Here is a 54,549-nt window from a genome sequence, read left to right on the forward strand (position 1 = left end):
AAATAATTAATATTTAAATATTGAAATTATGAAGAAAGGTTAGCATATATTTATAGAATTAAACAAAGATTCAAATGTTATTCAAAACCATACCTACAGCTAGAAAAAAATTGAATATATTTAGGACAAGAAATAGAATTAAGTTAGGATAGCCTTTTGAATTTTATTGTATTCCATATCAGGACATTGTGGACACATGGCCTTTGGCATTTCTTAAAATCTGGAAAATAAAACCTCACATGAGCAACATAACGGGGCCTCTCACACCATGTCATCATTTGTTTAACAAAAATAAAGCCAAGATTAAAAAGCCATGGGTTATAAACTTGGGACATCCTATAATTCAGATGACTGTAGATCCACTTTAAGCTGTAATTACTTAATCATTTTCTGTTTGACCGTCTCAATCTCTAAGATCTAAGAGTTTTTTGCACAGCTATTGGCAAAGTATTTCTGTCAAAATGAGGTCTGGACTTTGACTGTGCTATTTTCATTTTCCTATTTAGTTCTGCTATAGATTTGCTGGTGTGCTTGGGATCATTGTCTTGTTGCGTGACCCAATTTCGCCTAAGCTTTAGCTGTTAAATAGACATTGTGTTCACTCAAACCCGAAGGCTTCGCACCAACAAACTGCTATTTTGTGTTTATTTATTTATTTATTTATTTATTTATTTATTTATTTATTTATTTATTGGTAATGCTATGTTGTTGTTCAACTTCCCACCTAAAAGTTGTGATCTATAAAAAACAATCTTGCCAGGAAAATGTGTTCATCTGTAATTGAACTCTAAGCCAGTGTTTCTCAATCATGTTCATGGAGGACCAGGAGCTCTGCTCATTTTACACGTATCTTTAACCAAACACATCTGATTCAAATGATCAGCTCATTAGCAGACTGAAAGGCCTGTAATGGGTGTGACAGACAAAGGAGACATCAAAAACATGCAGTGTTGGTGGTCCTTATCCAGCATATGTTTTACACAGCCGACACCCTACCAGCTGCAACCCAGTACTGGGAAACATCCATACACACTCATTCACGCAAATACACTACCTGTTTAGTTTATTCAATTCACCTATAGCACATGTCTTTGGACTGTGGGAGGAAACCGGAGCACCCTGAGGAAACCCACACGAGCACGGGAAGAACATGGAACAGAACAGAAATGCCAGCTGACCTCGCTGGGACTCGAACCAGCGAACTTCTGTGAGGCGACAGTGCTAATCACTGAGCCACCGTGTCACCCACTGTAAGCTTTTATTCTTAACAAAAAGAATGTTTTTGTGTGTCATTTTGCTAATCTTAGCTGACAAGACTGTCACCAGGGTTTTCTTCTGCTGCTGTAGCTCATCTGCTTCAATGTTTGTCATGTTGTGTGTTCTGAAATGCTCTGAAGAGTTAGCTTTGTCTTGCAATCACCTTAAAACATGGTTGTGTAGGGCTTTTCATCCACAGAACTGCAGCTTGCTATATACTTTCTCTTTTTTAAAGACCTCTGAGTGAAAATTCTAGCTGATCAGCAGTTTCTAAAAAAAAACTGAGACTAGCAATGCCACAATCAAAGTCACTGAAATCACCTTTCGTGCTCATTCTGATGCTCAGTTTGAACTTGTGCTCATCATCTTGACCAGCTCTACATGACTAAATGCATTGAGTTGCGGCAATGTGATTGGCTGATTAGGTGATTTGCATTAATCATTCTCTCTCGCGCTTACTAACACACATAATCAAAATGACGTTAAACCAGGCAAAGTTTATTTTCTTTACGCATTATTAAGTATAGTCACACCAGGATACTGTGCACATTTTGGTGCAACGCCTCTCATTTGTCACTTTGCTAATCCCCAACAACAGCAAAACTAAATAAAGGGGTTCATAAATCACCGCTTGATGCATATTCTCCGAGGAGCAGTCAGCTCTTTTCCTAGAGGCAGTTTCTAATAATTCCCGGAACACAGAGAGCGTCTCGCTCAGCAGAACACGCTGGATGAACGCAGCGGTGCCGCAATCAGCGAAATCCCGCATTCTCCATTCACATCCACGCCGCGTCTGCTGCTGCTGCCTCACATAAACAGAAAGCTATAGCATTTGTCATAGACAGCAGCTGACAGCATACAGCTGCAAGAACCGCATCGCTTGGACCTCACAGAGGTTTGATCGCCTTTTAAGCTCCAATTCAATCTGGAGATCGTTTGGTTTTAAACCGAGCGCGCGCACGATGGTTCATCTGCATCCCCGCCGAAGAAAAGGGGCACTGGTTTGGCTGTTGCCCGGTCTGCTTGGAGTCTGGTAAGTTTACGCTTCAGAGGGGGCAAAAGAAACAAGGGGTGCCATCGAGAAGACTACTAAAATAGCCTTTGACCGACAGCACACACTTAGATAGTGCACGTCTTTGTCTTGAGTAGTCTTTGCGTGAAGTGCTGCAGAACGCATTAGTTTTACGCTTTTTTCTTTTATTTATTTTGGTGTGTGTGAGAGTAGCACATCAAATTCATTCCTTAACATTCCCATCTATAACTGTCAATCACGACACGCAGCTGCCTGAACTCTGAATACATCTGATGGTAGTAATAATACTGATTGCAAGTGACAGTTTTGCTTCGAGCTTTCGCGTTGATGCGTTCTTGTCTTTTTAGCGTGAACGCGCAATGTCAGTCTCCAAACAACCTTGAGTATACTTTAGCCAGCAATCTACAAACAGACTAACCACATTGCTCAAACACTATTGGATTTCGAATCATCATATAGAAAGGCTGAAAGAGTGTTTCACGATTTCACAATTTGTAAATGTTATGCGTAAGTTGTGGTCCACATTAACACTTTACTTGGCTCGCGCTACACTTTGGCTTTCTTCAGCTGATTTTGGCAGCTCATTCAGTGCATATGTAAATGATAAACAGAATAAACCAAGCGTGGATTACATTGCTCTCCTTTTTGATTACATGAGTCATACTGGCTGGTAATAACAAAAGCGTCTCATCTGCTGACAAAATACTTCTATTTAGGCCCTCATTCTTTTCTGTGTATTTGTTATAGTTATTACAGCTGATCCCTGAGGCCCACAAAGGTCAAACAGAGGCTACTGTTGTGTCCAGACAATGTGAAATTCTGCATTTGAGGAAAACATGCTGTCTGTATTTTCCATTGACAGTCTGCTTTTTAACTGCTCAGCTCTCTGCCTACGGGGATCAATAACCTACATTCTGTCCACCCACCTGGGTCTCATCCACAGGGACTCCTCATATTGATTTCTCTGTCCTTCATTATTTGCATATGTATGGGAATGTACCATTCTGAGTTTTCCTTGTTTGTCGACAAACGTCAGCTTTGGTTCTCACATTTAACGGTCTATTTGGCTAATCTTTAATTCAGTATATTTAAACTTGGATTTGAATACATTTTTATCTCTTTTAATAATTCATATACACTTTATTAACACTATAGATGGGTATTTCTGATATTTCTTCTCCACAGAATAACAGTAATAAAATACACATTGAAATTTTGGAACCCACTTTATAATAAGTGTCTTTTGACTATTTTAATATAATTTATTTTGTAATTACACTGTTGACTTTTTCACTACTTTATAATCCTAACCAAAACATGAAACCTTTGCATAGTCACTTTACATTGGGTGTACTTATACAGCTTATACAGTGGGCTGAAATTATTGCATTTAATTAACATTTGTATTTATGCTGTTAACGTTGCCACTAAAATTGTGTTTACTGAACAATATAACTTATTCTAAAAAGATTTTTATCTGTCAGCATATCGCTGTCAGTAAACTGATGCTCCATTCAGTTTAAGACGTACTGACACAAAGGACTAATGATTTCCAGTGTATGCTTTGTTGCCACCAATACAGACAGCCTCTAGCTGTTGCGACATGAGTGACATATAACTGTTCCCCCTCTTCTCATTTGGTTTGAACAGCATAATTCCGGCATTGTGCAAGCCATAATTTGAGTTCTTCTAAGCACGCTTATTATTAGACTTTAGGGAGAAATATAGATTTGAGTGTTGCCTGCATAACAGTGAAAGGGCATGCTGTATTTATTGAAAATGGAGTCCAAGGGAGAGTATTGTACATAAAGAAAAAACAACAGGCTGGAAATTGAGCCCTGCAGTACTCCACAACAAAGACACACAGCAGAAGAAGGAGATCCAAGAAATCTATTGAATTTACTGTCTGTTATATATGAAAAAACACATTTAAAAAACTCATTAAAGACTCCAGGAAGGACTGGAAAATGTTACAGTCAAGTCAAAGGCTGAACTAAGGTCTACTGGGACTAGAGACCTAGAACTGCCAAAACATTTGTCCTAAACCTAAACATTTTAGCAGTAAATGCTTGGATTTTTTCAGAACAACACATAATTATGTACATAATTCAGCTTCAGTAGCAGTGTTTTGCAGTATAAGCTGAACACAGTGAATACCTAAACAATTAATCTTTTTTTTCCTAGGTACAGTATGTAGTAACTAAAGACACCGACATGAAAACTTTTAATTTGTTAGTTTTATGAATTTTAAACAAGGACTGCACTATATTGAAAAAATCTGACATTGCGATATTTTATTTTGCATTGTAAACCCTAATAAACTGAGACTACTCAAATGATTTGAGGAAAGTGTTTCCCTCAGTGAACGTAATGGTGGCACAGTGGGTAGCATGATCAACTCACAGCAAGAAGGTCTCTGGTTCGAGCCTTGGTTGGGTCAGTTGGCATTACTGTGTGGAGTTTGCATGTTCTCCCCTTGTTTGTGTGGGTTTCCTCCAGGTGCTCCGCTTTCCCCCACAAGTCCAAAAACATGTGTAATAGATGAATTGGGTAAGCTAAAATTGTAGTGTATGTGTGTGAATGAGTGTATATGGTGTTTCCCAGTGATGGGTTGCAGCTGGAAGGGCATCCACTGCGTAAACATATGCTGGATAAGTTGGCAGTTCATTCCGTTGTGGTGACCCCAGATTAATAAAGGGACTAAGCCTAAAAGAAAATGAATGAATGAATGAATGATTCCCTCAGTTTGTTTGAGTAAAGGGAAATTGACAACTCAATTATTTTAATTGACCAAATGTGGTATCTTCATTGAATTAACTTTAATTTTTATGTTCAGATAACTTAAAATGGCTAATAGACTAAACTTCCAAATTTTATATTAGCTTTTATATTCTTTACTCCTATGGGTTGTTTATATCAAAGTTGATATTTAGCCACACCATGTTGGTGTTTTGTAACATCTAATTGTTACGAAGTGGGTCGTTAACCCTAACCCTATCCCTAACCCCCAACCTGGAGGACCAGGAAATACACACATACAATACAGACAATTTACAAATTCACCTATAGTGCACTCGAACCAGTGACCTTCTTGCTCTGAGGTGACATCGCTACCCACTGCTCCACCGTGACGGCCCTGCATGTATATCAATTAAGAAAAATTTATAAAAGCATTTAAATATCTACTTACTAATTTAACTTTTCTCTATCGTCAGATGGGTTCAGGTAGTGCCTCTGTCCTGCTGCGCTTCTGCAAAATTCAGCATCACAAGCAAAATGACCGCCTTGTGTCATATAACATATAACAACCAATCCAATCAGTGCGGTTGTCAAGGCAGAATGTTAAGCGCAACCAATCATTTTAAACAGAGACATGTTGAATCATTTAAAGGATGCTGCCTAATGATTAAGTTAAACACACCTGTTTACGTTTTGATGCCAAAACTTGGTATTTTAACTAATGTCATGTTATATTGACATATGACTATGATTTCGTCAGATGACTTGAATAGCTCGATTTGGAATGAAATTCTTAACTTAGACCAGGGGTGTCCAAACTTTTTCTTATGGAGGGCCAAAAACCAAAGTTGACTGAAGGTGGTGGGCTGAAGTTAAATAGACCTAAGTATTACATTAAAGTTGCAATGGTAATTTCTTAATATTTAAGAATAAATTGAAAAAATAATGTTATCGTATTAATAAGTATATTTTTTTTACATTTTATAATGAAATTCTTACAATAAAAACAAACAATCCCCTTTATTACACAATGGTGTTCGAAGCTGAATACATTGAATACACTTGATTTGCTCATCGAGGATCCTTACATTTAAAAAAAAAAATCTAATTCATGCACAACATTTAATTGAAACATTCATTCATTCATTTTCTTTTCACCTTAGTCCCTTTATTAATCAGGGGTCACCACAGTGGAATGAACTGCCAACTTTTCCAGCACATGTCTTTTTTGCAGAAGTGATAAAAATGCAAAGGCCTGATTGTCTAAAATCAAGCTCTGCAGCTAAACTTCCTGTGTGTCATGGATTGGTCAGGCTCTCACGACCCCCACTCACGAAGATCACCATCACCTGACTTCTAATGAGCACACAGCTGCATCACATTCACGAGCACCAGATAAAAGCACAGCACTCCAGTCGCTCATTGTCCGGGCTCGTCTCGACGAAAGCGGACAACTGAGCGACCACTCAGCGTAGTCATCCTCAGCTAAAACAAACGCTTTACTTACCTGTTCTCTTTGTATTCCTCCTAGTCTTCCTGGTCCACCCGAATCGTCCTGTCTTCCAGTCCTTCCAAGTCTGTGTCATCCTCTGTCAGCTGTATCTGGTGTGTGCTGTCCATCCTCGTGTATTCCTGTTACCCAGCCACGGAGGAAAAGACCCCAACATCACTCCTGATCCTCCTGGCTATCCTTCATGTGCTCCTTGTTGTCATTTAATAAACACCCTAACGTTTCCTTACCTCTGTCTCCTGTCCGCTTCATAACAGAAGCCCGGACCCATAACGACGACAACATGAGCACCCCCGATCACTTTCAAGAGCTGGTGGACCAGTTGAAGCGGATTCTACAGCCACCAGCTCCACTTTCCAACGCACCACCAGCACCGAGCACTTCCGCCTCCACAGTTTCTTCTTCGGCCCTTCCTTCCAGTCCCATGGCCCGACCAGCGCCCTACTCAGGCGGAGCGGGGGAGTGCAATGGTTTTCTGTTACAATGTTCCCTCATATTCGAAATGCAACCTTCTCTATATCCCACAGATAAGTCAAAGATCGCCTACATCGTATCACTACTCTCTGGGCCTGCACTTAAATGGGCTGAGACGATCTGGAACCAAGCCGGGCCGGCCATGAATTCCATCACTACCTTCACGGAGTATTTCAAAGAGGTGTTTGGACGTTCTGATGGGGAAGTAGCCGCTGGAGAGCAGCTGTATCATCTAAAGCAAGGTACTCTATCTACACAGGAATATGCTCTCCGGTTTCGCACTCTAGCAGCTGCAAGTGGATGGAATGAGAGATCGTTGTTGACCACGTACCGGCTCGGCTTGGAACCCACTCTCCGAATCCAACTGGCCACATTAGATGATACAATGGGTCTGGAGAGATTCATCCAACATTCTCTCCGATGTTCCGATCGTCTCCGTTCCTATCAACAGGACACCATCACCCCCTCGTCTGCACTCCTCCAATCGCCTGAGTCAACAGCCTCTCCAGAACCAGAACCCATGATAATAGAGTCTGGAAGACTGACATCAGCGGAACGACAGAGGAGGCTGACCCGGGGTCTGTGTCTATACTGCGGTGTCAGTGGACACACCCGTATGGAGTGTCCCCTTCGTCCCATTCGGACTTCAGTGAGTGTATTCAGTACGAATATTGAACAATGTAAACCACTTACTACCACCGTACAAATAACTACTGCCTCTATTTCTCTCCTTGTCACAGCCCTCATCGACTCCGGGTCAGCAGGGAACTTCATCTCCCAATCCCTCTGTCGTCAACTCCACCTCCGTACTGAGGCGTCCTCGCATATATACCAGATACAACCGATAACCCAGTGCACTCGATCTTCGACCCGTATCCATCGACAATGCGAAGACATCCTTCTTCAAGTGGGGTTGTTACATCAAGAGAGGATTCAATTTCTGGTTCTGGAGGGTGCAAATATGGACATCATTCTAGGGCGCCCGTGGCTGGTGAAGCACGATCCCATCATCTCTTGGGGCACAGGAGAGATAAAGAAATGGGGATCTGGATGTACACCTGCCTGTTTTCCAAATCTCCCTCTTCAAGGTCGGAACCCCATTTCTTTGTTTGCAACATCGGTCGAGAGCCCTCCTGAGAAGCAGTCTATCCACATTCCTAAGGAGTACAGCTCCTTTCATGATGTCTTCTGCCCCAAGAGAGCTTCCCAGCTACCGCCGCATCGGCCATGGGACTGCGCGATCGACCTAGTTCCAGATGCCCAGTTGCCAAGAGGTAGGATCTACCCGCTCTCGCTTCCAGAGAATCAGGCAATGGAAGATTACATAAGGGAGGCTCTGAGTCAGGGGTACATACGTCACTCAAAATCACCAGCCGCCTCAAGCTTCTTCTTTGTGGCCAAGAAGGACGGAGGGCTGCGTCCATGCATCGACTACAGGGTCCTAAATAACGGTACAGTAAAATACCGATATCCCCTTCCTCTGGTACCAGCCGCTTTGGAACAGCTCCGAGAAGCTAAAGTCTTCACTAAATTGGACCTCCGCAGCGCGTATAATCTGATAAGAATACGTGAGGGGGACCAATGGAAGACAGCATTCGTGACCCCTACTGGCCACTATGAATATGAGGTCATGCCTTACGGTCTGGTCAACGCCCCCTCCGTATTCCAAAACTTCATTCATGAAGTCCTCCGGGAGTTTCTTCACCACTGTGTAATAGTGTACATAGATGACATCCTCATTTACTCCCGGAGTGAGGCCGAACATCGCCAACACGTTGCGGAGGTCCTACACACATTGAGAGAACATCACCTCTACCTCAAAGCGGAGAAATGCTCATTCCACCAGAAGTCGATTCATCTCTTGGGATACATCATTGACCAAACCGGTATACGTATGGATGGGAAGAAAATTGAGGCTGTTCTATCCTGGTCAGAACCCACTTCCATTAAGGAGCTCCAGAGGTTTCTTGGGTTTGCTAACTTTTATAGACGGTTTATCAAGGACTACAGCAGGATTACATCACCTCTCACTAATCTCCTCAAGGGTAAACCCAAAGGACTGGAGTGGACCAAAGAAGCAGCCGCAGCCTTCCGCCTTCTTAAGAAGGAGTTCACAAGGGCCCCACTCCTGACTCATCCTGACCCAAATCTTCCTTTCGTGGTGGAAGTGGACGCATCCACCACCGGCGTCGGGGCAGTATTATCTCAACATCATGATACACCGCCCCGACTGCATCCCTGTGCCTATTTCTCTCGGAAGTTGAGCCCGGCGGAGCAGAATTACAGCATAGGAGACAGGGAGCTTCTAGCAATCAAGCTAGCCTTGGAGGAGTGGCGTCACTGGTTGGAGGGAGCCAAACATCCGTTCCAGGTGATCACAGACCACAAAAACCTCCAATACATCAAAGAGGCCAAGAGACTATGTCCACGTCAAGCCAGATGGTCACTTTTCTTCTCACGTTTTGATTTCTCCATTTCCTATCGTCCAGGACCCAAGAATCTAAGAGCAGACGCTCTCTCTCGTTTACACGAGCATCACGATCATGAAGAACTCCCAACGAAGATTCTTCCCGAACACATCTCCATTTGTCCGATCACCTGGAACGCTCCTCCAGTCGTTGCCACTCCGGAAGCCCCTGCTCCGCCGGGATGCCCTCCTCATCGGCAGTTCATACCACCTGAACACCGGGTAGATCTGATCCACTCCTTACATACCTCGCTAGGCACTGGACATCCAGGGATCAACAATACTCTCTCGCTAGTATCCCAACGATTCTGGTGGCCAAACATGGCAAGGGATGTGAGGCAATATGTTCAGGGCTGTAAGGACTGTGCCCAATCCAAGAGCCCACGTCATCTACCCGCTGGAAAGCTCCATCCCTTGCCGATTCCGAACCGTCCCTGGTCACACCTAGGAGTGGACTTTATCACTGACCTCCCTTCGTCAGAAGGTAATACCTGTATTCTAGTCATAGTAGATAGATTCTCAAAGTTTGTCAAACTAATCCCTCTGAAAGGTCTTCCCACAGCCTTTGAAACTGCCGACAATATCTTTAATCAAGTCTTCAGGTCATTTGGTATTCCAGAAGATATTGTGTCGGACAGAGGTCCACAGTTCATCTCACGTCTATGGAAAGCCTTCTTCAAGCTCCTAGGTGTGGCCGTCAGCCTCTCTTCTGGATATCATCCCCAAACCAACGGGCAGACAGAGAGGAAGATTCAGGAGGTGGGACGGTTCCTGAGGACCTTCTGCAGTGGTCACCAGAACTCCTGGAGCCAGTATTTGGGCTGGGCAGAATATGCCCAAAATTCACTGCGGCAACCCTCCACCGGACTCACGCCATTCCAGTGCGTCCTGGGCTTCCAACCACCGCTCTTTCCCTGGGATGGCGAACCATCTGATGTCCCCGCAGTGGATCACTGGTTCCGGGAGAGCGAGAGAGTCTGGGACGAGGCTCATCAACATCTGCAGAGGGCAGTCCGTCGAAGCAAGGTAACCGCCGATAGGAGAAGGTCTGAAGAACCCAGATACACACCCGGACAAAAGGTGTGGCTATCCACCCGGGACATACGCATGCGACTGCCCTCTCGCAAGTTAAGTCCCCGATTTGTTGGTCCCTTCACCATCGTGGAACAGGTTAACCCCGTCACCTACAAACTACAATTACCCTCTCACTACCGTATTCACCCTACATTCCACGTATCACTCCTGAAACCCTATCACGATCCTGTTCTTCCCTCCACAGAGCCTGACCACGAAGAGGAACCCCCTCCTCCACTGCTCCTAGAAGAAGGAGCCGTCTACGCAGTGAAGGAGATCTTGCGTTCCCGACGTCGTGGTGGCCAGTTGGAGTACCTGGTGGACTGGGAAGGGTACGGCCCCGAAGAAAGGACATGGGTTCCCAGAGCTGATATTCTCGATCCTAGTCTCATGGTGGAGTTTCATGAGAGCCACCCTGAGTTCCCAGCGCCTAGAGGCAGAGGGAGACCACCACGGCGTCGGAGGTGTCGGCCCTCAGGAGCGGGCCCTGGGGAGGGGGGTACTGTCATGGATTGGTCAGGCTCTCACGACCCCCACTCACGAAGATCACCATCACCTGACTTCTAATGAGCACACAGCTGCATCACATTCACGAGCACCAGATAAAAGCACAGCACTCCAGTCGCTCATTGTCCGGGCTCGTCTCGACGAAAGCGGACAACTGAGCGACCACTCAGCGTAGTCATCCTCAGCTAAAACAAACGCTTTACTTACCTGTTCTCTTTGTATTCCTCCTAGTCTTCCTGGTCCACCCGAATCGTCCTGTCTTCCAGTCCTTCCAAGTCTGTGTCATCCTCTGTCAGCTGTATCTGGTGTGTGCTGTCCATCCTCGTGTATTCCTGTTACCCAGCCACGGAGGAAAAGACCCCAACATCACTCCTGATCCTCCTGGCTATCCTTCATGTGCTCCTTGTTGTCATTTAATAAACACCCTAACGTTTCCTTACCTCTGTCTCCTGTCCGCTTCATAACACTGTGAGCAGAGGACAGTTGAAACTGAACACAGAATATGTGCACTTAAGAAGTCTTATGCTTTTAATGTTGTGCAGAGAATTCATAGAAAAAGAGGACATATGTATGTGTGCGGCCAACTGAAGACTGGAGAATGATTGATAAGTGACGAATTCCACTAATCTCCACCTGTTAATACCAGCTCCATATAAAAGCTGCAGTCAGGAAATGAAAATTCTGGTATCGAATTATTCATTTGTGTTCAATAAATTACTAAGATTTTTGACATTAAAGAAAACCCTCTCCTGACCTTTTTTATTGAACACGCATGGAATTGATAAGATATTCCAACAATAAAATAAGATAAAAGTGAAATAAGTAGTTTGATATTCAGGTACAGTAATACGATACAATGCGATATTATCATGGTATAATATCGGTAAAGATAAATCATGATATCAACGATATATCACAAGAAAACCATCCACAATATATCATGATATTTGTAAATGAAGAGGAAAAAAATGCTTTAAAAAGTTATAAGATGTATTTCTTTTATTAACGACACAAATATTTCTTAAAATTACAACATTGATATACGTTCGATCCGCCATTACGAGAAGCAGCACCTCATGTATATCGCCATTTTGTCCTGCCCTATTGAATAATTAAATGTAATGTAAAATGTAAACACTGTACATTCTTCATTGCTGATCAACAATAATAATCCCAACTCTACATTGCAGATGCTGCGATGTGACTATTGCTAATGCACATATTGTGATATTGATGCTGAAATGATATATTGTGAAGCCCTATTTTTAAACCATACATTGGCTGAAAAAATCTTAGTGGATTTTTGTTAGTGCTGTTTTTATATGGCCAGTAGCTTTGATGCACATCATCTTCATTTCTTCAAAGCAAAAGTCTGAAGTAGTGACATCAGAGGAGACTGAGTCTAGACTCTCCCTGTCCAGGGGAAAGGCGCAAATCTCAGTTAGAAATGTTACTCGATAGGTCTGTTCCTACAGATAATGCTCCAGAGGATAAATTTAGTAGCTCTTACACCACATATCGCAGGACAGCGAGTGAGAGAGAGAGAGTTGTGGGTGATAATTTAAACCCCTCACCTTCAGCTGTTCTCTCCCTCCACTGCCAGAACACATCTTCATTAATCACCGCATTCTTTTATTAGAACCTCCTTCTTGTATCTTCAGCTCTGTGCTCATTTAAAACACTGTCTCCCATACATTTACAGTCACTGATGACTTTTTTTTATCTGTTCTTCCTGTAAAACTCATTAAACAAATTCCCTCTTTTTCCCTCGGTTGTCATATTTGGCTCTTTTAAGCCGTCACTGGCTTTTTGGATTGTAAGCTTCTAATATAACAGGCTTCATTCTATTTTAAGACTAATATTGCTCCATTATTTACCTTACCAGTGTTTGTCTGCTTATATGGCTTCTCTTTGGTTCTGTGTTTATGACAGCATGGCATTTGGCCCAAGCAAAGCAGAGGAGGAAGATTATGAGGACGTCCCTATAAATAAAACATGGGTTTTATCACCAAAGGTCTACGAGAGCGATGTCACCCTTATCCTAAACAAATTACTGCAAGGTTATGACAACAAACTGAGACCGGATATCGGAGGTAACTCATTTTTAGAAAAGGTTGCATGCACACACACACACACACACACAAACACACGAAAATCTGTTTTGAAAAGTCTGCAAAAAAAAAAGGAAAAACAAACTTTTAAAGGTGTTATTAATGTTCCATCATGTTGTTCCAAAACCAAAGGGATAGATCACCCAAAAATAAAAATTCAGTCAACAGTTTGAGTTTCTTTCTTGTGTTGAACACAAAGGATGATATGTTTATGAAAAAACAGCCATTTGATTGTGTAGTATTTTTGTTATATTATGAGTTTTGTTCATTTTTGGAATATAATTTTAATCAAATACTCACAAAAAACTTTAACAGTTTTGTAAAGATTTAGAAATAAAGCTTCTTCTGAAGAAACAAAATCACTTTACATTAACAAATGATGACTTTTATTTGCATTTAAACTAGAGGTACAACAGAAGTTTTAACGTCAAAAATTCTGAAAATGGCATTTTAGGTTTTGGCCTGAAAAAGAAAAAAATGATGAGCTGAAAAAAGATAAATTCTGTTGCGAACAGCTTTAATAAGATGACAAAAAGAGGTGAAAAGCAATGTACTTGGAAACCCATTCATTTCAATGGATTGACCAAAGTGCAAGAGCAGCAGAGCATATTGTCTACTAGCTTGTGTGCATGTCATGGTCAAATTTCAAAATAGCTACATTTTCAGCTCTGTTGATATTCTGCTTATGTGCAGATACCTTTGTAAATTTCTATGCGTGTTCTCCACATTGGACACTGCTCACAGGAAACAAATCACAGACAGGATGGGCTTTATTTAAATGATCTAGACACAAAGTCTAAAACACATGGTTCAAAAGCATTTAGGGTGTGTCCGAATTCGCTTTTGCTATTTTAAGGATGAAAAAATATGCTCTTCGCCCCGCACATGGTCTAACAGGGTTGTGCTTAATTTTCTTAATAAGTTACAGGTGTGTTTTGAGCATACAGTGCATTAAACCAATCACAGTCTCACCTCACATTCCTTTTAAGAGTCAGTTGCATTGCTTCATGGTGCATTTGCTATTTACATGGCAGATTTTATGTGGAAAACCTGAAAGCTTCACTAGTGAGAAAACAGTTACTCAGACCATCTGCAGCGCGAGGATAAAGAATGCACCTCCTCCATTCGGCCTCTTTACTTTCTCTTTCTCTTTACGTTTACTCTTTACTTTACTCCTTTAATTTCTAGGATAAGGAAACCCCACTGAATACAGCCTACATATTTAATTTAATTTGTTAAGCGCAAAGATTTGCTTCAAAACTATTTTTTAATTCAGTTCTAATTTCCAGCAAACGAATAAATGAACAATAATAACGAAGTGTGGTCAAAAAACTGAGTTATATCCAAACACATGCCCTATTCTTATGCCCCATATGGTGAAGTATACATCTCCAAAACCCGACAGGTGGACAAATCTAAATAAAAAAATATATAAATATGCATAAAGTAAATAATGCTGCTAATAATAATAACATTATACAAATGCAAATGATCATGAATAAACTGAAAAAAGCAACCCGAGGTGAAGAAGGCATGGAGGTAGTGGTTTTTATATTTACAGAAAACAATAATTTTTGTAACATTTTAAACCTTTCATTTATTTTTATATGTAAAGAAATTTGTGTATTGCTGTACATCCTGTGTATATTAAGTAATGTGTAAGCATTTGGACCAGCATAGGCATATAACTACCGCACTTTGCGCAGATCTGAGGGTTCCAGTTGGAGTAAATCCGCCGGCCCGGGCTCGCGGACCTCCCGCTCCTCCAAGCGCTCTATCCAGCAGAGCAAGCAGAGGAATCGATCTGTCTAACCAGATGGTAGCCCTCTCGCTCAATGACACCGGGGACCAGACATCCACTGCTGCATCAGAGGGTGGGCTTTCATTGTCTTATGAGGTGTCCGGACCCTTTCGCCCCCTCCGGGGTAGTGAGCGCTGTGTCGGATCCCGAAGCAGACATTTTAGCCGTGCTTTCCCGGGCTGCTTCGACCGTAGGTTTGAAGATGGTTTATCCCCCAGCCCCGCGGCTGGACCGACTAGATGGGTGTTACATGGAGGATACCAAGAAGGCCAAACCTTCTAAGCCTCCCATCCCCTTCTTCCTGGAGGTGCACAGAAGGCTCACGCAGTCTTGGAGGGCACCTTTTTTTGCCCGATCTGCGTGCACCTCCTCCCTCACCACCCTTCAGACCACTAAGTCCGCTGTGTGTCCGCTGGGAAGGACGATGGCCACATAAGTGGTCCAGTAGTGCCACCTCTGGCTAAACCTGGCAGATATGCGCGAAGTTCACAAAGTTCGCTTTCTTGACTCGCCCATATCCCAGACTGGCCTGTTCGGCGACACCGTCGGAAAATTCACCCAGGAATACAGGAGGTTGAAAGAGCAGTCCGATGCAATGGACAATGTCATCTATTGGCGGGAACGTAAGACCGCTCTCCACCTACGAGAGCTACAGAAGTGGCAGCGTCGAGCACCTCATAAGCAGGAAGCCCCTCCCGCCCAGGGCGCTGTTAAGTCCGGTAAACGGACCGCAAAGCAACCCTGAGATGGGCCATCTGGAGAAGAGGGAACTTTCTCTTTCCCCAGTGGAGAGCTAGGCCCCACAACCAACGGCATTTTTCAATGCCACCAAAACATCAATGAACGAGCATTTCCACCTTCCCTGAATGTGACAGCCCGAATCACTGCCAGTCTGGGATGTGGTGCCTTCCTGCTCGCATGATCGGTGCACTTCTCCAGTGGCTCGCAAGGTGTGGGAGGACGGTCTCCTTTCTCTTACACTTCCAGCCCCTACTCTGGAGCCTGGGTACGAGGTGAGAGTGAATCTCTTCAGCTCTTCCATGGAACCCCAGCGCTTCCTAGATCAGCACTCCCACTCCGTGCTACCCCAATGCTGGTACGTCAGTGATTGTAGCGATAAAGCCATTAGCAAGAGCTCTGCCTGCCTGGTTAGTGCAGGCCAGCCCTTCGCGGTGGCTCATACACATGGTCAGACTCGGCTATGCGATTCATTTCGCGAAACGGCCTCCCAAGTTCACCGGTGTGTATTTCACCAAGGTCAGCCCTCTGTCTGCCCCTGTCTTGCGAGAGGAGATTGTTGCCCTCCTGGCGAAGGATGCAATCGAGCCGGTCCCTCCAGTTGAGATGGAAGGCTGGTTTTACAGCCCATACTTCATCGTACCCAAAAAGAGCAGTGAGTTTCATCCTCAGGATTGATTTGCAGCAATAGACCTGAAGGACGCGTATTTTCATTTCTCCATTCTTCCACGGCGCCGTCAGTTTCTGCGGTTTGTGTTCTGACTGATTTTAGCTCACTCGCGGGAGCAATTGATTATGCACAGGGACAAGGTGCTCCAGCACCCCCGACCTATTGGGGTTTCAGGGCAACCGAGAAAAGAGCCAACTGGCCTTTGTGCAGAGGATCCATTTCTTGGGTTGGAGCTGGACTTGATCACCGTGACAGCACGCCTAGCTAATGCTGAACTGTCTGAGAGAGTTCGACAGGAAAATTTTTGTCCCCCTGAAATCTTTTCAGAGGCTCCTGGGGCATATGACATCCGCAGCCGCCGTCATGCCGCTCGGATTACTCCATATGAGACCACTTCAGCACTGGCTTCACAATAGAGTGCCCAGACGTGTATGGCGCGTGGGGACACACACCAAGTGATTGTCACTGCGCTGTGTCGCCATGCCCTCAGCCCTTGAAATGTCCCTGTGTTTCTACAGGCTGGAGTGCCTCTAGGACATCCAGACATATTGATGTTTCGACAGACTTAGGTAACCTACCGATGGCAGTGGTTAATACCATCACTCAGGCTAGAGCTTCCTCTACGAGACACGGCTATGCCCTGAAGTGGAGTCTATTCACTGAGTGGTACGCTTCTCGCCAAGAAGACCCCCGAACTTGCCAGATCAGCATTGTGCTTTCTTTTCTTTAGGATTGGCTAGAGCGCAGGTTGTCGCCCTCCACACTGAAGGTTATGACGTGGTGTCTGGCAGCACAGTGGGAAGGCATGACCTTATCGTCGAGTTCCCCAGAGGCTCTAGGCGATTAAATCCACCCCAACCCCCTCTCATGCCCTCTTGGGATCTCGCCCTTGTTCTCACGAGCTTGCATGGAGATCTATTCGAACCACTCGACTAAGTATCTTTAAGATTTCTGTCCCTGAAGATAGCTCTGCTGGACGCGTTGGCATCGATTAAGAGGGTCGGGGAACTGGAGGCATTTTCGGTCAGTGACTCGTGCCTGGAATTCGAGCCGGTCTACTCTCACATTGTCCTGAGACCCCGGCCTGGATATGTGCCCAAGGTTCCTACCACACTGTTTAAGGACCAGGTAGTGAGCCTGCAAGTGCTGCCCACGGAGGAGGCAGACCCAGCCCTTTCATTACTGTGTCCTATTAGCGCTTTGCGAATTTATGTGGACCGCACTCTTCGTCTGTTATGATGGTCGGCAGAAGAGAAGTGCTGTATCAAAACAGAGGTTGGCCCACTGAAAAATGGATGCCATCTCCCTCGCTTACCAAAGCCAGGGTGAGCAGTGTCCCCCAGGAGGTAAAGCGCACTCCACTTGGAGCATCGCATTCTCTTGGGCATGTGCACACAGCACCTCTCTTACAGACATCTGTAGTGCTGCGGGCTGTGCGACACCGAACACATTTGCAAGGTTTTATAATCTGCGAGTGAAGCCAGTTTCCTCAAGGGTGTTAGGAAGCCCTTGGTGATTGAGGAAACATTCAGTGAAGGTGTTGTAACACGCTTGCTGTGCCTTTCTCTCTAACACAGAGAGTGCTTTCTCGCTCTGTCAGTTGAGTTCCTCGCTTGGCGAACCCTGCAGAGATTCCTCAACGGAGGAGTCAGGTGTTGGCCCGTTACGTTGTTGTCATGCTTGCCAACACGTTGGCCCGTTACGTTGTTGGTCAGTCCGCGTTCTGGATATAGGTGCCCGATATGTGCGATCCCCGCTGGCGATCCCATATGCTTACTCAGCCACGATGCAGTCCCCCTCCCAGGTGGACCCGTGTCTTCCCTCCCCGCTAACCATCTTTTTTTCATATGTGTACTCTCCCTTCTCAGGGCTAGTCCATATGTCTTCTTGCCACCAGGTCTCCCCACTTGGGCAGCAGGTGGCCTCCGCAGCATCCTCCCTATCGGGACTGCACGCTTCCCAACGTACTTGTCGTATTAAAATTCATAGAAATTAACTAGATTTTTTATGACTCCCAAAAATATAAATATAAATCTGTTAATAACTGTTGAAGTTTGATAAGTAAGGGCCAGGGAAAATGTTGGAACACCGTGCACTCACGCTCTTGGCTTGGCATAACCTCTCATCGGGGGCAAGGTAAGGTTAAATCATTGTGGCATTTTCCATACATTTCCCCATAGTGGAAGTTTCCACATAGCGTTGAAGTTCCCCTTCCAAAAAAGGGAACGCTCCGGTTACTAAAGTAACCCTCGTTCCCCGAAGGGGGGGGTTGGGGGACGGAAATGCTATGTTCCTTCACCACAATGATTGCCCCTTAGCTGTTGAGCGTGAAAGTCTCTTCAACTAGAAAAGGATGCCTCAGCTTGGCACGCTCTGCGCTTTTATTGCCAAATTGATTGTAAGTAGCGCCAGCTGTGCATGCTGATGCTGCCAACTCATTGGCATTTCATTGGCCCAATGTATACTCTTTCAGATGATTGGCTTTTGACGAAATCCCCATAGTGGAAGTTTTCACATAACATTTCCGTTCCCCTCCTCGGGGAACGAGGGTTACTTTAGTAACCGGAGCGTTTCTGCTGCTTGTAATACCCCAACTGTGCTGCAATGGCAATGCTGGTAAACTGACACTCTCTACTTGTTCATGTAAAATGTGGTAATTGTATTGACTTATCTTTTTAAAATAATCAGTATACGGTTTGAATGATCGGTTTTGGTTTTTGGCCAAGTGCATCCAGAATTTGTGATTTTGGGTTTGGCCCTGAATTTTCATTTTAGTGCATCTAATATGAACATTCATCATTGAACTAAAACAGACGCTCAAATATGCTTGTTGCATGAGAACAAACTGGTTCCTGTGGAAACTCAAATGTGTCATGTAACAGCCAAGAATGAACCTCATTGGTTTTCACACATCAAGCAAGCATGAGATTTGATTAGAAATATTCAATTCAATTCAATTCAATTCACCTTTATTTGTATAGCGCTTTTACAATGTAGATTGTGTCAAAGCAGCTTCACATAAAAGGTCATAGTAAATTGGAACAGTGTAGTTCAGATTTTAGTGTTTAAGTTCAGTTCAGTTTAGCTCAGTTCAGTGTGGTTTAAAAATCACTACTGAGAGTCCAAACACTGAAGAGCAAATCCAACGATACGCAGCTCTACAGATCCCGAACCATGCAAGCCAGTGGCGACAGCGGAGAGGGAAAAAAAAACTTCACTAATTGGTGAAAGTGAAGAAAAAAAACCTTGAGAGAAACCAGACTCAGTTGGGCGTGACCATTTTAATTTCTCCTCTGGCCAAATGTCTTGTGCAGAGCTGCAGTCTCAGCAGCGGAGGCTGGAAATATCTTCATTTGTGTTTCTAGTGGCCCGTTTCCACTGAGTGGTAGAGTACGGTATGGTTCTGTTTGGTGTGCTTTTATGGCCGTTTCCACTGTCAAAAGGTGTACCGAACCAAACTGTACCATACCACTTTTTCTGCACCCTTTTGAAAGGGTACCAAACACGAGAAAGGGTACCAAAAGTTGGAGCTAGATGCGCAGCTGAACGCTATTGGTTTACAGAGATACGTCATTCGCTTACGCAACAAGCCACAATGAAAACAAAAATACACATGTTTAAAAATACTACCATGTTTAAAATACACAGCGAGAGATTACAGGGGAATTATATATACATATAATAACAAGCCATGGTCGATCCGGGCTCAAACAAACCTTGTCGTCGTCTTGATGAACAGCCACAAAGCCATGGAGTAGAGCAGAATCTACCCTGTGCCTCGTAGTTTTTTACGAGGCAGTCTGAAGTGCGAGCGGTTTTTCTCTCTTCCTTGAGTTCGCTGCGCGTCTATATCTGAAATAACAAACTTCTTGAGCTAATGATAATAACCTGCGCTTGATTATTGACCCGATCCTGTCAGACACTGACAAACGTGAGAGTGAAGCACGAAAAATCAAAGGAGAAGCCGGAAAAAAGGAGCACATTATTTTTCAGCAAACATGAACAAAATGCCAACTACTATCTTTACCTTTTGGACTAATATGAACTGGGAATGATGGAATTACTGTCTAACAGAGGCTACATGTGCTGCTGAAGATTACAGACACAGATGAGAGGTTTTTACTGACTGTAGGCTATATTTTGTGTTGTTTTTTAACCTAAATACGGACGAAATGTCTGCTGTGTGTAGTTCTTCTGTAGTTGGTAACATATCGGAGACTGTAAGGGGCTGTATGTGTTTATGTATGTTCATTTATTTATTTATTTATATAATTACAGACGTTTACAGTAGGCTGTTTCGCACTGTCATTGATCTGCTGTTATTATCAACTCATGTTCATAGAAAAGTTAGTAATAAACATTTCTACACAAGTATTTATGTATGTAAAGCATCTGTTTTGTGAGAAGTGCTTCTCATATGATATGTGAGCGACCCGTAAAGCTTTATTGTAGACATTTCCTCGAGCGAGAATGACGTCGACTGAAATGTTCTGTCATACACCACGCCCACCAAAAGGGTACCCTTGGTAATGGAAACGCAAGCCTGATAAAGGTGACCCGTACCGACCTGAACCGCATCGTACCATACCAGTCAGTGGAAACGAGCCATAGGATTCTTGTGAGTATGAAACAACATGAAGGTTTTCCAATTACAAAACCATTTACATGATTAAATATGATGTAGATAAACACATTTTTCCTTTGCGGTAATGAAACATTACAGTATTAATGTCCATTGAGCAGCTATAGTCAGTTTTACATTATAAAAGTATTACAACAGCAAATATTCCGGAAACACATGCTGAATATATGTTATAAATCATATGAATTTTTCATTAATGCAGAATCTGTGTCCACAAATCAGGAAAATACCCTGCAGATTCTGTCTAGGTGTGTTCATGACCCTCAAACCCAGCCTACGGGTGACTGCAAAATAATAATTATAAGATAGTAGCACCATTATTAGGAAGCCACATGAAGAGGAGCACACTGTGACAATTAAACACTGAGCAGTTCATGTTTCTCTCTAATCATCATTTTTGTGTTACTATTGCAGTATATTAAACAAAGAGGTGCTCTGCTTTTGTATTTTCCTGATGTTTTCTCTATGCATGAATAGCATAGGTCTCTTTATTTTCCCTGCATCGGTGTTGAGGAAGTGTTACTGACTAGAGTTCAGTTATTTAAGAGGATTTATCTTAGTGGTGTTCTTGTACAATAGACCCAAATCACTATTGATTGTCCTTCTTTATCTGCGTTTCATGTGTCTGAGAAAAAGGGAGAGAGTGTAAGTATGAGGAGAACTCAGTTCATCACAGCAATGCTGAAGGATTGTGGGTGAACTAGCCGAGTTGGTGCGATTTGTCATCTGCCGGTGACTGGATTTCCTGCGACAGGAATATTTCTGAGAGCTCAAGGATGAGGATTCAGGCAGCTTTAAGTAATTTGTGTGGCTGTTATAGGAAGCCTGAATTGCATTTTCAGCTTATTTCACATCCGTATTGTGGCGCGTTTCTGAGTAAAACAGGATATTCAGCAAAAAAATGTGATTTTATCCACTGATTGGGAACTGATTGGATGTTTACGTGCTAGAATGGAGCCAGACTGAATGTGGGTTTACTACAAAATGTCTGTCTGGTTATTTGTAAACATTATTCAATAGTCTACACAAAAATGATGCAGAAATGATGGAGAAAGGGAAGAAAAAACATTTTAGAGAAAAAAATACAAAGACCTAATACAATTTTCCTTTGGAATAACATGCACAGATCAAACATTCATGACATAAATTTGCATGAACACATTCTTTCTGTTTTGTGCAGGAAGAGATGCATACTAATGTCTAAAAGTGGAGAAAAAAAAATTTTGGTGGGGAAATGCATTTAAATGTTACTTGTTTGGGTCATCATGATTCGGAGCATGTACAGCAGTGGTTCCCAACCTTTTTTTGCATGAGACCCTTTTCCTCCGAAAAAATATTGTAAGGCCCTTGTAAGGTAACATTTAATGATATTATCGCTCATAAAGGTTTGCAGTAAGGATGACAAAAATTGTTTATTATTATATCAAGATATGTTTATTCACAAATAATAGCCTAATGTAAAATATAAAAGCAAAACATTAGCAGGCCATTTGTAACTGAAAAACGTAAGCTTTTGGCCTTTTAATTGGCCCTATATTAGTTGCCAATTAGTTGCCAATTTTTCCAAGTTGCCAAGTTTCTTGTCAGTAGCTGTCATTTAATTTTGAATGTGTGTCAATTCTTTTGCAAAAAATGCTCTGTGCTTGTCACGGTATGGGGGATGGGGATGAATTGTTTGTAATTGTCCTATTAATTTGGATGGCCTCATGCATTCGTTAGCAAGAACTTTGGTGCAGATAATACACTGTGACTGGGTCAGGGACTCTTTGCTTCGAGAAAATGGAATAAAACCATAGTTCAGGTAACTATCTTGGTATTTCCTGCATTTCATGTTTCCAGTATTGCTAGCGCTGCAACCCAAAATGTTTGGAGCCTCCTCACCTTGGTCCAGTATGCTTGGGTCACTAGTATTAGCTGCTGAAGGTTAATCAGTGAGATTCGTTTTTTTTTTTTTTTTTTTTTTTTGTGGAGGACGAATTACAAATTTGTCAATTTTTTTTGGTCAGCCAGGGGATGAAATGAACTAAGGCAACATGATTGTTCCCCTAATTGTCCAATGCAAAAAAAAAAATTTAAATATGACGTAACCCCCCACAGAGCTTGCTGAGGCCCCCTTGTGGGCCAGGACCCCCTTGTTGGGAACCACTAATGTACAGAGCATATTTAAGCATCTCAAATACTTGTTAAATTGTCAGTGATGTTATATTAGTGTTAAAACAGATGTAAAATGTATTTTTAACACAAATATGGGAATAAGTTTAGTTTATAAACATTCAAATACGCCTTTTGACAACTGTCAATTTTGTGAACATTTAAATACAGTTTAAGTAAAAAATTATTAGCTCTTTTGAGAAATATTTATTCTGTTTCAAATATTTCTCAAGTGGTATTTGAAGAAGCAAAGGAATTTTAACAGTATTTCGATATTGTTTTATTTTGGCTAGAATAAATGCTGTTTTTTTTAGTTATTTTTTTTAATAAGGTCATTATTATTAGCCCTCTTAAGCTATTTTTTTATTGTCTACAGAACAAACCACTATTATGCAGTGACTTGCCTAATTACCTCAACTTGCCTAATTAACCTAGCCTTTAAATGTCACTTTAAGCTGAATACTAGTATCTTGAAAAATATCTAGTCAAATATTATGTACTGTCATTATGGCAAAGATAAAGAAATCAGTTATTAGAAATGAGTTATTAAAGCTATTTTTTTTTTAGAAATATATTGAAACAAATCCTCTTTCCATTAAACAAAAATTAAGGAAAAAATATTCAGGGGGACTCAACATTCAGGAGGGCTAATAATTCTGACTTCAACACTAAGTATAAAAGAGTTTTTTTTTTTTTTTTTTGGTTTAGTATTCAGTAATATTTCTGACTAATATTTATGTTGTTCTGTTAGTAATCCATGAGTAAGGTTTACAAATTTGGACTTTTCTTGAGTTGGTGTTAACATAATATATAAAATTATATTTAAATTATATGCAAATTCACACAATGATAAAATTATATTGAAGATTTATCATAAATATCTGGAAAACATGCATACACATGCATGCACATTTTCATGTTGTTTGTGATGTGATTCACATGCAACTTTAAATAATAAAGAATTTCTTAATGTTTAAATAGTTAAAAACTGTTAAAAAATGTAATAACATGGTAAAACATGGTTACATTTATGACTTCCTCACATTGACTTATCAGAATCAGAATCAGAATCAGAAAGAGCTTTATTGCCAGGTATGTTCACACATACGAGGAATTTGTTTTCGTGACAGAGCTTCTACAGTGCAACAGGATTACAGAGACAGGACAAAAAACAGATAATAAATATATTTAAAAAAATGTATATATAAGTAAGTAGTGAATGCAAATATACAGATTGACAAGTGTATGTACGTGTTATTACTATATACAATGTTACATGTGCAGCTGTTATGTGCAAATGGCATGTAAAAGTGTGTTGTTAAATAAGTGTATACAGTATGTGTATAAAAGTGTATGGCAAGTAGTGATGTTGGTTCCGCAATTATTATCATCAAGTGTTCATGAGATGGATTGCCTGAGGGAAGAAACTGTTTCTATGTCGGGCTGTTCTGGTGCGCAGTGCTCTGTAGCATCGACCAGAAGGTAAAAGTTCAAAGAGGTAGTGTGCTGGGTGTGAGGGGTCCAGAGTGATTTTGGCAGCCCTCCTGATCGCTCTGGATAAGTACAGTTCTTGGGGAGTAGGAAGGGTTGTATCAGTGATTCGCTCAGCAGTCCGAACTATTCGACGTAGTCTTTGGAGATCGTATTTAGTAGCTGAGCTAAACCACACAGTTATTGATGTGCAGATGACTGATTCAATGATGGAGGTGTAGAACTGTTTCAGCAGCTCCTTTGGGAGGTTAAACTTCCTCAGCTGACTAAGAAAGTACAGCCTCTGTTGAGCTTTTTTTGACAATGGAGTCAATGTGAGTGTCCCACTTCAGGTCCTGAGAGATGGTGGTGCCCAGGAACCTGAATGACTCCACTGCTGCCACAATGCTGTCCATGATGCTCAGTGGGGGGAGAGCAGGGGGGTTTCTCCTGAAGTCCACTATCATCTCCACTGTTTTGAGCGTGTTGAGCTCCAGGTTGTTGTGACTGCACCAGACAGCCAACTCCTTAACCTCCTGTCTGTAAGCAGACTCATCACCGTCCTGAATGAGGCTGATAAGTGTGGTGTCGTCTGCAAACTTCAAGAGCTTCACAGAGGAGTCTTTTGAAGTGCAGTCATTCGTGTACAGGGAGAAGAGCAGTGGGGAGAGGACACACCCCTGGGGGGCGCCAGTGCTGATTGTGCGGATACTGGATGAGAATTTTCCCAGCTTCACCAGCTGTTGCCTGTCCGTTAGGAAGCTGTTAATCCACTGATAGACAGAGGTGGGCACAGAGAGCTGAGTTAATTTGGGCAGGAGAAGTTTTGGGATGATAGTGTTAAACGCCGAACTGAAGTCTACAAACAAGATCCTCACATAGGTCCCTGGTCTGTCTAGGTGTTGCAGAGCATTATGGAAATGTTGCTGATTAAAGTTGATTCTGAGTCCAAACACAGAAGTGGAACGCAAAAACTATATTTTTTAAATGTGTTATGAGAATTATGCAACTATAGCAAAGTCCCTTTAAGGCAAGTAATTTCACTCAGCAGCCCTCTTTGAAACACCTCTCGTGCATTCTGTCTGAATGGAAAAACATCAAATTCTCCAAAACTGCTTGCCAAGCTTACGATTGAATTTCATATTAGGAATCACCAATACAATTATACAACAACAGTCTCTTTAGTTTCATTTCTAAACATCTAAATCACACAAAATCTGCAGAAACTCGTGTCTGGTCTGAGCCCCTCCCTCTGTGAATCGTCAGTCTAAGTGATTGATGATTGGCTCCTGTACTAGTAGGCTGGGCTTTATTCACCATATTGACCGTTACACTTTTCCCAATTCAAAAGATATGAGTGACATGTCTTGTGTATTTATAGTCTTTCACTACAGTCAGTTTTGATTTTATTAGTGTACTTCAATTTGATCATTTTTAAGCTAAATACATGCTGTACGTTATATGTGTTATTGTACCAATATATATTATATTGGTATTATTTATACTATTGGTATTAATATTGGTATATAATATTATTGTAATAACATTGGTATTATTTATATTGGTATTATTTTATCATATACAGTGCAAATCTCTCATTTAAATGAATATTTTCTATAGGAAGCTTTACAATGTTACATTTTGAAATTGTGCATATATATTAGTTTAGTCAGTACTGAAGACAAAACTGGAGATTATCTCACAAATAACTTACAATAATGGTGCAAAATTAGTAGGGCCAGATTTATATGTTAGGGGAAAAATATTGAATAAAATTTAAAAAAGAGGAAGAATCAAGAGAATTAAAAAAATATATACAATTTTGTTGAAATGTTGTAGTTTGTCTTTTTTTTTTTTTTTTTGCAATATTTTGCATGAATTTAAATGTATTAGCTTTCCATTTCTAAAGATGTTCTGTGACTAAAATATTATTTTAATATATATATATATATATATATATATATATATATATATATATATATATATATATATATATCTGTTAATAAATCTGTTTTGTTCAAATGCGCCAATATATATTACCCATATTTACTGAGAAATGGATAAAAATATTCATTTTCAAAATGGGGTGTACTTAATTATGCTGAGCATTGTATATATACATGTATATAAGTGTATTATTTGATCTTGTTATTTCATGTGATGTCATTTAAATGTATTTGCATTTGAAACTATATTCTAGTGAGACCGACAGTGATTGAGACGGCAGTGTACGTGAACAGCATAGGCCCAGTAGACCCCATCAACATGGTGAGTAGAAATGGACAATAACATGTAATTTTCAGAGCTGTGAATAAAACAGACACTGTAAGCAACTGCTTTAGATCCATTTCACAACTATTATACCCACTGTCACAGCCAATAATTTCACGGTTAAAAAAGCAACTGTAAGGCTTTTACAGATAAAACTCTCACTGTTTGGTGTGCGTGCGTGCGTGCGTGTGTGTGTGTGTGTGTGTGCGTGCGTGCGTGCGTGCGTGTGTGTGTGTGTGTGTGTTTAGGAGTACACCATAGACATCTTCTTTGCTCAGACGTGGTACGACAGCAGACTCAAATTCAACAGCTCAATGAAACTCCTCATGCTCAACAGCAACATGGTCGGAAAAATCTGGATTCCTGACACGTTTTTCCGCAACTCACGTAAATCTGACGCCCACTGGATCACCACACCCAATCGCCTTCTGCCGGCTCTGGAGCAATGGAAGAGTCATGTACACTCTAAGGTGCGTCTATCGTTAATTTAAAGGGACAGTTCACACAAAAATGAAAATTTGCTGTTTTATTTACTTACTGTCAGGACAGACAAGATGTAGATGACTTTTTTTTCTTCAGTAGAACATTTAAGAAGATTTTTTGCTAATCTTGGTCCTCTGTGATTCATACTATGCAACTTAGTGGTTAGCAGCACTTTGAGAGTGAAAATGTTTCACACATGAGCTGATGCTGTTTGTTTACAATGGAGAGAAGGATGAGTGTGTTGTACTATTATCAGAAAGATCACTTGTGATTATCCTGGATTGATAAAAAAAAAGGAGAATTCTTTTGCCAAAAAAGCATTGTATGGATTAGGATGTCATTTTCCAGAAAAAAGTTGGTTAAAAGTAGAAAAAAGAAAGTAGAAAATAGTTTTTGAAGATGATTGAACAGAGAAGCATGCATTCATTTTACTCCGTCTACCACAAAGCTGTTCTGTTTGATTAGAAAGAGATAGTCAATAGTGGAAATGTCAAACACCACAATGAAACAAATGTAAAGGCAGCTGAGGAGTAGTACATAAAGTGCCATTTCTCACATTGGACTGCTCGAATTGAGCATTATGTTACTTATGACCTACCATGATTATGTTTGATTTTCTTTTTTAAATTTTTTATTTATGTATGTGGATGCTTAAAACCATTTTTTTTTATAACCAATATTTCTTGACCTTTGACATTGAGGAAAACTTGATTTTTGACCTTTGAATTGAAACTTTAGGAGCCCCTGACCTCAATCAATCGATTTTGGTAACTTGCAATTAGTCTGTTACAGTGGCAGTGGAGGAGAATTTTGGCCCACTGATCTTTGCAGAATATGTAATTCAACCACATTGGAGGGATTTCAAGCATGAACCGCCCTTTTAAGCTTATGCCATGGCATCTCAATTGGATCAGGACTGGGCCTCTCCAAAGTCTTCATTTTGTTTTTCCTTCAGCCATTCAGAAGTGGACTTGACTGGTGTGCTTTGGATCATTGTCCTTCTGCAGACCCAAGTTCGTTTTAGCTTGAGGCCACTAACAGATGGTCTGACATTCTTCTTAGGAATATTTTGTTATACAGCAGAATTTATTATTCTATTTATCACAGCAAGCCTCTCCAGTTCCTGAAGCAGCAAAACCATCAGCCCCAGACCTTCACACTTCCACCATCATATTTTACTGAAACGTGGTGTTACTTTCATGCCACACAACACAATTTTGTCTCGTTGAGTATTTCGAGTAATTACCAAAAGTCTTGGTAATCATCAAGATGTTTTCTGGCAAAACAGTGATGAGCCTTTATGTTCTTCTTGCCTCAAAAGTTGTTGTGTTAGTGGGAACTTTTTTCTTATGGCAGAGTCATGAAACACTCACCTTTACACTGGTTCACTGTGGATACGTAGCCCTGTCTGCATTTCTGGAGATTGCAAATTATGTAGCCAAAGGTACGAATGGCGTTTCGTTCTTTAAAATGAATGCTACGGGCGGTCTGATGCTTGTAGATGGCTTCTTTTCCTTTTACTGCTACCAGCTGACCGCTTACTACGTACGGATAACTTTTCTGTTGTTACCAGTTTGCTCAGTAGCTCACCGCATTAACACCGATGGACTTGGAACCACAAACATGATGGGGTTCGAGGCTGGTAAAGAATGTTCCAGAAACCAGGTAAAACAAAAGCAAAAAACTAAATACACAACAGGCTGAAAATGTGAATGTGGTCGCGACTGCTTTTCTTTTTCTAGATTGCTTTTGAAAACACTATCGGTTGGGGTTGGGGTTAGGAAGTGAGGGTGTGTGGTCAGTCAGTCAGTCAGTCAGTCGACAGCAAGCTGGTAGGTTGAATTGTATATTGCACCCTCTGGTGGATTTACGTGAGAAGGGCACACGCGAAAGACGTTTGAGATCATCAAAAAAGCATTCACAACGGCCTCTGATGGATTGCAAAAACAAAAACTGTGAGCAAAATGTACCAGAAATGTAGATCTGGGTACATATCCGTAATGAGCCTGGGTTAACAGAGGCAAGTGAGGCCTACAGTTATTTGTATGTTTTTGTGGGGGTCTTTTGTGACCTCTTAGATGAGTGTTCTTGTGTGCTCTTGTGCTTATGTTAAACATGCTCAGAACTGTTTGCTAAGGCTGCTGATGTAATGATCATTTTCACTTCATAAGACCTCCAAGTTTTGCCAAGCCCGTGTATGTTTTCTTGACTCTAAAAGTAGCTGCTGAGTTGCATTTTATGAATCACAAAGGACCATTTTCAGCTCTTAAAGTTTTGTTTATATGCTTCTGAAGAAAAACAATCTTACATTGTACGTGGCCTGGGGGTGTGAATATATAACAGCAAATTTTCATTTTTGGGAAACTATCTCTTCAAAAGATGAGTGTTTTTTGTGCAAAAGATGTGTCCAGATGTGTCCTTTTATTCCTGTCCTGTAGCATTTGCTTTTGTATGAAGTTACACTTGCTGTCTGTTGAGGCCATTACATCTGATTCACATATTAATGTCAGGTACTGTTACAGGGATTGTTCATTCATTGTTCATAATTAATATTATGTGATTTACTGTGCTAACCGTCAATTCCTTCAACCCTGTATGAGTTTATTTTTTCTGTTGAACATAAAACACAACATTTTAAAGAATGCTGGTAACCAATCATTAACGTTCATATCATTTTTTTCCTTGCTGGTTTCCAGAATTCTTAAAAATATTGTCTTTTGTGCTCAACTGAAAAAATAAACTCATCAAGGTTGAGTGAATAAGTAAATCTTCATTTTTGGGTGAACTATCTCTTTAAACCAGACTCAGGGTTTAATTTTCAGTGTCGCAGTAGATAAATCAAAGCCTTCACAAATACACTTCCTCTAAAATGTCACAATCAACCATTTTTTGTTTTGCTATTGTCTATTATTCTTTTCTGTCAGGTTGACAATTAATGCGGAATGCTACCTTAAGCTGCATTAACTTTCCCATGGACGAACATTCGTGCCCTTTGGAGTTTTCGAGCTGTAGGTGTTGACTTCTTATGTCTGTCCTGAGTGCAGCCAAACCCCTCACATTGCCAACCATGCCTTGCCAATACTGGCCAACCAAACCTTAACATTGCAGCAGGTCTGCACTAACCACCATCTTCCAACCTTGCAATGTGTGAGGGCAGATTCGCATCCTTCGTCTCCATCCGCTGTCTCTTCCATCCATTATGAGCTTCTCATGTGTCATCATTGACTTGTTGGTCATGAGAAGGGCATGCTGTGCTTTAGTCAAACAGTGCCATTCTGCCATTCATTGTACTTTTGTTATTGACTCTATATACCCAAATGAAAGGTCACATGTAATGTGGTGAATATGTTATTTCCATTTGCAGATGGGTATCCAAGAATGAGATCCAGTTATAGATGGCAGCGTCGTTCTGTTGAGGTTGCAGGACCAGCGGTACTGGAGGCTTTACCAGTTTGCCTTTGTGGGATTAAGAAACTCTTCTGATGTGGCAAACACTCAGTCTGGTATGAAAAAAGTAAAAAAAAAAGAAAGAAAAAGTTATTATTTATTAATTATTAATAATGTTTGATAATAAATTATGTTAATATTAATTTAATATCATTACTAACATAACAACATTAATATATTGTAGTAATTTACAACAACAATTACAACAGTAGATTGATGTTATTTTTTGGTGTTGTATTATTGTTAGTAGATTTCGAAAAAAATCTATTATTATGCTATTAATAATTATCTATCAATAATATACTTTTGCCACATTTGTTACGTTTGTGAGTGGGTAAAGGAGCGAGGAATCAATTGCAGAAGAATTATGGGTTTTTATTATCTATAATATGAAACAAAAAGACAACAAAAACAACCACAATGGGAAAAACTAAAGACAAAACACAAACTTGGCTGGGCTGGCAGAACAGGACAGAAATGATCAAGACAAGGCTTGACAAGACAAGAGTGACATATGACAAACAGTGCCTCAGCATAATTGAGTACACCCCATTTTGAAAATTAATATTTGTATCTATTTCTCATTGAATATAGGCAATGGTTTTGGCGCATTTTTAAACAAAACAGATTTATTTAAACAGATATATTTATTTAAAAAAATATTTTAGTCAACAAACATATTTAGAAATTGAAATATAATACAAATTCAAGCTAAATATTGCAAAAAAAAAACTACAAAATTTTAACTAAAATGTTCAAATTTTCAACTCTTTCTTTTTCTTATTTTTTCTTTGCTTTCTCTTGATTTTTCCTCTTTTTTTAAATTAATATTTAATATTTTTCTATAATATAAGTTGGGTGTACTAGTTTTTGGTTATAAAAGTTATTTAGTTAAACAAGCTTCAGATTTGTTTTCAGTACTGACTAACCTAATGTATATGCACAAATATAATATTGTACAGCTTCCTATTAAAATAGGAATTTAAAAGATAGATTTGTCAGGGGTTGTACTTATATATGCTGAGCACTGTATGATGAATGACAATGAACGGCACATGACAGCAGACAAGAGGGAGCTATAAAGGAGAAATAATTAAATATAATAATAAACTAATAAACAAATAATGGGTTAACAAGGACTAGACAATTGACCGGAGAGCACATGACACAGAGACAACACAAGCCATGTGCTCATGAGAAAACAGAACAAGAACACGCAGGCCATTGAGAGAACCCATTAACTGGTGTTCACATGAACACAAGAGCATGTGGCCAAATGTAAACACAGGCCACGTGCAACAAACAACGGCAACACAGACAGAACGAGTACACAATAAATAAAACACTTATCGTGCACTCACACATGCGACCTGCAGTTCTGATCCCAGCGTCAACCGAAAACAACTAAACTGGAGAGCTGAGAATGAAAACCACCATGCCGCAAACAAAACAACAACATACCATGATGAGAGCGCGCATCCTGAGCACGCCTGGACCTCGGCGCACGGCCTGAGTGTGGTCAAGATGGCACTCATACAAATACAAAGACAGACAATGAGAGAAAATATGAGTGCTCGACCCAAGTAACCTCGAGGGCAAGTGTCTGGACAATAGTCCTGACAATATTAACAATACATTAGCAATTACTATTACTATTATTATTATTATTATTATTATTATTATTATTATTATTATTATTATTATTATTATTATTTGATGATAATAATAAGAAGAAGAACATTATTGTAATAATATTAGTTTTGTAACAATTTATTATTAATTATTATATTTAAAAAAGAACAAGGAGAATAGTAAATGAGCAGATATGATTAATCTTGTTATTATTGTTATAATATTAGTTTTTTTAACAATATATTATTAATAATTCATAATATTTTCACAGAGATGGGTTGCAGCTGGAAGGGAATCCACTGCATAAAACGTGCTGGATAAGTTGGCGGTTCATTCCGCTGTGGCGACCCCGGATTAATAAAGGGACTAAGCTGAAAGAAATGGAAAATGAATTAATGAATAATTATACTATTATAATTATTATATTTTTAATATTAATAATAATATTAATTAATAATATATTAATAATACCAAAAAGGAGGAAATAGTATCTGAGCAGATTATGATTAATCATAATTAATAATATTTAATAACACTGACATTCTTATTAATACATTAAAATTATTATTATGCTGATATTATTATTATTATGATTGTCATCAGTAGTTGTTCGTAGAAGTGGTTATTATTCATATTATTGTTATTAATATTTGATGTGAAATAATAATTATTATGTATATATAATTATTACCACTACTAATTATAAATATTGTACATTTAAAAGTCTGTAAAATGCATTAATGTCTTGTATTATTAGGTGAATATGTGGTTATGACCATTTTCTTCGACCTGAGCCGGAGAATGGGCTACTTCACCATCCAGACCTACATCCCCTGCAGTATGATTGTGGTTTTGTCATGGGTCTCTTTCTGGATTAATAAGGACGCTGTACCAGCCAGAACATCATTAGGTACTTTATAAAGCATCCGAATGAATACAGATCAATAGAAACATCAATAGTGTTTGTGTGTGCATTACGCCAGTGCACGTGATGATGAAAAGGAAATGCTTCAGCGGGTGTTCATTTACTGCACATCTTCATGTTTAGGCATCACAACTGTGCTCACCATGACAACATGAGCACCATCTCAAGGAAGTCCTTGCCGAAGGTGTCATATGTGACGGCCATGGATCTGTCGTTTCTGTGTGCTTCATCTTCACCTTCGCTGCCCTGATGGAATATGGGACTCTGCATTACTTTACAAGCAATCGACAGAACAAGAAGACCAAGTCAAGCCATGCACAGGTGAATGCTACTGTAGCTGTTAAATGATAAAACAGAAATTATTTTAATGTAACTTACAACTTGTATAGCATACAGTATGTATAACAAAAAATATATTTTAATTCTTTGAGTTTCTTTCTTATGTTGAACACAAAACACAATGTTCTAAAATGTTGGGAGAAAAAAGCAGCCACTGACATCCATAGTGTGAGTAAACAAGAACATTTTCATTTTGGGGTTAATTAAGAGCTTTAAACTATTAATTTAAGATTCTAAAAATATTTACTACTACTACTACTGTTATGTGATTGATGCTGACAACGGAGTTGAGGATCCCAACTGAAGGTTTATTCAAGAGAGTTGTCATACAAAGAATGGTCAAACAGTAGCCAAATGCATACATGCAGGGAAATCCAGAGGCACCATTCATGCAGGTGAATGGTCAGTGCCAGCAGCAAGCAATGTAAACAAACAGACAAAGCAAAGTTCCAACCAGGCAAGGCAAGAGAGAAGGTAAATGCATTCTAAATTCACCAACATGCTGGGAGTTGCAGTTAATGTGGGTGTGTAGTTCTCTAGTGTGCAGATTGTGACAACTACTACTACTACTACTACTACTACTACTACTACTACTACTACTACTACTAATAATAATAATAATAATATAATAATAATAATATAATAATAATAATAATAATATTAATACTACCAATAAATAAAATTAAATAATATAATAATAAATTAAATAAAATATTTAAGCATTTCTAATTAATTGCAAAATTGAACGTGATTAAATGCATTTAAAATGTGCACACACAGACATGAATACAAACAATATGTGTTATAAAAGTGAGCCAATAACTACATGTAATTTGTGCTTATTCGAAGTTGGTGATGTTGTATAATCTTTAAAAGAAATTAAATGATTATTCAGTTGAAATTGGTAACTAAGTCATTGATTTGTGAGATAATCATACTTACGTGAACAGACTGAATCTAGTCATTTGTAAAGATTCAAAGGATTGCTGATGGTTTATGGAACTATCATTAACATGCTAAAAAGAGATAGAAACAAATACAGATTTTCTGAATATCATATATTTGTTATGTGGCTTACACCAAGCTATCATACGTGTTCAGTACACTTGATACAACTCATATATACAATGTTTATGATACTTTGTAGCTTTTACCTATTTCTTTTATTACATTCTGTTATTTCAGTCTATAAATAAGATTAAATAAAAAGGATGGTCAAGAAGGGATGCTCAAGAATTTTTTCCCCCCAAAATGAGAATTTAATTAATTTGCTCACCCTCATGCCCTCAGGCCATCCTAGATTTAGAAGATTTGTTTCCTTCAACAGAACATGGAAGAGGATTTTAGCTGAAACTGTGTTCTTGATAACTTATCAAATGTAATTCAATTGCCTTCAGCACTGAGAGAGTTAAAATTATAGAAAACTAAATTAATATTCATAGCACCTGATGATGCACTGAGATTTACAGTACAATGTACATGACAATATCAGATGAGGTTACACAACTCTAACAATTTAACTAAGCAGCCACTGACATCCATATTAGAAACAAAAATTAAATGGATATCATTGGCTCATTTTTCTAACACTCTTCAGAAAAATACATTTTTTCAAAAGAAGAAAGAAACTAATAAAAGATTAGAACAAGTGTGAGTAAACAATGAGAACATTTTTCATTTTGGGGTTAAAAGCTTTAAACTATTCCTTTAAGCTTCTAAAAATAATTATTTAAGCTTCTAAAATAGTACTACTACTACTACTACCACTTCTGTTATGTAATTGACACTGACAACGGAGTTGAAGATCCAATTGCAGGTTTATTCAAGAGAGTTGTCATACTAACAATGGTTAGAGCAGGAGTAAATGGGTACATACAGGATAATCCAGAGCAAAGTCATAAACATGCGAATGGTCAGTACTGGCGGGAAGCATATTAAACAAACAGAGAAAGCAAAGGTCCAACTAGTCAAGGCAAAGGAAGAGAAACACATCGTAAAGTTCACCAAATAGTTTACAAGACTCAGCCCTTATGTGTGTGTGTGCTGTTTATACAGTCATTGAATTAGACCATGAATAGCTTCAGCTGTGTGTGTTTTGCAATCAGCGGAAAAACAGGAACTGGTGTGTGTGAGGTCCATACTGGGAGTTGCAGTTCTTAAATGTGGTGTGTGTGTAGTTTTCCAGCGATCCGCAAGGATTAGATCACTGGAGATTGTGACAACTACTAATACTACTACTACTACTAATAATAATAATAATAATAATAATAATAATAATAATAATAATAATAATAATGCATAAAAAATGTGCACACACATACACGCACACACACAATATAAGTATTATAAAGTGAGCCATACAACTACATGTAATTGTGTTTATTCCAAGTTGGTGATGTTGTATAAGAGCTTAATAGAAATTAAATGATTATTGAGTTGAAATTGGTAACTGAGTCAGTGATTTGTGAGGAAAAGATTCAAAGGATTGCTGATGGTTCATTGAACTATCATTATAACATGATAAAAAGAGATAGAAACAAATACAAATTTTCTGAATATCCATATATTTTGCTCTGTGTCTGACACAAAGCTATCATGTGTTCAAAAATCATATGTACAATGTTTGATATTTTTGTAGCTTAGGGTAATTTGTTTCATTATATTGTATAAAAATAAAAATAAGAATAAATAAAAAGGGATGGTCAATGAAGGGATGCTCAAAGGATTTTCTTCCTCAAAATGAGAGATTTTAATTAATTTGCTTACCCTCATGTCCTTAGGCCATTCAAGATGTAGCAGATTTGTCTCCTTCAACAGAACATGGAAGAGGATTTTTAGCTGAAACTGTGTTCTTGATAACTCATCAAATGTAATTCAGTTGCCTCCGGCCACTGGGAGAGTAAAAAAATAGAAAACAAATTAATATCCATAGCAACCGATGATACACTGAGATTTACAGTACAATGTACATGACAATATCAGATGAGTAACGCAACTCTGAACATCACTCTAACTTGCAACAAACTAACTAACAAACTTGGGTCTGTGAACAACTAAACATTTTTAGGAAATTTTTATCTAAAATGTACAGTCTCAGGCAAAACTGGGAAGTCTGATTCTTTATTGTAAATTTATTCTTTCAGGCAACTGATGTCAATTAACTATTTTAGCCAACTCATTTACCTCTTTATGTATTTGCACAAAATTATGTGATTACATCGCCAAGTAATGATGAAAATGTTTTACAGTACATGTCTAAATTATGTGAAGTGAATTAACTATTCATATTGTTCATTTGACCATTACCGGTTCATCAGTTTTTCAGTCCAAGCGGAGCTGTTCCTCAGTTCAGTCACCGTTGGAGTATTGAAGCACTGAATGAGTTGGCAAAATTGGCACCATAAGATTATATACTCTAGTACATTGGCTCATTTCAAGTCGGAGTGACTGACGGGCATGTCTGAGTTTTGATTGAATAACTTGTAATTTGTGCTGGCTTAAGTCACAAACTGTTTCAAATGGCTCACTTGATGAACCAGTCGACCAGTGGACGGTTCAAAAGTGATGATTCATTTCTGAACCGAACATGTTCCTGTGGCTGTGAATTACAGGAAATACTGTTCAGAACTATGCATAGACTATTTCTCTTCAAAATGGCCCAGTGTATCGTCAGGAGCTATGGGTATCATTCAGTTAGGTTGGTAGACTACATGTTTTTCCTGTTTTCTTTTTTTTTTTTTTTTTACTTTAAAACCACTAGACTCAGAAATCTGGTTTGTGTAACCCAATTTTGAGTCAAATTTGGACAAACACACAATGTTTGGGTTAAAAATGCAATTTAAATTTATTAGAAAAAATGAAAGCAATGTTGAGTTTGTCCATATTGATTCAATGTTAGAATACAACAACCCAGCATTTTTTGAGTGCATCAGGCCGAACAGTTTCTTTTTGCTAAAGCATTCCATTACTTACCAGTCAGCACCGATACAAATGAATGGGCAAAAATTACTGTTGCACTGCTCTGAAAATAGCAACAAATCACCACCATACACGTCTTGCGCCTTATTGTGTCGGGTGTATGATAGGGCCCCTAAGTTACAACTTACCTATTAAATATTTTTGTGTTGCAGCAACGCGCTGAACCTAGTTTAAACTCCAAATCAAGCAGCCTCTACTGATGTATAATGGTAGAAATGAGATGACAGCGAGATTAGTTTACATTGATGAGCTTATGATGATAACGAAGAACCATCTCCCTCCACTTATCGCAGCCTTGCAACTTTCACTTTTTTTTGGTTGGTGAACGAATAGTTTCATTTCTTTCAAACATTTTTATATATTAAACAAAAGGAATAGTGAAGCCTATACACTTCACAAAAAACAGTGTTTTGTGTTAATTATATCCATTAATTATAATGACAATTACTTCATGAGTGAGTTTTATCCCTGTTCTTTTCTCTTTCATTTTCTCTCTTTCATCTGTAGGCTATTAAAATAATTTCAAGTTTAATGTTTTGAAAACTTGTGTGTATTAAACTGTGTATTTTGTGTGCATTCATGTCTCTCAAAGCAGATACAGTATGTGCGTCGTCTGCCATTGAGACTGAATGTGCTATAATGTACAACAAAAATTTAATTTATCATTTCATTTTCATTGGACAGTTATGTTCACAATATGTTGTTGTTTTCTTGGAGCAACATAAATAAATGCAGAATTTTAAAGCATTTTAATGATGTAAATGCTTCTAATTGGGTATTACGCCATTCAATTTGACTACACGTTACTTTACAAAGAGCTTACGACCTGCTATCTATGGTCTGCTTTAAGAACGTGGTGCAACAAAACTAATTTAGTTACAAACTAGTTAGTAGTCACTAAGCCTCTAGTATGGACTTTACGTTTCCGTTTAAGCAAGAACTGCTGGTGCAACCCTACCCTGGTTCTTGGAACTGAAATAGTGTGTATAACTTGTAATTGACTTGTATTTTATGGCTCAAAGTTTCAGCAAATCTTCTTTAATGTTTTACTGATATTCTTTTAAATAACAACAAAATACTCAATATGATGTTGCTTAAAATACTGTACAAGTAATTTAGCACCTAGTTGACTAATATGAACCATAATTAGCTTACTGCAAAGCTTGCTATCGTCTTCACAGCTCAAGTTGGAGTAGGTCACACTGTACTTTTGTTTGTAGCTAATTGAGTGTGCTGTGCAGCAGCTCTGGCATTTGTTTTTGCACAGCACGCTGCTTTAGTTCTGACCTTGCTGTTCCTCTCTCTAGAAACCCAGCATGGTTAACATCAGACCGGGGACATCTCTGCTGCAAATGAACAATATTGCTCCCTACCACGAGGATGACGATTACGCGTATGAGTGTCTGGATGGAAAAGACTGCACCAGTTTCTTCTGCTGCTTCGATGACTGTCGCTCCGGAGCTTGGCGTGAGAACAGAATGCATGTCCATGTCTCCAAAATCGACTCTTACTCTCGAATATTCTTCCCAACCGCCTTCGGCCTTTTCAATCTTGTCTACTGGATTGGATATCTGTATCTTTAAAGATGTTGAGCAAGTGGGAGAAGGACTCTAGTAATATCGCAAATCATCTGTAAATACTTCATCTGCTAAATCCAGCAGCATAAATCTTTGAGGGAAGGGACATATGAAGCTTGTGAGGTTGGATGTATTAATACTTAATGTGTCTTTAATCGTACCGGGTATGTGATTTATTAGAGGTTTAAATCTTGAAAGGATGATTACAATGATTACTATACAGCGTATTACCAGCGATATCATTGTTTTTGAGAAGGAAATGCAAATAGTTTGATTTTCCATCAGTTAAGCTGGCCATATCAAACAGATTTCAGCTATATTGCCTAGTTTAAAAGCCACAAAAATCAGCAGATTTTAAAAAAGAAATGCAATATTAGTGTTACCACTGCAGCTGTGTTATCTTCAGGTTGTTATCTCTCTAGCTGAAGCAAAATTATTATTTGCAATGAACAGTAGATAAGATATTAGTCGCTTCTGATGCAAATTTTCCAAGATAGTAGATAGAATAGCTAGCTGTGAGAAAAGTAGTAGCCTATTTGTGCATATTAATCAGAATTTCTTATTTTAAACTTACAGTAAAATCGGGCTGGGATATAAATGCTCATTTCATGATTTTAATTGATTCTAATTTGAATGAATCAACAATACGCCAAAACACCACCTAAAGAAGATTTGTGTGTGAAATTATGGCTCTTGGGAAAGTCAACAGCTGACTGCACTTTGAGAGTCAAAAAAATATATGTACAGGAGAAACAAAATGAATACAAACATGACCTTAGTTCTTTTTTTTTTTACATTGGTCTGTGAAAGAAACAGAACTTTAATATATTAAATCATCATCTTTGATGTAAATTATATAGCATTTTCTGGGGGAGAAATCCCAATAATCTTTATGCCAAGTCTAATTTTGTCCAATTCGTCAAGTCCAATAAATCACAATAAGCTTATATGAAGAATGTTTTAATGAGGTTAAGAACCCTTCTGCAATGAAAAGTTCCAAGAATGGTGAAGGTTCTTTAAAGCACTTCTAATTTACCAAAAAAATTATGTAGTTATTGTTTTAAAACACTAATTTAGATGCAAATAGCATATCCATCTGACTTAATTTAAACAATTAAAAATATAGCAATGTACGAGTATACTGTAATGTGTACTATTAGTTACTATGTTTAGAACTAAAATGTGAACTTAAAAAATACACAAAGGCAACTCATTCAATTTATCATTATCCAATGAATAGCAGAAAATAATCTAATTGCAAGCTTGTGAATTGAATCAAATCATGAAATTTGTGTCAATTCCCAGCCCTACTTGCCTACTTTTTTGTGAATTTGCAATACCTGCATTTAAACAAACCAAAGCATTGATACATATATCCGGAGGTTATGTGAATAGCATTTTGTTCTGCTCAAGAGTTACCCAGAAGCCATTTACTTGGAATTAGCCTATAATGATACTGTGAAATGTTCTTGACTTGAACTAATAAGCTGTCTCTGCAATAGACGACACAAAGAAATGCCAATGTGCCCATGATAAAAGGGTCCACGTGTACATTTTTATATATCAAACAAAAGGAATAGAGCGGCCTATACAATTCACAAATGTTCAGTGTCCTTTCAGTACAAATTAGAGCTCATCCTTCTCTTTCGTATTCAAGACAGCTCCTTGCGAACAGCTAGATTTCTGTGAGCATAATTGCATGACTCATCTGAGCTCCTACGGCTAATCAAACCATATTTGGAAAACGGCCTGATGGACTTTCTTCCGCAGAAGAGCTCAAGTCAGAGCCGTCACACAAATTATCAAAACTAAAGCATTTGTAAATCATCACACAAACCAATGATGCCTTTTCTATTGGAAATAAAAGGCCATTTAGTATAGAGACACTTTACTTGAAGGGGGTGTTCATAAGACTGTTGTGATACATTCATAATCATAGCATGACACCTCATGAATATGAGTGAGGTATTTGTGCTTATGACAAAGTTATTAAGTGTGATTTGCTCTGTTGTGTCATTTTAAATGCAAAGGTAACATTGCTTGAGATATTTGTCATGACAACTTGACATAAATCTGTCATAAACATGATTGTCATGAAGCCATTATACACTCACTGTCCACTTTATTAGGTACACCTTTTACTAGTATCGGGTTGGAACCCCTTTTGCCTTCAGAACTGGCTTAATCCTTTGTGGCATAGATTCAACAAAGTATGGAAATATTCCTCAGACATTTTGGACCATATTGACATGATAGCTTCACGCAGTTGCTGCAGATTTGTTGACTGCACATTCATGACGCGAATTTCTTGTTCCACCACATCCCAAAGGTGCTCTATTGGATTGAGCCTGGTGACTATGGAGGCCATTTGAGTACAGTGAACTCATTGTCATGTTCAAGAAACCAGTCTGAGATGATTAGCTGCTGGAAGTAGCTATCAAAAGATGGGTACACTGTGGTCATAAAGGGATGGATATGATCAGCAACAACACTCAGGTAGGCTGTGGCATTGACACATTGTTCAATTAGTACTAATGGGGCCAAAGTGTTCCAAGAAAATATCCCCTACACCATTACACCAGCAGGCTGAACCGTTGATACAAGGCAGAATGGATCCATGCTTTCATGTTGTTGATGCCAAATTCTGACCCTACCATTCGAATGTCACAGCAGAAATTGAGACTCATCAGACCAGGCAACGTTTTTCCAGTCTTCTATTGTCCAATTTTGGTGAGCTTGTGTGAATTGTAGCCTGAGTTTCCTGTTCTTAGCAGACAGGAGTGGCACCTGGTGTACTATTCTGCTTCTGTAGCCCATCCGCCTCAAGGTTGGATGTTTTGTGCATTCAGAGATTCTCTTCTGCATACCTCGGTTGTAACGAGTGGTTATTTGAGTTACCGATGCCTTTCTATCAGCTCAAACCATTCTCCTCTGACCTCTGGTATCAACAAGGCATTTGCGCCCCTACAGAACTGCCACTCACTGGATATTTCTCTATAAACCCTAGAGATGGTTGTGCGTGAAAATCCCAGTAGATCAGCAGTTTCTGAAATACTCAGACCAACCCGTCTGGCACCAACAAACATGCCACATTCAAAGTCACTTAAATCACCTTTGTTCCCCATTCTGATGCTCGGTTTGAACCGCAGCAGATCATCTTGACCATGTCTACATGGCTAAATGCATTGAGTTGCTGCCATGTGATTGGCTGATTAGACATTTGCATTAACAAGCAGTTGGATAGGTGTACCTAATAAAGTGGCCGGTGAGTGTATTTTGCCATGCTTATTTTTCTGATCACTTTTTTTAATGTGTAACAATCTAGATTTTTTATTGAAATGTCTGATTAAATGTGTCAATACTCTATCAAAGAAATTTATAACGGCGACATTAAAATTTAATCACATGTAATGACATTTTTAATAACAAATTCAAATTGGGATTAAGAAAAATATTAAGAAAGCTGTTACAAAATTCATGACATAATTTTAATAGCCTCATGACAATCACGTTTATGACAGATTTATGACAAGTTATGGCAAAGACATGTCAAACTATGTCATCTTTGGATTTTATATGATATAATCGAGCATATAATCGACACTTAATCACAGGTGTCATAAGCCTGCATAAATTATGATTATAGCGGGTTCATTACAGTCTTATGAAACCCCTTCAAATAAAGTGTAGCCGATTTACCTTATATTTGGTTCACTCTGATCTTAATTTGAGAAACAGATGTGCCATATCTTAACTCTCAATACATCTGTACGCAAACGTCTTGATCTTCTGTTGTGCTTTCAGCTGTTGCTTGTTTTGTTTAACGCTTCCATGTGGTTTGTCTTTGGCTGGATGTCATCTTGATCACAGACTGCTCTGTTGTCTCCCTGAGAACATCTGCTGTGTACTGTATTGTGCCCCGTAGCTTAATATATCCGATATTATTGTCTTTCTTAATGACAGCCTCGCATTTCACTTGACTTGAGAGCAACAGGCAGATGATAGTAGAAGAAAAAAAAAATATATATATATATATATATATCAGACTGAAAATCTATTTATATTTTGGTACATAAATAGATTTTGACAAGAATATTGATTAAATAAATTAACAACACATATTAGTGAACATTCATGATGTATCCGTGTGAGCGTGTGCATGTGTGTCTGTACCTGAAAATCTCTCATGAACATCTCCACTTGTTCTAGGTGTTATTGTGGTGTCTTCTGTAAGTGCTAACCGTCATGCTCTTTATGTGTTCATATGTTTTTGTAGCTCTGAACACTGTGAGTAATAAAACAGTGCCTGCAAGACATTAATAAAATTCTACGCTCTCTCAAACTCTGTTGATGATTTTGCATCTTATCAAAACCCACAGCGGCCATGGTAAAAAGGCTGATTGTGTTTCCCCTCAGGTGGGAACTGTTGTAATATTTCTTTGTTAATATTGCAACTAACTTTATAATTATTGGCACAAGTGAATCAGCAACAACATTTTTCAATGGAATAAATTAAATTGCAGTCTTTTATGGATCTTAATTGTTATTTCACACATGAGTGAGGAGTGTGTGTTGCTCCATTTCAAGGACCTCACAACTTGGATGTGCATGATTAATCACTAAAAGATTGTAATCTTGATTCAAAGCCCATGTAATCTTATTTTCAAAAGACCCCAGCCTTATTTTGCTATACCTAATGATCCATGAGTTGAGAAAATTTAATTATTTTATATCGCATTTGTTACAAATTACAAAACTGCAGTGCTTCCCACATGTTTGAAATATACTTGCGGTGGTAGCCGGAGTGAAACCGGAGGACCCTGGGAAAACACACACGAGCACGAGGAGAACATGAACTCCGCACAGAAATGCTTACTTGGTAACTGGGTGGAGACCCGAACCAGAGGCATTTTTGCTGTGTGCTGCCCTATAGAGAAAGAGAGAAGGAGAGGCGGTGGGAGGGGGGATTCTTTAAGACAAAGAAAACTGTTATGTTAAGATGCTTTGGTTGTTTATACTGAGTTAAGGAATCGTCTGATTGGTGGTTCTTACATTAGCTTGACTCAGGGCCAGCCGTGTCAATCATTAGCACGTGATCCTCTCGAAGTTAGTTTATAAATAAACTTCACATATTTTGAAGAATGTTGGAAATCCAACCCTGGCTCATTCTGAAAACGTACCTCTACAGACGTTTTCTGCAGTTTTTGTTTCCGCGGATCCACGAGAGGCTGCTGTGTACACTTTTTGAGAACTCAAATTTCCCTCAAAAGTGCCATTTGTGTATTTTGACAGACTTTTTGACTGACTGAGCAAACGATCAACTGACTCACCCTTCCCCTTCCCTAAAACCAACCAATTTTATCAATTGCCCACCAACTTCCCTAATCCCAACCAACATGTTTCAAAAGCAATCCAAAAAAAGAAAAGCCCTCGTCTTCTTTTACCACGTTTTCAGATTTTACCACATTCTCACCCTGCTTACCTGCTTTCTGGAACCGCTCTTCACCGGACTCAAACCCCCTTCATGGCGCTAAGGGAGAAAACTGGTTGCAGCTGGAATGTCGTCTATACGGAGGTAAGTGGTCAGCTGGTAAGCGTGAAAAGGAACGGCGTCACACCACCCATATCGTTCGTTTAAAAAATATATAAAATGCAGCCATATGTACCCCTGGCTACATAATTCGTGGTCTCCAGAAACGTCTGTAGAGCTACATTTTCAGAATGAGCCTGTGTTGCGGAAACCTGTAACCATTGACTTCCATAGTAGGACAAATATCATGGAAGTCAGTGGTTACAGGTTTCGAACCTCCTTTAATATATATTTTTTGTGTTTATCAGAAAAAAGAAAAACAATGTAACTGCTTTGAAACAAGTACAGGGTAAGTGCATTTTCATTTTAGGGTGACCTATTCCTTTAATTGAGGGATTTTTTCCTTTGCATTCTAACATTAGACAATAAAGCTTTTATATTGCTCTATTTGTTGACAATATATTTGTAACCTTTTACATGACCAGAGGTGGAAAGAGTACTTAAAAGTCATACTCATGTCAAAGTACCATTACGTCCCCAAAAATGTAGTGTAAGTAGAATAAAAGTATCTGATGTAAATATTACTCAAAATATGAGTAAAAAGTAGACCTTTCAAAAGTACTCAAGAGAGAGTGAGTCGTGCACTGAAAAAAAGTGTTGCATGCAAAACTGTTGCAAACAATTTATTTGTGTTGAATTTAAACAAACAAATTAAATTGAGCAATGTTCAACTTAATTTGTTTGTTTAAATTCAGCCCAAATAAATTGTTTACAACCACTTAATGTAAAAAAATTTAGTAAATCCAAGGAATCATCTTTGAATAATTTTTTTCAGTGTGAGTAATGGCTGATGCGTTTACATACAGTTTGTGCAGGGATGTGTAAACGTAACATTCTGTAGTGCATTTAGTGATCTTCCCTTATCCGTTCATTCCTTCCTTCCTTCCTTACATTGTTTGTTTGTTCTTTCCTTCATTCATTCATTTGTTCGTTCCTCCCTTCATTCGTTCACTCAATTTGTTTGTTCGATCTTTCTTTATTCTTTCCTTCATTAGGTCCTTTATTCATTCATTCTATTCTACCTTCCTTTCTTAGTTTGTTCAGTCCTTCCTTGAATCCTTCCTTTCTTCATTTGGTCCTTCCTTATTAGTTCGGTCTTTCTATTCCTTCATTCAGCCCTTCCTTCTATTCTTCATTCGTTCAATTTAGTAATTGTTTAAGGCTGTTTGGTGATTTCAGTCATCATACAGTCGACATCCTTCATTTTCTCATCAGTGACCTGCAGTCTATAAACAGACTCTGCGTCATTACGTGTAAAGATTTTGGACATCTTCTTGGACATTTTTTAATGCTTCCAAAAGGTTTGCTGCATTTATAAAGCGCCCATGTCAGTGTGCGATTTACTTTATATATGCGATTTGATTGAACAGGAATCACAGGACTGATTTTTTTACTTTATCCAATCCCCATAGACAAGACGTAAATAAAGTAGTGACTACAGGTTGAAGGAAAGGAAAATAGTGGAGTAAAAGTACCAATATTGCGCTAAAAATGTACTCAGGGGAAAGTAAAAGTACACATTTTTAAAACTACTAAGTAATTACTAAGAGAAAAACTACTCTACTCAAGTTTTTGTGATTTGTTATTTTACACCACTGTACATGGCATACTTTGGAACATTTTGTTCATGCAAGTCATGTTAGTCATTTACAGAAAACCGGGACATTAAAGGGCACCTATGGTGAAAAATCTACTTTTCAAGCTGTTTTGACAAAAATGTGTGTAAGTATAGTGTATAAACTGTCATATTGACAACATAAAAACGGTGGACCAATTGGAGCTGTTTTCAGATCGACCGCAACTTTACGTAGGAGAGCGGTTATATTGATTGACAGCTGCGCGCATTAACATGTCCCGATAGTCACGTGTATAATCATATAATCAAGACAGGACGAGCGCAAAGCAGCCGGGAATAAAAGGTCTGTTCAATTCGCAAGGATCATCAATCATCATCAGACATGATCAAGAGTGAGTTTTACAAGTTTAAAATGTTTTAAACCAGAGCATGTGTGTAATGAATTACAGCGATTCACTTCAGATACACTTAATCAGCACAGCCGCGTGTCAGAACAATTATAAAGGAAGACGCTTCAATCGCGGTTTGTGGACCTTAAATCAGGTTTATTTTGTACATTAATATAAGAGATATCCATACAGCAGTGGATATTACCAGTATCATGTCAAAACGAGTGCAAAGCTTAACGCTCTCTCTCTCTCTCTCTCTCTCTCTCTCTCTGTGTGTGGCGTGTGTGTATGTGTGTGCGCTATGTGTTTGTGTCCTTGCTGTGTGTGTGCATGAACTTTGTAATGACATTGGGTGTGACTCATTGTTGCAAATCCACAAAAAATGCATCAAATAGTGATTGTTAAAGTTCTTACTGTAGTATTTCTCACACGCGTTATGTGAGATCTGCTTCCTGAGGCAGCCGAGGGTGGCGATTGCTGACAGGCACGTGGGAACGGTGGGCGGGGAGGACTAGACTTAAAGGGCCAGTACAAAAAAAACAGCAAAACCTTTTTTCCAGCTATAACATAGACACTTCAAACAGCTATAATAAATAATCTGATGGGTGTTTTGAGCTGACACTTTATAGACACATTATGGGGACACAAAAGACTTATATTAAATATGAAAAAAGGGGTTACCTATGTGCCCTTTAAAAGTGCTGTGTACATCATATTACATAACTATGTAAATACAACACAGCTTTTGTTATTTGATAATCATGCTAAATAGCAACCAGACTAAAGACTTTTTCTGTTGCTATTTTAACTAAACCACATTCATTTAGAGGGCTCATTTGCATAGGTCACTCTTGAAGTGTTGCCATGTCCACAACCCTTTGAATTGCCTTTTGAGTTAATCAATCCTTTTTAATAAAATACAATGTTTGGAAGGTTATGTGGCCCAGATTACATGTAATCTAGCTAATTATTGGCTTTTTTATTATATACTTTCTTTCTGGCACAGTTAGGCATCACTCGTCAAGGGTCAAGTCATACCTCAATCACAGTGATTTGTGATACACAGCACACAGAGAAAAAACAGAAAACTTCCCCTGCCCCTGCCCCTGCCCCTGCCACTACCTGCATTTTTAAAGAAAATTCAATTTCAAAACGTGGTGTTCACTCTTGTATTAATTAGGCCCAATCCTAATTCTACCTATTAGACCTTCCCCCAGCCATCGTTTTGCTCTTTTACGTGAAGAGGTAGGGGTATCCCAATTCTCTTTAGCTTGAAAGCAAACGGAATTTTTCAGGATCATACGGAGATCTGGAAGAGACGTGATGGTGGGGAAAAAATAGATGGGAGAAAAAAAAACTCAGTGATAGGAAAATATATATTTTTAAGTTTTTGCATTCTCTCACAAAGATGTTTTGCATTATCCTGCAAATCTGTTGTTCCACAAACACTTGTTTTTGCCAGGATTCTCCTGTGTTTTACCATTCTATCCCACTATCATCCTATCATTAAGTATTTTCCCATATTTCTCCCATTTTTTTAATCTTGAAAGCATGTTGAAATGAATATAACAATGTCTGTATTCACTTTCTTTCTATTAAAGCTGTTCGTCGATCATCACCCTTCCTATGCAACCTCTGAATCAGTGAATGCATGTGTCAGCGCTGTATGACTCCTGTATAGTAGACTGTAAAAAAACTAATTTTACAGAAAATATCTCTAAATTTTTAACAGTAATTTTTTGTCATTTCAAATTATATTCAAAACTTAGTAAAATGACAAACAATCTCTCTAAATTAACAGTTTGACTTTCATTTTAGGTACTTTATCATTAAAGACAAGTTACTGACATTTTTGTTTTTTATACAGGGAAATTACAGTATTATTTATACAGTATTTTTTTGGTTAATTTAAATTATTTCAAAAGTCCGTAAAAATTACAAACAATATCTGTAAATTAACAGCTTAACTGTATAATATAATATAATTAATGACAAATTACAGCAATTTGTCTGTTTTATACAATAAAATTGCAGCATTATTTAGTGTTTTTTCCTTTTTTTTTAAGTACATTTAAAATTATCTAAGATTAAAGTAATAAATTGTAATTACTTGCTCTGTAAAAAAAAAAAAAAAATTCGTAAAAAAAAGGTCAAATGACTGGCAGCTATGGCTGCCAAACAAAAAACATAAAATTATGGTAAAATTTCTTTGTTCAAATAAAGTGCAAAAATAATAAATCTACAGATATTTTCATTAAAATGTTTACAGCAAAATACTGTTATTTTACAGACTTTCCTAGATTATTACGATCAAATCCATTCAATAAAGTTAAACACTAAGAGTTTTAATAGAACTACAAATCCGCCATTATATGGACTACAGATCCAGTCATGCAGCACTCACATTCCGCTGATTGCGCAAAGACACACAGTTGGAGGATTGTTATGAACTAATCATGTGGACTATAAAAGCAGCACAAATGCACGCACCAATTGTTAAGTCTTGTTATACTGTTACTGTGAACATTATGACGCGTTTCTTTTCTCTTGCCTTGCTTTGTTTGTTAATTGTTTACGTTGTTTGCTGCTGGGACTGACCATTTGCCTGTTATTTGACCATGACTCTGGAAACCCTGCATACATCGGTTTGCCCCTGTGTTGACTATGTTGCTTGCCTGACCATCTTTGTGTAATAAACCTGCACTCCTGCACTCTGCACTCCTTTGTCAGCATCCTCTTCACGTTACAGTTCCATTTCATTTAAGATTTGTAACTGAATCATTCCATTTATTTGAACCTCTACATGTTTTACATAAATACTATTTAATAAAATGTAACAACTGTAATTTGTAACTGGCATTTTATTAAAGGTGTTTAATCATAATGATTTAGGGAAAATTCTCTAAATAACATTGTTTTCTCTTGAACTTTTAGTGCAGTCACTTTATTGATGGTGTTCGATCATAATAATCTAGGAAAAGTCTGTAAAATAACAGTGTTACTTTGTAAAACACTTATTGTGTAACTTTATTAAACGGATTTGATCGTAATAATCTAGGAAAAGTCTGTAAAATAACAGTGTTTTTCTGTAAACATTTTAAAGAAAATATCTGTAGATTTATTATATTTGCACTTTATTTCAACAAAGAAATTTTACCGTAATTTTATGGTTTTTGTTTGGCAGCCATAGCTGCCAGTCATTTGACCTTTTTTACAATAATTTTTTTGCAGTGTAGTCCCACAACATACTTTCACATCTGACACTCGATGACATTCAAATACCCTGTCAGAAAAGTCTAGTGGCTGGAAATTAGCTTTTTACAGTGTCTGGTATAATGTTTATGTTGTTTTTGAGTGTTTACATAGATGTATATGGTCACAGTGTAAATGTACATCACAGTTACAAGCTTATTGCCACATTATATCGTTATGATGACATAATATCGTTCCCTTCAATGATTTCCTCAGGATAAATACCAAAAAAAGGAAGGAGTGAGGGGTACGAGTAAAAAAATAGAATTAGGATTGGGCCAAAATAATTTGTTCACAATATGATTAAGATCTGTTCAAGGTGAACTGGCAACATAGCCTATTTATTACTGTGGAAGAATCTCAATCAGAATAAAACTAAATAGCATTTAAAAATTCCCCTGTAAATAAAAATCATTTTCTTTCATCTGTGAAACACAAAAGGAGAAGTTCAGAACATTCCACAAAATTCCGGTTTCTTTTTGTGATAAAGAGCTAAGAAATCGATACAGAACGGTATGAACGGTACAGAACTGTTGCCGCGATTTATACACCTTCGAATTTGCATGATTTGTTTTGAAATTGTTGTGGAGAGCACCTGTTTTACAGAGCGATTATTTGTGAAAAGTTTCTTACTCTATGCGTTTTGGAGATATGGCTCACCAAAATAGCAAGCGTTTATTTGCGATGTATGGTCTCTCCCACCTAACTTCACTCCCTCTTTGCGTTACTTTAAAGTTCACTGCCTTCTTGACAGTTTAAACACACTCCATATGCTTTCCTTCCATCCCCAGGTAGCCATTACAAGCCTCTGTGATTATCATACTTCACAATGAAGACTGCTGTTTAACTGTATGAGAAAAGAATAAAAGCCTGTCACGAGGATAGACAGTGGGCTGAAGGATGAAGAGAGAAGCAAAAGATAATTTTCCTGCACGTTTGGAACAACACCGAGCGTTTTCAGTCAGCTCTCTTCTCTATATGCTGGGCTGTGATGATAAGTACTATCCTTATCTTCGCGCTGCTAGAAGGCTTTGGTTTAATAGTGTTGCTCTTCTCTGCTTGCTGAGTAATTGTTTTGTAGCTTCTCTACTTATCGAATGCAGTGTTAGGATTGAAAGATGTGCTGTCTGGTGCACTGTGCTGTGAATGACTGAAAATGAAAGGGTATACAAGACTTTGTGTGAGAAGGAGACGCTTGAAGAAAAGAAATAATAGATGTTGCCGTTGAGTGAGATATTTACATATGAACTCTCACAAATCAATACTTCTCTGGGTTGTTAAAGCAGCACGAAGAAAGCAACTTATATGAGGTGTTGTTCAGAACTGCAGATGGTCAGGTTATGAATTTTTCATGCCTCAAACTGTCCAGCTTAAAAGGATGTGCTTGTTTTCTGCCATACATGTGGACATCAGTGCACTCTCAATCCAAGCAACTGTTCACCAATATTTCATGAAGGAAACACAGATGAGAAATATAGCATGAAAACACATAATGAAAAAGATGGAACATGAACTTGTTACATGAAGCAGAGTCATGCTCATGATGTAAACCAGTAGTAAACCACTGGCAATTAAATAATAATAATGAAAAAAAAAAAACAGTTTGCGCTATCATTCTGATGTGCATTTCCCAAAAAATTGACGTAACTTGTTGCTGAACTATCATAGTACGATTCATTGTTTGTGAAAAGAATGATGTAGTGATGAGTGTTTGCTAAAACCGTAGTTGTTTGTCGCAGATCCATTGTTTGAACCACATTAGTTATAACGTAAAACATCATGATGCTCTAAACGGAGTGGAGTAACTACTTCTTTAGAGAAAAAAAAAAACATAATTTTTTTGAGCAAATTATATTGTTTTACAAGTACACGCATTTTTAAAAATCCAATATTAGGGAAGAGCGGGGCACAAAGTAACACTCTTTGGTTTTGGCCAAATAATGAACAAAGTAATGGGGTTTGACAAACCATATTTTTTAACCACCAACACACAAGCCTCTCCTACAAAAGAGCACTGGTTGTATGATCGGTGGACCTATGACTTCTGTGCAGTATTGGCAAAAGTACCAGGAGTAAAAATGTTACTATTTACCCCACCTTCAGGGCAAGTTGTAACAGACAGAGGGTTAGTTGTAACAGTTACATAAAGTCAGATTTCACACAATTCAATTAAATTCAGTTTACTTTAAATAGTAGCTATATTTCCTCAGTTAACTCATTTTTTTTTATTTTACATAGCACAGCATGTTTATTTCTTTATCTATCTATTGGATAAACACATTTGTGTTTTCCTTAAAACTGGTTAGCAGTCACTGTGTGTTTTTTACATCTCTCAATATGGTTTTATCTTTTAGCCTAGAAGACGGTAATCACAACAATATAAGATTTTACTTACATACTTTCAAATTTTTTTTTTTAAATAAAAAAAATATTGACTATAATAAAAAATAATTTTATGCTACAAAAATGGTTTCTCTTGTGTTTCTCATCCAAATTTCGCCCAACTTTTTAAATAATTGGCAGGAAGACGTCTATACATATATGAATAGAAAACAAATCTAAACAAATCTAATTAGTTTACAAATTAAGTTACTGTATGTGTAAATTGGTCATCTTGGCAGCTTAAAGACGACTCTCATAAGGAGAATGAAGTCACATGCTTTGCTCAGATGTGATTTTTTTCAGAGTGTAAAACTCTTGATGGTTCTGTTGGTTTTGTCTATCCAAACTGAGCTTTGTTTTGTATTGTCTATTGGATTTAAGTCAGGTGATTAGCTGGACCATTGTACAGCCTGATTTTTTTTCTCTGAAAGCATTTGAGAGTTTTTTGGCTGTGTTTTGGATCATTGTCTTCCTGAAATGTTCACCCTGGTTTCATCTTCATCATTCTGAAAATGTAGTTGTTGGACTGAAGCAGCGAATATTAATTACAATGGCGAAGGGCAAAGGGTTTCTGAATAACTAATGAGAGATTTCAGCTGCTGCCTGGGCTTGTACTGTGTTTCTACACCTCCCTTTCTTCATGTGTTCAATAATTTTTTCTTGTGCCATTTCATTTTGTTACACATAACTTCATTTTAAAACTAATTTGATTTGATTTCATATGTGCATTTTTTTGGTGGTTATCAACATCTGGTAAATTTCAAGTCAACAGCACCTTTAGAAATATGTTTTCTGAGAAAAATGGTGACATGTTGAATACTTCTTTCCACCACTGTAAGTGTTTAATGCATGTAAATGCATCGTCACTCAGCTCTTGGTGTGATTTTTCTGGAGTGAAATGACAGCAATAAATAAAAAAATTAAAAAACAGTTTGATAAAATTACTGAATCTAAGAGAATGAAATTTGCACACATTTGAAATACATACAAATTTTGTATTCCTCCTAGTCTTCCTGGTCCACCCGAATCGTCCTGTCTTCCAGTCCTTCCAAGTCTGTGTCATCCTCTGTCAGCTGTATCTGGTGTGTGCTGTCCATCCTCGTGTATTCCTGTTACCCAGCCACGGAGGAAAAGACCCCAACATCACTCCTGATCCTCCTGGCTATCCTTCATGTGCTCCTTGTTGTCATTTAATAAACACCCTAACGTTTCCTTACCTCTGTCTCCTGTCCGCTTCATAACACTGTGAGCAGAGGACAGTTGAAACTGAACACAGAATATGTGCACTTAAGAAGTCTTATGCTTTTAATGTTGTGCAGAGAATTCATAGAAAAAGAGGACATATGTATGTGTGCGGCCAACTGAAGACTGGAGAATGATTGATAAGTGACGAATTCCACTAATCTCCACCTGTTAATACCAGCTCCATATAAAAGCTGCAGTCAGGAAATGAAAATTCTGGTATCGAATTATTCATTTGTGTTCAATAAATTACTAAGATTTTTGACATTAAAGAAAACCCTCTCCTGACCTTTTTTATTGAACACGCATGGAATTGATAAGATATTCCAACAATAAAATAAGATAAAAGTGAAATAAGTAGTTTGATATTCAGGTACAGTAATACGATACAATGCGATATTATCATGGTATAATATCGGTAAAGATAAATCATGATATCAACGATATATCACAAGAAACCATCCACAATATATCATGATATTTGTAAATGAAGAGGAAAAAAATGCTTTAAAAAGTTATAAGATGTATTTCTTTTATTAACGACACAAATATTTCTTAAAATTACAACATTGATATACGTTCGATCCGCCATTACGAGAAGCAGCACCTCATGTATATCGCCATTTTGTCCTGCCCTATTGAATAATTAAATGTAATGTAAAATGTAAACACTGTACATTCTTCATTGCTGATCAACAATAATAATCCCAACTCTACATTGCAGATGCTGCGATGTGACTATTGCTAATGCACATATTGTGATATTGATGCTGAAATGATATATTGTGAAGCCCTATTTTAAACCATACATTGGCTGAAAAA

General features: G+C 38.5%; 1 protein-coding gene across 1 annotated transcript; it reads left to right on the forward strand.

Annotated features, from left to right (window-relative positions):
- The first annotated feature begins 1,969 nt into the window (after window positions 1–1,969).
- On the forward strand, window positions 1,970–39,858 carry gabrg1 (gamma-aminobutyric acid type A receptor subunit gamma1). Its single transcript, XM_056470454.1, is given in 14 exon segments — window positions 1,970–2,290; window positions 12,994–13,154; window positions 26,845–26,912; window positions 27,164–27,346; window positions 27,348–27,385; window positions 30,323–30,359; window positions 30,361–30,406; window positions 30,763–30,821; window positions 30,823–30,901; window positions 33,235–33,387; window positions 33,526–33,552; window positions 33,555–33,611; window positions 33,614–33,723; window positions 39,027–39,858. Coding segments are annotated over 14 exon segments (1,365 nt in total). The 5' UTR covers window positions 1,970–2,219; the 3' UTR covers window positions 39,303–39,858.
- The last annotated feature ends 14,691 nt before the right edge of the window (window positions 39,859–54,549 follow it).

Source organism: Danio aesculapii, chromosome 13, assembly GCF_903798145.1.
Source record: "Danio aesculapii chromosome 13, fDanAes4.1, whole genome shotgun sequence".
Classification (NCBI taxonomy): Eukaryota; Metazoa; Chordata; class Actinopteri; order Cypriniformes; family Danionidae; genus Danio; species Danio aesculapii.